At 47.3% G+C, this 59,132-nt stretch overlaps 1 protein-coding gene across 1 annotated transcript; it reads left to right on the forward strand.

Annotated features, from left to right (window-relative positions):
• The first annotated feature begins 331 nt into the window (after nt 1-331).
• LOC133227829 (solute carrier family 2, facilitated glucose transporter member 5) lies at nt 332-30,611 on the forward strand. The gene is made up of 13 exons (XM_061382832.1): nt 332-786; nt 2,234-2,324; nt 10,637-10,735; nt 11,374-11,534; nt 19,573-19,697; nt 24,121-24,273; nt 27,416-27,541; nt 27,654-27,841; nt 27,958-28,068; nt 28,698-28,799; nt 29,086-29,161; nt 29,627-29,754; nt 29,846-30,611. Exons 2-13 carry the CDS (start codon nt 2,292-2,294, stop codon nt 30,047-30,049), a joined length of 1,506 nt encoding a protein of 501 aa, XP_061238816.1. The 5' UTR covers nt 332-786; nt 2,234-2,291; the 3' UTR covers nt 30,050-30,611.
• The last annotated feature ends 28,521 nt before the right edge of the window (nt 30,612-59,132 follow it).

Below are 59,132 nucleotides of genomic sequence, written 5' to 3' on the forward strand. Positions count from 1 at the left end.
AAACCCCAAGACAAAATCGGATTTCAATCGGTAGTTTCCCTCCCTAGTTCAGAAGGAGAGGAGAGCAGGGCGGGAGAGCAAGGGCCAGAGATGTAAAGAAGACACTCCCCTCCTCCCAGCTCCCCGACACCCACACCCTCCCCCACCCCCCACCCTGCGCCTCCATCTCCTCCTCCCAATCCCCGTTTTCAGCTCTCAGAGGGTAATAAATAAACATGGAAAGTTCAGTAAACCACAGACACTTGTAGAGGGCCATCCCAGGCCACACAGCAGGGACAGTCCCCGCTTCGGACCAGGGGGCCAGTCCGCGTTCTGATTCCGCATTATCCGTGGACGCCCAAAGGCCCGCCCTCCTCCCACGGGCCTAAAGGGTCCTGAGGACCCCAGGCTGCTGGGCCCGGGGCGGGGGGTGGGAAGGACCTGACAGGGGACAGACACAGACGATCTGAGCGGGGACAAGTCTGTTCCAGGCCCTCCGGGGTCCTCAGGTGCCCTCGAGGGTCCTGGGCTGAAGAGGCTTCAGACGGGTGGGGGAATCCCTGGGCAAGGGTAAGGAGGCGTTCTGCGCGCAGCATACCCGCGGCCTCCCCTCGGCGGCCTCCCCTCGGCGGCCTCCCCTCGGCGGCCTCCCCTCGGCGGCCTCCCCTCGGCGGCCTCCCCTCGGCGGCCTCCCCTCGGCGGCCTCCCCTCGGCGGCCTCCCAGCGCGTTCTCCCGCTCGCGCTGCGCTCCCGCCGCTGAGGCGTTGGTGACGCCGCGGCGGTGCCTGCCTGAGGCCTACGGAGCAGGTACTACCGCACCCCCAACCCCACCCCATCCTGGGCCTGTACCGCCGTCTCCTCCCCCACCCCCACTCCAGGTGGGAGGTGAAGGCTGCAGGAAGAGGAGAGGTCTGTGTCCCCCTCTCTCAGTTGTCAGCTCCCCGCGGGCCCGCAGGGGGCCAAGTGGAAGCTTTGGGCCAAGAAGTGGTTCTCTTGATTTCCTCTGGGCCTGGCAATGACCCATGATGGCAAACTTCTGACACTGCTTTTGTTTTCCCCAACCTGTCCCCTTTCTTCACTCTCCCCCCCCCCCCCCCAACTAAAGTGCATTTTCTGTGGAGAATTTTTCAAAACTCTTTTGAAATAATTGGAAACCTCTGGTCTTGCCAAACCTTAGTTGGAAATCATTGTATTAGGGCTGTGACCCAGAAGGGAAAAAACAGTAAGTGAGGTTAGAGAGAGAAAATGGTCAATGCCCACCTCCCCACTGCCCCCCAGTACACCCCAGACACATGTTAATGGGGAAGCAGGGACCACACACACACACACACACACACACACACACGGTCACCTTCGTCTGCAGCCTCCTACACAGAGGCACCAATTCCCCAGCTTGCCACTGATGCCAAGAACGGTGCCTGACACACAGTGGGCCCCCAATTAACTGTTACTTGAAAGTAAACCAGGTCATGTGCCTATATTAACTGTGGGGTTTGTGCCACAGCAAATAAAACAGGGACTATGCCCTGTAAGGGTGAAAACCTTGTGAGGCTTTGCTCTGGATTTTGGCTGCTTGACCTGGTGTGCCCCCATGATGGCTGAACACGTGCTGAGCGCAGGGGCCAACAATGGCCTGGCCGTGAGTGAGGACCCAGACGAGCAGCTGTGACTCACTTTCCCTGCCCTGCAGATAAAGGGATTTGAAATATTTACTGCTTTTGCAATAGTGATGATTACACAGAAAATCGCATCCCTTGGCCACTCTGAGTTCCTTAAAAAGAAAAATAAGAAACTTTCCGAGAAAAGTGTTGCATGGTAATTTGGGCAAAAGCCGAGTCTCCTGCAGAGGGACTTGGCTGCAGGATTTCTGGCAGGGTTCTCTTCTGAGAAGCCACTAATGAGCCCGTCTCTTGCCCCTCTGTTACCTGGAGTATTGCAGGGTCAGTGGCACCTGTTGCTTTCCACGTTTTGTGACAGAAATAACCCTTCCAGTCACCCATCATGAGGCTGACTTTCGCAGTAAGAAAATACCGCAGACTGTCCCAATCAGGAAGGCACGGTGCCTACAGTCCCTGGGGGGTGCCCACTTGCTGAGCTAGACCCCAGACAGCTCCTTTCAAAAGAAGAAGTGAAAACAAGGCAAACGTCTGGGTTCCCGAAAGGGTTATTCTGCCTTAGACTGCCCATAAAAATGCTATTGGCTGTTACCTGGCTCGGCCAAAGTACATCCAGAATGTCTTCTCTCGCCATTCAGTGCATTTGGTATTTTGGCTGAAAGGAAACAAGCAGAACTCTGCACTTCCAGAGCAAAGATGGAGCCGCAGGATCCAGTCAAGAGGGAAGGGGTAAGTGTACTGTCAGGGAGGCAGTGAGGAGCAGCCCCGTCAGGACCTGTTCAGCATTGCTGGGGGATGCTCTTCAAAGTCGTGTGCACGGGGGGCCCCCCCCTCAGAGTTCACCCGCAGCTGGACTTTACAGGGACTAGAGAGAGGAGAGATTTAGAGACTTTTAGGTTTAAAGGTTCTTTGGGACGCATTCTTCTGGAACAGCTTTTCAAAGTAGTTAGAACAGAATTGATGGGACTCAAAGGGATTGATTTATCACAACTTCCTTAAGAACTTTAGATGAAGGGCTTCTGAAATCAGCAACAATATCCTTACCCATGGTCCCTGAGAGATTTTTTTGATTTTATTTGATTTTGGCTTCTGGACATTTTCATTAACCTTTTCAGCAGGTAAATCCAGCTAAGCCAGTATGCAAAGAAGATAGAAAGGATGTTGCAGGATTTGAATGTAACTCAGCTCGGTAGCAGAGATTTCCTACCTTTTAGATAATGAGACTCCTTTTTTTTTAGAGACAAAAGATTTTTCTGGACTTCTTTCGAAGTGTGCTGCTGTATAATTGCTGTTGTTATTTTTGATTGTCTCTTGCTGTACTTTTGATTATCTTTTGATTGAGGAAAATGCATAGGGACAGAAAGGTAACATAAAAGTACTGACACTTTTAAGAAGTTTGCATTTTATTCACTGCAACAGCATCTGCTTATATTGATGGGAGTAGATACATATCTGTGCAAATTACTATTTATTCATAGATATGAGACCCTTGCCATGGTCAAGTTGGACACATGTTCTGGAGTTAATAGATTAAAGTGGGTTTGGAAGGCAGAAATGCCTGGGATTCATTTCTGCTCCAGCCTATTCTAGCTGTGGGAACTTGGGCAAGTTATTTAACTACTCTGTGCCTCCGTTTTTTCATCTATAAAATGGGAATGATAGCCTTGCCATTCACAGAGGGCTGCTGTAACAACTAAATGAGATAATGCATGTAAATTACCTAGCACAGAGTAGATCCGCCATACATATTATTCTTTAAATTAATTTATTTTTGGCTGTACTGGGTCTTCGTTGCTGCACACAGACCCTCTCTAGTTGCAGTGAGCAGGGGCTACTCTTCGTTGAGGTGCACAGGCTTCTCCTTGAAGCGGCTTCTCTTGTGAAGCACGGGTTTTAGGCACACAGGCTTCAGGAACTGTGGTGCGTGGGCTTAGTAGTTGCATCACATAGGCTTAGCTGCTCCTCAGCATGGGGGATCTTCCCGGATCAGGGATCGAATCTGTGTCCTCTGCATTGACAGGCCGTTTCCCACCCACTGTCCCACCAGGGAGGTCCCCATATTATTATTTTTTGATCATCCTTTAGAGCAGGGCGCTACTGACATTCGGAGCTGTGGGGCCAGGGAGGGGGATGGTGGTGGCTGGCCTGGCTGTTGTAGGTTGTTTGGCATCATCTCTGGTGTCTGCTCACCAGATGCCAGTCTCACCCTCGCCCATGAGATTTCCTGCTTTGGAATCAGTGTGTCACGCCACAGGGCTTGTCTTGTGGACCTCATGGTAATAAGACCGTGCTAGGTCAAATGTTATCTCCTCTATTTTACAGAGAAGCGACTGTGAGATAACAAGAGCTTGGAGATTAGGGGATCAGGGGAAGCCCTGGTCCTTTCTGTGCCGCCTCTTCAGAGAGTAATGCGCCGCCCAACTGTGTCCCCAAGTGCGGCTGCAAAATAACAGAAATGCCCCACGTGGTGGTCCCTGAAAATGAACGATGCATTTTGAAAGGACGTGATTAAACGGTTACATACAAAACATAATCATAGTCACTTGCTTCTGCGATCCCCCCAGGAGGGAGGCCTCCTCCAGGGATCCATCCCAGGGAATGCATGCTGCCCCCCTTCCAGGCTCCTGAGGGCAGACCTAGTCCTTTGGTAAATACGTGCTGGGGGACATCAAAACAGAACTAAGCCAGTGGTGGCTGTGAAAAAGAACCTGCAAGTCACACAGCAAAGCTGAAGGGGGCATTTAGGAGCTGAGGAGAAGTGGGGACAGTGAGTGAGGCCATAGAGTCTGGGCGACCACCGGGGGTGGGGGTGGGGCCGCTGCTCAGGCTGGTGGGAAGGGCCCAGCTCTCTTTCCCTCTGGTGGCTGTGTGTGTGACCGCAACCTCACCGGCCTTTGGGTTCCTCATCTGTAAAGAGAAAAGACACAAATTTGGTGTGCCCGAAGACTTCCCACGGGGAAAAAAAGATTCTTGGGCTGAAAGACAAAATAAAATGGATTATAAAAAGAAAATGCCAGAATGCTTTGGAAGATGAAAGCAGAGGTTTTTTTGTGGCATGCCACCACCAACTAGTTGAGTGTCATTGAGCAAGTAACTTCCCTCTGATTTGCATCGTTAATAATTAATATTGATAACAAACCTCTGATGTAATGTGTAACGCTTGTAGTGTGTACCACAAGTCAGCTGTGGGTCTGAGCGTTTCACATGTATGAACTCATTTATTCCCCACATCCATCCTGTGAGGAAAGCAGTATCATCATCCCCATTTTACAGATGAAGGACAGAGAAGTTTAGGAGCTGGCCCAAGGCCACACAGCCAGCAGCAAGAAAGGCAGCTGCGGACTCCCACAGAGACAGGGCACTTCCAGTTTGTCTATCTTTCCTCTCCTCAGCACTCAGACCTCAAGGAACGTTTGTGAGACTTTGGATTCATTCCATAGTGTGATAAAGTGACTTACTGTGTTAATAATTCATAGGAACTCTTATTTTCCCAGGATATTTTTGTTCTGACTGGAGATGCATGACAGGCAAAAGTCTTAGGCTGAGAGTGTCTCTCTGACGGTAGAAAAGAAATTGGAGCCAAATTCCTGAGAGATGGTTTGGGTGGGGCCTTCTTCCCAGAGACCTGGAATCACACCCTGTCAGAAATGTTCTCACCGTCTTGAAAAACAGGAAGCCAGCTTACTGTGGGCACGAGGGAAGTGACCCCTAGCTTTTCTCCAAACCACAAATCACAGCTCTCCCTGGTCTAGGACAACAGCCCCGTCTCGCGTCTCGAGGCCGCGGAGCCACTTGTCATTTTTTTTTTGGCTGTGCTGGGTCTTCATGGCTGTGTGGAGCTTTTCTCTAGTTGCAGCGAGTGAGGCTGTTCTTTGCTGCAATGCACAGGCTTCTCTTTGTAGGGGCTTCTCGTTGCCGAGCACAGTCTCTAGGGCACACGGGCTTCAGTAGCAGCTCCCAGGCTCTAGAGCACAGGCTCAATAGTTGCGGTGCATGGGCGTAGTTGCTCCGTAGCACGTGGGATATTCCTGACCAAGGATCGAACCCGTGTCTCCTGTACTGGCAGGCAGATTCTTTACCTCTGAGCCACCAAGGAAGCCCCTCTTGTCATTTTTAACAAGCTTGTGGGAGACCTGCACATCCTGTCTGGCCCCTTCCTCTCTTTCTCATGCCCTAATCCAACCCTGTACCAAATTCTTCCTTTTGTCCTCCTCACAAGTATTAAAAAAAAGAAGAAGAGAAGAGAGACAAAAAGGAAAGCTTAAATCTGAATTTCTTTTACACCCCTCTTTTATATAGTGTAATAACTTTATTGGGAATATAACTCCCAGACCATTTCACCCCTTTAAACTTATACAATTCAATATACATTCACAGAATTGAATAACTATCACCATAATCAATTAAAACTTTTTTAAATATATTTTTTTTTAATTTATTTTTGGCTGCACTGGGTTTCTGTTGCTGTGCATAGGCTTTCTCTAGGTGTAGTGAGCCAGAACTGCTCTAGTTGCGAGACACAGGGCTTCTCACTGTGGTGGTTTTTCTTGTTACAGAGCATGAGCTCTAGGGCACGCAGGCTTCAGCAGCTGTGGCACATGGGTTCAGTTGCCCTGCAGCATGTGAAATCTTCCCGGACCAGGGATCGAACCTGTGTCCCCTGCATTGACAGGCAGACTCTTAACCACTGGACAACCAGGGAAGTCCACCACAATCAATTTTACAAGATTTTCATCACCTTTAAAAGAAACTCTGTACCTATGGACAGTCACTCTGCATTTCCCCCATCTCCTCCTCTTCTCCCCCAACCCTGGGCAGTCACTGATTGATCTCTGTCTCCATGGATCTGTCTATTCCGGACATTTCACACAGATGGAACCAGGTGATCTGTGACTGGCTTCTTTCACGTAGCCCGTTTTCAAGGTCTGTTCACTTTGTAGGCCGTAACAGGGCTCCATTCTTTTTCACGGCCATGTAATATTTCACTGAATGACTATTCCACGTTTTGCTTATCAGTTCATCAGTTCATGAACATTTGGGTTGTTTCCACTTTTGAGTATGGTAAAAATGCTGCTATGAACATTTGTGATCAAGTTTGTGTAAACTCAAGTTTATGTTTTCATTCTCTTGGGTATAAACCTAGGAGTGGATTTGCTGGGTCATATACTTACTCTACATTTAACTTTTTGAAGAACTGTTGGACTGTTTTCCAAAGTGGCTGCACCATTTTGCATTCCCCCAGCAATGTGAGAGGGTTCACAACGTCCTTATCAACACGTATTATGTTTTTTTGGCTTTAATCATCCTAATGAGTGAGCAGTAGCATCAAACTGTGGGTTTGATTTTCATTTTTCTGACAGAATACCAGTTCCTTTAATTTTGCTCCCTAAAATAATCCTCAAAGCTGGCACCTCTTGCCCCTGCCTTAGTCACTCCGCTACCCAAGCCCCCACCCTCTCTCAGTCACTTTCCTGACTTCCCTTTTTAACCACTTTTGTGGATTTTCTTCATAAAACTTGCTACAGTTCTAGTTTAATTATTAAGTACTTTAAAAAAAAGTCTTCCCCATTGGACCACAGTCTTCTTGGGGGCAGGCATTTTGTTCAACAGACTGTAGGGTGGTATCTGGCTCATAGGTGGCTGTCAGTAAATATTTGTTTAATGCATTGTCCATGAAAAATTAACCAACAGTCAATCTAAGAAAGACATGGAAATTTTTATTCATGCCAGCTTGAGGATTATAACCTGGGAAACAGCCTTTCAGAGAGCTCTGGGGACTCTTCTTCCTGTTAGAAGTCAAAGCACAGTTATGTAATTTCTGAGACAGAGGGTTATATACATCAAAGTAACGTATTGATGGTTTACGTAGTCTAGAAAAGCAAGTAAAGAGCTATTGTGACCTCTTATAGGACTGAAGAAGGAATGTTGTCTCCTAAGGTTTTATCTTGCTGGAGCCGGGAGGAAATTGCTTTTTTTTATTATTTATTTATCTATTTAGGAGTAGGCATTCCTGTGTTTTCTAAGGGGACCTAGTTAATGTGTAACACAGATGCACAATGCACCCTAAAGGGGAGGAGATAATGATCCAAGCAGCGAAGAAGATTTTACCTTAAATTTTTCTTTTCCTGCCTTAAGAATAATTCTGTTTCATCCAAAGGAAGGAGTTTGGACCAGCAAGGTTAGTGAAGACTTACCAAAATGTCCTTGCATTTTCCACAAAGGGTGAGCTCTGATTCCCAAGGGTCCCTAGAATGTGCCTGTGGCTTGAATTCAAGGAAGAAGCCAGGGACTAGAAGTTGAATCATGTGCTCTAGGCTTAAAGAATTGACAGCCTGAGATCCTTCTGATGAATTTTGCTAGGATCCTGTAAAAGCAGTCAAGGAGCTGTCTAGTCATGTGCCTGGCAAGATCCTCCCAGTTTAGGGTATGAGCTCAGGGCATCACTCAGCTCCCTGGCTGAGCTTTGCTAAGGACTTTAAATCCTAGGACTCATCAAAGCAGAATGCCGGAGTTGCCCCTGCAGAATGAATGAAACTGGGTGCATTTATAGTTTATCACTTACTGAGACTAGAATTGGAAGAGGAGACATTTTAATTAACATTTTTTCTTCCTTCATTTCTTCCTTCCTTCCTTCCTCCCTTCCATCAAATCAAGCAATAGGACAGCTATGAAGTGAAGTGAAATTCACTCAGTTGTGTCCAACTCTTTGTGACCCCATGGACTATACAGTCCGTGGAATTCTCCAGGCCAGAATACTGGAGTGGGTAGCCTTTCCCTTCTCCAGGGGATCTTCCCAACCCAGGGATCGAACCCAGGTCTCCCACATTGCAGGTGGATTCTTTACCAGCTGAGCCACCAGGGAAGCCCAAGAATACTGAAGTGGGTAGCCTATCCCTTCTCCAGCTACAGGGGAGGGATCTTTGCTTTGTTCTCTACTATCTCCCTATTACATAGGACCAGAATGCCTGACGCACAGTGGGTGCTCAATCTGTTGAATGAATGAATGAATGAATGAGTGAATGATTACCCGGAGCACTTCAGGAGATGAGCTCCCTATTACATAGGACCAGAATGCCTGACACACAGTGGGTGCTCAATCTGTTGAATGAATGAATGAGTGAATGATTACCCGGAGCACTTCAGGAGATGAGCTCAGTTGGCCCTATGCTACCTACTGGGTGGGGTTTTGGGGGTGGTGGTGGGTGTGCCTACCTGTGTACCCCCGTCTTTAGAAAACACCATGCAGCAACTGCCCTGGAACCCTTCTTCCCTCCTGGGCCCCATTGCCTGCTCCCCGACTTCCATCACCCACTGCCTCTACTGGCCCCAGGGAGTGGTGGGGCCTGAGCCTACTGCTCCTTTTTGGTGGCTCTTCTCATCCTCACCAGAAACTTCCTGTGAACAAAGTGTTTGTTAATTCATTTGGTGGAGGGAGGGTTCGGCTCTTAACCAGGGCCTTTGCGGGTCCTACACTTGCTCTGTGGGGTAGGGGAGGGGTGTCACTAGCTCGCACGTCCCCTTCCGGGCACAAGGCAAGGCCCGGGTGACCACTGTTTCTCAGCCTGTCCTATTCCTACTTGCCTCTCTCAAAAGGTCCTCCTTAGATCAGCAGGGATGTTGTTCAAGGAGATGTGAGGACCACAGCTCGGCACAGGAGGTACTGGGTCCCATGTGCCAGGGACCTCAGTAGGAACACAGGATGAAGTGCATCAACAGTGGGTTCTGAGAGCCATACCCAGACTCACCCCCAGTCAGTGGATTCACCTTCAGGACTAGACGCTTCCATAAAATTAATCCTCGCAATAACTCCAAGGGTTGTCATTATCCTAATGCTAAAGATGAGGAAATTGAAGATCAAAGAAATTAAGCCAGAAAGTGGCAATGAACAAATTCAAACTGAGATCCATAGGGTCTAACAGCAAAGCTCCTTCCACTTAATGAGTGTTCAAAGTTTCCCAAGGGTCAAAGGGGATATCACGGAATGTGTGTGTTTAAAGAGTCCCCCGAAATCTATATTTAAATTTTTTTCACTGTGCCTTCTGCTTCTTACAGCAAAGTCTAGAGGTTAAAGGAAATGAATCAGTGACCCTAAATAATTAAAAATTTTCACATTTCTTCTCTTTGATTTTTAAGGGAGTTTGTGTCGGAGGCAACCCTTTGGACTACAGCCCACCAGGCGCCTCTGTCCTTGGGATTTTTCAGACAAGAATACTGGAGTGGGTTGTCATTTCCTCCTCCAGGGGATCTTCCTGAGCCAAGGATCAAACCCACATCTCTTGCATCTCCTGCATTGCAGCGAATTCTGAACTTGCTGAGCCATCAGGGAAGCCCCGGTGGCATAGTGGTAAAGAAACCACCTGCCAATCCAGGAGACATAAGAGATGTGGGTTCAGTCCCGGAGTCAGGAAGATCTCCTAGAAGAGGAAATGGCAACCCCTTCCAGTATTTTTGCTTGGAGAATCTCATGGACAGAGGAGCCTGACAGGCTACAGTCCTTGGGATGGCAAAGAGTTGGACACAACTGAGCGACTAAACACACAAACACACGACTGAGCGACTAAACACACAAGTGCTGTTGGAGGCAGTGCTTGAGTGCATTTGCTGCAGTAGGCCAAGGCAGCTCCACAGCAGAAATGTCATAGAAGCACTCAGACATTGGATGGAGTGCTGGAACAGGTGACCCTTTAGTTCTGTTCTGACCCAGTGATTCTCAACCAGGGGCAAGTCCCCACCCACTCTGGGGACATCTAGCTATGTCTGGAGACATTTAGGTTGCCACACATGGCGGGAGGGCTGTCCCTACCGTGCACATAGGACAGCCCAGGACAACACAGGATTGTCCAAGCCTAAGCGCTACTGTTAAGGAAACCTGTGCCACACAGGTGAGTGGAGGGTAGGTTTCCAGACACGGAGTGGTTGAAAGACCGTGGGTCTTCAGGTCCCATTACATCCATCTTTCTACAAGACTCTGAGTAAATCCTGAGTTCCATGGAAGCCCGGGGATGCTTCCTGACCTGAAGCTGTGATCTCGTCTCCCGCAGAGGCTGACACCCGTGATTGTTCTGGCGACACTGATAGCTGCCTTTGGGTCGTCCTTCCAGTATGGGTACAATGTGGCTGCTATTAACTCCCCTTCAGAGGTAGGTCGCTGTGGTGGGCAAGGCACAGCCCCCCAGGGAACAGGGAGGTGGGTTTGGAGCAGCTGGTGTCTGGGTGGCTGCTAGGGTGGACCACATACGTGTTGGGGGCACACGGTGGGGCCTCTAGTGAAGGGAGGGGTCACACCCAGTAGACAACAGCACAGACTCAAGGAACCTGCAGGCACAGGGCCGTGGGGCTGCACCAGGTCCCCGGGCCTCAGATTCTTGTGGAGAGCCAGGCCTGGCTGGACACAAGGCGGGCTGGCCTCAGGGGTGGTCGCGGGGGAGGTTTGAGAGGGCTCTAATCTTCTACAGACAGGTAATCCATGGCAGGGTCTGGATGGGGAAGGGATCATCTGACATTGATTCTGTGATTGGAAGGGTGGAGTCATTCCTTTCTGGGGTTAGAAACATCCTGAGTGGTTTGCCTATCAGAGGCCTTGCAGCCCCCTACATCCTGCCCCCGGCCTGTGGGTGCCCCCTGCTAATTGCTTTTAATCCTCAGTCCCTCTCCTGCACTTCATCATGTTGATGTCCACATGCCCAGCTCATCCCATCGGGTGGCCCAACAGCTTCCATTCTTCTTTCTGCAAACCAGCTCGAATGACTCTGGTGTTCTGCTTTGCTCTGCTCTCCAGTTCATGAAAGACTTCTACAACTATACCTACTATGACAGAGTCGGTGAATACATGAACGAGTTCTACTTGACCTTGCTGTGGTCGGTTACCGTGTCCATGTTTCCCTTCGGAGGCTTCCTCGGCTCTCTCATGGTTGGCCCCTTGGTAAATAACTTAGGCAGGTAAGAGACAGTGAAACTCATAGACTCCATCAGAGTTTAAAATCCAGACCAAAAAAAAAAAAGTCTCACAGACAAATAAACTTATGGTTTCCAGTAGGGAAGGATCCGGGCAAGGGATAGTTAGGGAGTCTGGGATGGATATGTACACACTGCTGTATTTAAAAGGGACGCACGGTGTAGCACAGCAAGCTTTGCTCTGCCGCATAGCATGGCAGCCTGGATAGGTGGGGACTTTGGTAGAGAATGGATACATGGATATGTATGGCTCAGTCTCTTTGCTGTCCACCTGAAACTGTCATGACGTTGTTAATCGGCTATACTCCAATATAAAAGAAAAAGTTTCAGAAAAAGAAAAAAAAAATTTTAAAGCCAAGCTTAAAGCAGAAATCATTATTGTAAAACTAGGTAATGACCACTGTGATGATTTTTGTTTCTTAATGGAGTTAAGAAGAAGACCAGACCTTGACCAAGTGTCTGGGGACTTAGGCAATGAAGGTCTCAAGGGTGGAGGTGGGTGGGGGTGACGGTTCTCAGGCTCTGGGGTGGGCTTGGACAGAACACAGAGTGCTTCAGAGATCAGGATTCACTCCCACTCTTGCCCTCTCTTGTCTTAAAATCTTACCACAACTTCTTTCTGGCCTTTGGAAGAGTCAAGGGTAGGACAGCATGGCCAAGACATGGGGCACAGTGTAGACTGTAGCCTAATGCTCCTAAACTCTGCCTCCTAAGTGAAGGTAGGTATTCGAAGCGGGGACGGCGTCGGCGAGGATCAGGAAACAACTGCTTAATTAAACGTTAATTAAGGATATAAAGAGTAATAGAATGAGGATAGCTCAGTGAAGAAATTCAGTGGAGAAAAGAGGCTGAAATAAGGATAGCTCAGTGAGGAAATTCAGTGGAGAAAAGAGGCTGAATAATTCAGCCAGAAGGTAAGAGAAAGAACGACATGTTGAGACCAAGTTTCGGTGAACAAGGCCCGCACTTTATTTTCCAAAGTAGTTTTTATACCTTAAGTTATGCATAGAGGATAATGGGGGAAGGGGTAGAGTCAAGCAGCAAGCCAGGCTTTCTTCCTGCAAACTTATCATATGCAAAAGTTTAGGTGATTTGCATCATCTTCTGGCCCGGAGGCCTTTTCCTCTAAAGGTGATTATTCTAAAGTCAGGCGCCAGCCTCCAAAAAGCATTAGATAAAGTTGCATTCCTACAGAGCAAAGGTGTGGTGGGCTATAACAAGAAAAAGAATTAATTCAAGGGTCCCAGGTTACAAACATTAAAGCTACTATTTACACCAATTATATTAATCAATACACTGCCAGGGACACAGCAGGTAAGGGATATGGAGACTTAGCAGCAAACATTGGCCCAACAAGTGAGAATCCCTTCACCAATACAATTTCTAATCAATCTTTTAACTGCTCAAAGGAATCTGTATTTAGACAGTTTAGAACATCTCATGCCTCTCACAGTTTGGAGGCTCTGAGCAATCACATGTGGCCGGAAAAACCTATTCAGGCAGGCTAGAGGACTTCCAAGGGAGTTTGTAGGTTGAAACACTGTCACACCCAGGAATTATTAACTGGAGCTGTAAGCTAACTCTTTTTCAGAGAGGTAGTGGGGGACAGCCCCCCGTAAAGTCAGAGGTGTAGGTGAAAGCACAAAGCAGAAAGTAGGCAGACTCTGGTTTTGGGGGTAGATTGCTTGAGAATTTCCAGGGAGACTCCTGAGGCTTGATCCCGCCTTTGCGTATGCCAAGCCTCCTTCCTCATGACCTTTGCCATCCTTCCTCTGACCTTTGCCAGAGGCGGAGCTCGCTCCCCGCACTAACCTGCTCTGTTCTTTTATACTGGGGCCCAGTAATATGCAAAATGTAGCCCAAGTTAAATTCCTGCAAAACTCTGAAATGGCTAAGATCAGTGTCGAGCCCTTCCGGGTGAAACCATGATCCCAGGGCGACCTTCATTGTGAGGGTCATGAACGCCAAGAGCAGAGCTTAAATCTTGCCTCTAACTCTAGACACATGAGAGGTTCTGTATTTGATTCTCCCACTCCCCGGGTAAAAATCCACAGGCATGAGATAGCAGCCTTGTTATGAGCAACATTTAAGAGTTCCTCCCCTCCAACCTCCTCCCTCTGAGGATGGGCACACAGAGGCAGGTTGAGGTCAGGGCTCCGTTCTCAGCCACAGATCTAGTGAGCTCAAGACTCAAGGCCCGACTTTACAACTTGATTCCTTCCCCAGTCTTTTTCAAAAAGAATCTAAGGACTTCCCTGGTGGCTCAGAGGTAAAGACTCTGCCTGCCAACTCAGGAGACACAGGCTCAACCCCTGATCTGAGAAGATTCCATAGGCTGAGGAACAACTAAGCCCATGTGACACAGCTATTGAGCCTGTGCTCCCCAACAAAAGAAGCCTCTGCAATGAGAAGCCACAAGCGGGGAGTAGTCCCCTCGCTGCAACTAGAGAAAAAGGCTCGCAGCAATGAAGACTCAGCACAGCCAAAAATAAACAAATAAGTCAAATTATTTATATATATATATATAAAACACACACACACAAAAATAGAATCTGAGAATAGACACATACAAGCTGTGAATCGGAATCTAAGATCCTGAAGTCTTTCGGACAGTCTGGTGTTGGATGCACAGTTCTCCTTGTGGACCACCAGGGGGCAGGACATCAATCAGGTCACAGGTCTGCAGGGTGCTTCTCGAGTGAAGGCCTAGCCGTCTGGTCTGCAGATGGAGCTGACAGTTACAAGTCCAACTGAAGAAGTGATAAATACTGTTCAGTTGTTTGTGGTTTTCTTAAAGATTTGTCAGCATTCCTTAAATGTCAGTAGCAAGCTAACAATTTATTGATTTGTTTGTCTGTGCCAGGCTCTATCCCAAGTGCTTTTAGGGGATATTCAGTTCACTTCAGTTCAGTCGCTCAGTCGTATCCGACTCTGCAATCCCATGGGCTGCTGCATGCCAGGCTTCCCTGTCCATAACCAACCCCAAGACTTTACTCAAACTCATGTCCATAGAGTCGGTGATGCCGTCCAATCATCTCATCTTCTGTCTTCCCCTTCTCCTGCCTTCCCAGCAACAAGGTCTTTTCCAGTGAGTCAGTTCTTCACATCAGTTGGTCAAAGTATTGGAGCTTCAGCTTCAGCATCAGTCCTTCCAATAAATATTCAGGACTGATTTCCTTTAGGATTGACTGGTTTGATCTCCTTGCAGTCCAAGGGACTCTCAAAGAGTCTTCTCCAAACACCACAGTTCAAGACTATCAGTTCTTTGGCTTAGGGGATATTAATTCCACCAATTCTTACAAAAGCCCCTTCCTCTTTTCACACTTGGGAAAAACAGGCAAAGAGGGGTGCTGTAACTTAGCCAGAATTACACAGCTGGGAGGAAATTGCATCTCTAAGCATGTGCAAGTAATGTCCACACTGGACTCTGTTATTTCAGCCACAGATATCTTCTCAATCTGTTGCTTTATTTTTAATTGTACATATAGTATGTTTAAAGCTTACTTTTGTCATGTGTTTAATGAATTAATTTATTCATTTGCCTGTTCTGGGTCTTAGTTGCAGCTTGGGGGATCTTCAGACTCCGTTGTGGCATGCAGGATCTTTTTTTTTTTTAATTTTTTTATTTTTAAACTTTACAATATTGTATCGGTTCCGCCATAATGCAGGATCTTTAGTTGCAGCATATGGGATCTAGTTCCCTGACTAGGGATCGAACCTGGGCCCCTAAATTGGGAGCTTGGAGCCTTAGCCACTGGACCACCAGGGAAGTCCCCATATAGAAAAAATTCAAAATCTTTAAATGTTCAAGTGGTCGCATTTAACTAATTCATGATTTTTGCTTTTTGTGTCTTAAATAGTCTTTCTTACCAGAGGTCTAGGAGGGCATGGCAACTCCCATGGACAGAGGAGCCTGGTGGGCTACCGTCCATCGGGTTGGAAAGGGTTGGACACACTGAAGCAACTTAGCATGCATGCATGCACCAGATGTCATTCGGATGGTCTTCTATAATTTAAAAAATAATTTTACAACTTTGTCTTCCCCATAGAGATCTGGAATTTTGATTTGTATTTGATGGGTGAGTGGTGAGGGAAAGCCAGTTTTATTTTTTTCATGTAAAAAAATAAATTGAAATCCCTGAAAAAGGATTCTACTTGGAATTACTTTGGATTTATTTAATTGGAGGAAAACTGACATCCTTACACTACTGAATCTTCTCTTTCACAAGCAGTCTATGGCTCATTTATTTACCCCAGAAGTTACTCCAGTTGCTTGTCTGAGGTTTCATGTCTTCTGTTCTGGAAAGTTTTCAGCCATCATTTCTGTGAATATTTTTTCTCCTCCATTTTCTATGTTCTTTCTTCGGGAAACTCCTCAGTGTCTTTGTTGTTGTTGTTGCCTTTTTGACTTCTTTAAAAAATTATTTTAAAAAAGTTATGGTGGGAATTCTCGGTGGTTCAGTGGTTAGGACTGGGTGTTTTCACTGCTGGGGTCGGGGTTTGATCCTTGGTCAGGAAACTAAGATCTTGCAGGAAAAAAAAAAAGTGGTAAAATGTATATATAACATTTTAATCAAATTTTAATTGTGTAGGTATCAGCATTAAGTGCATTCACATTGTTATGTAACCATGACCACCGTCCATCGCCATAACTTCTCATCTTGCAAAAATGGACACTATGTACCCATTAAACAATAACTCCTCTTCCCCTGAGTCACCAATGGACTTTGTATCTCTATGCATTTGACTATTCTAGGGACCTCATATGAATGGAATCATGTAAGATTTGTCTTTGTGTGACTGGGTCATCTCACTTTAGCCTAATGCCCTCAAAGTACAATATTATTGTAGCACATGTTGGGATTTCTTTCATTTTAAGGCTGAATAATACTCTGATGTATGAACATACCACATTCAGTTTATTCTTTCATTCATTGATGGATGTCTGGGTTGCTTCCACTCTCTGGCTGCTGTGACTAATGATATTATGAAAGCAAAAGTGTTAGTCGCTCAGTCATGTCCAACCCTTTGTGACCCCATGGACTGTAGCCTGCCAGACTCCTCTGTCTGTGGAATTCTCCAGACAAGAATACTGGAGTGGATAGCCATTCCCTTTCGCAGGGTATCTTCCCAACCCATGGATCGAAGCTAGGTCTCCTGCATTGCAGGTGAATTCTTTACTGTTTGAGCCACCAGGGAAGCCCAATGATATTATAATCCTCCCTACCTTAATCTGTCGTACTTCCCTCCTCTTCCTCCTGCTTCTTCTTCTTTCTCTCTTTCTTGCTTTCTATGTAACTTCCCCAGATTTGCCTTTCTATTCATTAATTCTCTCCTCTGCTGAAGTTATCTTCTGCGTTTTTGTTTCAATGACTATATTTTTCATTTCTATAATTTTTATTCATTTGTTTTTAAAATCTATCTCTTTTTTGCTATTATTTTGGGTAGTTTTGTTTTAAATACTTTCTTGTTCTTTGTATACTATGCTTTGACTCCTTATTTTTTTTAATTAATTTATGTTTAATGGAAGGATAATTGCTTTACAGAATCTTGTTTTCTGTCAAACCTCAGCATGAATCAGCCATAGGTGTACATGTATGCCCAATGACACAACTCATTTAATACATATTTTGTAACTTCTATCTAATCCTGTTGTCTGAAGCTGTACTGTCTGTGTGTGATGTGGTGGATCGTTTTGTGTATCCGGTAACTGTACTGCTCCTTCCTGGGGGGTAATAGGAGTGGTGGCTAGGGGAGTCCCGGGAGCCTGATGCAAGGGGACACCCAAGACAAGCTTTCACTTTGCCGTTGGCTCTCCAGGGCCCAAGTCCATGTCCAGTCTTGACTTAAATGGGAATGCTGTGTAAGTTTCACTAAGTTAGGTTTGTTTTTTTCTTATAGGTTTTTAAGGGATGGGCTTCCCTCATAGCTCATTTGATAAAGAATCAGCCTGCAATGCAGGAGACCCCAGTTCGATTCGGGGTTGGGAAGATCCGCTGGAGAAGGGATAGGCTACCCACTCCAAAATTCTGGCCTGGAGATTCCATGGACTGTAAAGTCCATGGGGCCAAAAAGAGTCAGACACAAGAGAGCAACTTTCACTCACTCACTCACTCTTTTAAGGGATACCCTTTATTAGCGCACATAAGTTCCTTCATTTTTATGTAGGTGAAAGTGTTAATCACTCAGTTGTGTCCAACTCTTTAAGATCCCATGGACTGTAGCCTACCAGGCTTTTCTGTCCCTGGAATTCTCCAGGCAAGAATACTGGAGTGGGGTGCCATTGCCTTCCCCCGCCAGGGATCGAATCCAGGTCTCCTGCATTACAGGCAGATTCTTTACCGTCTGAACCATCAGGGAACCCCAGCCCTTATTTTTATGCAAGGCTTTTAAAAAAATCATAATGGGTATCAAATTTTGTTGACTTCTTTTACTACTTCACTTGATAATCCTATATTTTCCCTAGTATACTGTTTAATATGGTGTTTTTAACCTTGAAAAGGGAAAATGAAAGTCGCTCTGTCGTGTCTGACTCTTTGCGACCCCATGGACTATACAGTCCATGGAATTCTCCAGGCCAGAATACTGGAGTGGGTAGCCATTCCCTTCTCCAGGGGATCTTCCCAACCCAGGGATCGAACCCAGGCCTCCTGCATTGCAGGCAGATTCTTTACCAGCTGAGCCACAAGGGAAAATACTCCTTTTATTTACTTATTTTTGGTCACACTGGGTCTTTGTTGGTTTTGCCTAGGCTTTCTCTAGTTGCAGTGAGCAGGCACTGTTCTTCATTGTGGTGCGAGGGTTTCTCATTGCGGTGGTTTCTCTGTTGCAGAGCATGGGCTCTGGGCACTTGGGCTTCGGTAGCTGCAGCATGCAGGCTCAGCAGTTGTGGCACATCGGCTTAGTTGCGCCTTAGCATTGGAGTGTGTCTGGACCAAGGATCAAGTCCCCTGCACTGGCAGGCAGGCTCTTATCCATTGCGCCAAGGAAGTCCTGAAAGATTCTTAACTGTACTGTTGAATTCGATCAGCTAATAATTCACTTAGGATTTTCACATCTATGTTGATAAGTGAGGTTGGCCTAAACTTTTCCTCTAAGGTCCTTATCCGGTTTGGATTTCAAGATTACACTAAAAGCACAGTAGTTTATGGTTTCAAAACCCTTTGTTGTTGTTCAGTCACCCAGTCGTGTCCGACTCTTTGTGACCCCATGGACTGCAGCACACCAGGCCTCCCTGTCCCTTACTATCTCCCAGAGTTTGCCCAAGTTCATGTTCATTGCGTCAGTGATGCTGTCCAACCATCTCATCCTCTGAGGCCCTCTTTTCCTTCTGCCCTCAATCTTTAGCAGCATCAGCGACTTTTCCAATGAGTCAGCTATTTGCATCAGATGACAAAGATACTGGACCTTCAGCATCAGTCCTTCCAACAAGTATTTGGGGTTGATTTCTCTTAAGATTGACTGGTTTGCTCTCCTTGCTGTCCAAGGGGCTTTCAGGAATCTTCTCCAGCACAACAGTTTGAAGGCATCAATTCTTTGGTGTTCTGCCTTCTTTATGGTCCAGCTCTCACAACCAAACATGACTGCTGAGAACACCATAGCCTTGATTATATGGACCTTTGTCAGCAGAGTAACGTCTGTTTTTCAACACACTGTCTGGGTTTGTCATAGCTTTCCTGCCGAGAAGCAATCGTCTTCTGACTTCATGGCTGCAGTCACCATCTGCAGTGATTTTAGAGCCCAGGAAGAGGAAACTTGTCAGTACTTCCACCTTTTCCCCTTTACTGTATTGTAATATTCAAGTCTTTGCCTGTGTGCCCCACTGATGTCCTCCCCCTGGGAGTCATTTACATTTCCTCCCACTAAGAATCAGGCCATCCACTTGACCTGCATCTGTCTTAGGTCAACAACAAAGCGTGTAACACAACAGCAACTGCTGTAATGGAGTAGAGGCCCAGCAAACACTTGTCAAAGGAGTGAGCGAAAACTTAAACCAAACTAACTGGTATTTTGTCCTCTGCAGAAAAGGAACCTTGCTGTTCAACAACATCTTCTCCATCGTGCCTGCACTCTTAATGGGATTCAGTGAGCTCGCCAAGTCATTTGAGATGATAATTGTGGCCAGGGTTTTGGTGGGAATATGTGCAGGTAAACCTTTCTGTGACTTGGGATAGTCAAGGGGAGGGAGAACAGATCTCTGGGACCTGAACCTATCTGGGGTCTCCAAAGCATGTAGGTTCAAGCTATTGCTACACCTCTGCTGTGGCTAGACACATAAGCCCCTGTGTTATTGGGATGTGTGTTACACGCAGGAAAGGTAAGGACTGTCTTTTGAAACTTTGTTTCAATTCTTTACATATATGTGAGAACCAAGTTGGACGTAACATGTATTTCTATATTGTGCACTATGGGTTATGGTCAAAAAACTTGAGAAACAATCTAATGTAGAATCCCTCTATCAGAAAAGAGTTGATGACTGTAAATGCTTCAAAGTCATTCTGCCTAGGCCAGGCTGCCCTGGTTATAGGAAAGTCCCTCATCCATGATGCCTCAGACTGAAGACACATGGTGTTGGCTGTGCCATGGCCTCCCTTCACATTGGCATCTTCTGTAGGCAGAAGGGGCAGGGTCATCAAAGAGAGAGAGGTGCCCACTCTCAGAGCCATACATTGCAGAGTGGGAACCCAAGGGTGGTGGTTGTTGTTCAGTCGCTAAGTCATGTCCAACTCTTTGTGACCCCATGGACTGCAGCACTCCAGGCTTCCCTGTCCATCACCAACTCTGGGAGCTTGCTCAAACTCATGTCCATTGAGTCAGTGATACCATCCAATCATCTCATCCTGTATCCCCCACCTTCTCCTGCCCTCAGTCTTTCCCAGCATCATGGTCTTTTCCAGTGAGTTGGCTCTTCACATCAGGTGGCCCAAGTATTGGAGCTTCAGTTTCAGTCCTTCCAATGAATATTCAGGGTTGATTTCCTTTTCTCATCTCCTTGCTGTCCAAAGGACTCTCAACAGGTGGGCACCCCTGGAAATGCTGCACTCTGGGCACTCACCGCTGCCCTCTCCCCACAACCCCAGGTTCTGGCATCATCAAGTGACTCATTCTCCTTCCAAACACGGGGATTGGGATGAAGGGATAAATTGCCCGGACATTAGCAAACCCCTTCCCTGGAGTTTACTGACAGTAGAGGAGATGAGGAGGAGCCTAGTATTGAAGAAAGTGGCAAGGGATTGCAGACCTGGGAGAATAAAGAGGAAAACAAGGTTCCCAAAAAGAGAACAAGTCACTTCAAAGAGGGGATAATGGGTCCCCTGGCAAACTGCCCTCATTCTGGCTATGCCTGAGAGTGCCTGGACATTTATCTGCCATCTGGGCAGGAGCAGCAAGACACCCAGCCCCGCTTCTGTGGGTTTTTCCTGCAGCCGGGCTCAGCTTTATGAAACACAGACGATTCCTAGAAGTCGTTGGCAGTGGGTAGGTGCTGTTAACATTACTATTGACAGCCAACAATTCAGAGTTGATTAAAAAAAAAAAAATTAGGCTCTACAAATCACAGTTTGATATTTCAACCTTTGCTTTTATTTTTGGCTGCCACTGCATGACATATGAGAGCTAGTTTCCCAAACCAGCGATTGAACCCTGGCCCTTGGTGGTGAAAGCCCAGAGTCCTAGCCACTGGACCTCCAGGGAATTCCCAACCAACCTTTGCTTTTAAATGAGTATGACTTCAAGTTGGCAGTTCTGAAACTTTTTGGCCTCAGCATCTCTCTACACTCATAAAATTATTGAGGGTTCTAAGGAGTTTTTTCTCACATGTGTTATTTTGATCAATATTTACCACATTAGAAATTGCAACTAAGAATTTAAATTAATTCATTTTAAAATAGCAATAATTAAGGCCATTACATGTCTTTATGAAAATAATTCTATTTTCTAAGGCCAAAAAAATTTAGTGGTATTGCTTTACATTTTTACAAATCTCTTCAATGTCTGGCTAAATAGAAGATAGCCAGTCTCTCAGACCTACTTCTGTGTCCTCTTGGTGTGATGTCAGCAGGTGTGTGATTGCTGAAAAACTTATCAGAGAAGGAGAGTGAAAAGGACATATAATATCTTAGGATGGTTCTGAAGATAGTTTTGATCTCACAGAACCCCAGGTGTCAGGAACTCCCTGTGTCCTTAGGTCATACTTGGAGAACTCTAGTGGAAGCCTAATCCATTTGCCATTCATTTCTTCACGTTTTTCCTGAAAAGTCCAGAAAGGGTGTCATCAAACTCTGTGGTACTTTGACACCCCTAAAAATGAAGTAAGTGGCCACTCTGACCAAGGGGTACAGGGTTAGTGCAGCTCAGAATCCCAGATGCTCAGTTAGCTGGTTTGCTGTTAGTCAAGGTCTTTGGTAAAAACACTGCAGACTTTCACTAGTGGAATTTAAACTTTAAAAGTCACTTCTCTATCAACATTCGGGGAACCCGATCTCTTCACAGCCTCCAGTGTTTGTCTCTCGTGTTGCTCTTAATTAAGTTCCAAAGCACTTGGCCTTGAGATGCAGTCACTAGGGCCTGAATGATGAGTGGGCATTTCCAGGGCCTCACTTCCTCCACAGCCCTTTGGGCACTGGGCCTGCAGAGTCCCTCCCCACCCACCCACAAGACATCTAAGAGCTGCTCTAAAGACTGTCCCTCTTTGCTCTGAAAATCAGAAAGAATTGGTATTAATTAATGAAAGATGATGTCCTTTTAAAATACTGAGCAGAGATATCCTTGGGCAGAATGCAAAGCTTGAAAACTTGGCCATCAGTGTCCTATCTCAGGGCTATCAGACACCCTCTTGTCACCAGCAGCTCCAGCCTCCCCTTGCCCCACATGGTTTCCCTTGGTCTCCCTGTGGTCAGAGCCTCCCTCCCAGACCCCAGGTCTTGCTGAGCATCAGCTTGCCTCTGGCTCTGTGTGCGGTACTTGGAACAGTGACAACCCATCAAGGAGATCAAACCAGTCAATCCTAAAGGAAATCAACCTTGAATTATCATTGGAAGGACTGATGCTCAAGCTGAAGCTCCAATACTTTGGCCACCTGATGTGAAGAGCTGACTCTTTGGAAAAGACCCAGGTGCTGGGAAAGATTGAGGGCAGGAGGAGAAGAGGGCAACAGAGGATGAGATGGTTGGATGGCATCACCAACTCAATGGACATGAGCTTGAGTAGACTCTGGGAGATAGTGAAGGACCAGGAAGCCTGGAGTGCTGCAGGAGTCAGACATGAATTAGTGATTGAACAACAACAACCCATCTGATCTTCCCAGATCCTCAACCTCTCACTGGGCTTCTCTGAGAATTAAATGAGATAATACATGTGAAAATACTCTGGAGTCTATAGAATTAAATTCCACCTATTCATAAGGGGATCAGACTGTAGTAAGACAGGAAAACTGGCAAGTTCAAATACTGAGGGTTCAAAAACAGTTCAGACCTTACACAAATCCCAGAATACAGTTGGTATTGGGTATTAGTCACTCTCGGGTCCAACTCTTTGCAACCTCATGGACTGTGTAGCCCACCAGGCTCCTCCGTCCATGGGATTTTCCCGGCAAGAATACTGGAGTGAGTTGCCATTGCCTTCTCCAGGGGATCTTCCCCACCCAGGGATCAAACTCGGGTCTCCTGCATTGCAGGCAGATTCTTTACGTTGAACCACCAAGAAAGCCACAATAAATACTGGTCCACAATAAATATTGAAGTTTTTTTTTTTTTAATGCTTGATGGAGTATTATGCTCAAGTCATGTCTGACTCTTTGCAACCCCATGGAGTGGTTTGCTATTCCCTTCTCCAGGGGATCTTCCCAACCCAGGGATCAAACCTAGGTCTCCTGCATTGACAGGAAGATTCTTTACCACCATCACCTCTTATTGAAAAATAAAGCTTGTGCTTCAGTGTCTATGCATCAGCTTATTGTATAAATAAGAAAGCAAAGCTGGCGGGCAGGCCTTTTATTAACAGGCTTTCCCCAGCAAGGAGCAAGAGAGGAGAGAGTGTCCAGAACACACGTGGGCTTTTCCTCTCTGAAACCACACCAGTAGGGAGGGAATTCCTGAGGTCCTGCTGGCCTGTATCCCCAGGTGACACCAGTCTGGAAGCAACAACACTGAACTTTTTCTATCAGGCCATTTTTTCTTAATGTCTAAAGGACTAAGAATTGCAAAAGGTGATGTTTGCTTACTTTTGTAGTTTTGAGAAAGTTTCAGCCCAGCTAGTATGATTGCTAAGGGCTTCCCAGTGGCACAGTGGTAGAGAATCCACCTGCAATGTAGGAGGCATGGGTTTGATCCCTGGGTGGGGAAGGTCCCCTGGAGGAGGAAATGGCAACCCACTCCAGTATTGTTGAAAATCCCATGGACAGAGATGCTTGGCCGGCTACAGTCCATGGGGTTGCAAAGAGTCGGACGTGACTTAGCGACTGAGCACAACAACGATGTGATTGCTAAGGAAAATAAATGTATTTGAAGACACAGCTTGTCCCTGCCAGACTACTGTTTCCAGATTGTGTCTTTACTTCCACCCCGTCTCCCAGGTCTGTCTTCCAATGTCGTCCCCATGTACTTAGGGGAGCTGGCCCCTAAGAACTGGAGGGGGGCCCTGGGGGTGGTGCCCCAGCTCTTCATCACCATCGGAATCCTTGTGGCCCAGATCTTTGGTCTTCGGAGTCTCCTGGCAAACGAAGAAGGTGAGTTCGGGATGCCTCCAGACCATTAGCCCGCTCCTATGAGCTGGTCTTTTCTGCAGAGCCCTGACCCCACAGTGTGGAGGTGGTGGTTGTGCTGAGCAGGCCTGAACAAGTTGGTGGGGACACATAGACCGGTGTTCTCTGGTCCCTCTTTGGACACGTAGGAGGGGGCTTTGAGGGAGCAGGATAAACTGCTGTCTGAGTGGCTGCTAGACCCGGGGCTAGGTAATGAAGGCAGCCAGGGGGCCAGACTTTATGTTTAAGGCTTCCAGCACCCCTGCACTGGGGCCTCCCAGCAGCTCAGCTGCCCAGGGACTTGTGGTCATCCCACTGCAGACCAGGAAAGAGGGTCACAAGACCCAGCCCCCGTGGAGGTGGTGGTGAGTCTCAGGGCCAGCATCCACCCCAGACCTGGACTCCAGAGCCACACTCCCTGCCCCACGAGCCTGGCGCCTGGCACGTAGTAGGTGCACAGTAGCTCATGACTGTCACTGTGTTTGCATGGCTTCCCCTTTCTTTGTCTTAGGTCTCAAAACTCTGAAGGGAAATCACCACTAATAAAGCACCAGTCAAAACATATAAAGTCTCGTCATGGGCCAGACACAAAGCCTTTTATATTAATTCATTTAATCTTCCAAACAACCTATGAGCATGTACTGTTACTGTACCCATTTTACAGCTGTAGACCCTGAGGCCGGGAGAGGTTGTATTACATGTCCAAGGTGTCGTTAGGACACAAATGCAGGCAGTGCAGGCCTGGGCCGGAGTTTTAAGTACCCTCTCTCCCACCTTACAATCACCCTTGTAAGGATCTGGGACCAGGAGTGAAGCAGCTAGGTTCCTGTCTCCCGGTGATGGCACATAACCAGCCAGCAGGACCCAGAAAACCCCTGGCACCTTTCAAGTACTCTGTGGTATGTGGGTAAAGAGCCGTAGGTCCACCCAGGGAGAGGGGCTCAGAGAGGGCCTGGGCTGGGAGAAGCAGGACCAGCATTCCAGTGTGAGCAGAGAGGCCAGGAGTGTGAAGCTCTTTGTGCGAACAGGGAGCTGCAGACATCCTGCTGACCTCGCACTTTGTCCCTCCATCCTTCACGGTGACTGTTCAGCCACTGGCACCTCCCCTAGGCAGAGGTGGAGGGCAGAGCCTGGCCTGACTCATCTTAGAATCTCCAGCACAATTCATGGCACATAATAGGTGCTCAGTGAAGAAGGAAGGAAGGAGGGAAGGCCAGAAGAGAAGAGTGTCAGAGTTTATGGAAGCGAGGGGCATAGGAGGTGAGCAGCCATAGCACAAAGGCTGCAAAGAAGTCCGGGGCAGGTCAAGAACCAGGTGTCTGGATGTGGCAGGGACACTGAGACCTTGTGAGAAGACTTTCACATAGTGGGTGGGAGGGGGGCCAGAGGGCAGACAGCAGCAGCCTGAATGGCAGGCACTTCCACACTTGCTGTAGTCTATGCAAGGGTGATGGAAGCGGAACTCAGATCAGCTAGGCCCCGGATTCGGAGCCAAGAGGTGGGAGGAGCTTGGGAGGATGGTGATTCAGGTTTCAACGTGCCTGGGTTCCTATCTCAGCTTTTCTCCCAAGTAACTGACCTCGGAGTGAGGGAGCTGCACCCTCCATGCCTCAGTGTCAGCAGGTGTAAAATGGGGTTGACTCTGGTACCTGCCTCCTGACGTCACTGTGACAGGGAGTGGGCTACAGGTGAAAAGCCATCAGAATAGTGCCTGGCACACAGATGTCCAAGGTTACACCTTCTGCAAATCCTAGGAGAAGAGGGAGTGAGTCAGGCATTCACAGCTCCTAGAAGGAGCCTGAACCACTCATTCACTTTAAATAGTTTTATTTATATATTTATTTTTAGCTGTGCTGGGTCTTCATTGCAGCCCGGGCTTTTCTCTAGTTGCAGTGAGCAGAGACTCTCTTGTTGCGATGTGCTGGCTTCTCATTGTGGTGGCTTCTCTTGTTGCGGAGCACGGGCTATAGGGTGCATGGGCTTCGGTAGTTGCAGCTCCTGGGCTCTAGAGCACAGGCTCAGCAGTTGTGACCCACGGGCTTAGCTGCTGCACAGCATGTGGAATCCTCCCACCCAGGGAGGAAACCCGTGTCTTCTGCATTGTCAGGCAGACTCTCCACCACTAAGCCACCAGGGAAGCCCTGAAAGTGAAGTTGCTCAGTCATGTCTGACTCTTTGCGACCCCATGGACTGTAGCCCACCAGGCTCCTCAGTCCATGGAATTTTCCAGGCAAGAATACTGGAGTGGGTTGCCGTTTCCTTCTCCAGAGGATCTTCCCGACCCAGGGATCGAACCCGTGTCTCCCGCGTTGCAGGCAGACGCTTTACCATCTTGAGCCACCAGGGATGCCCTATTTAACCATTTTTATTGTGAGATATGATAACATATACGTGGATCCAGAACTACAGTGGAACCACATGGTGTGGAACCACGCTGCACCAAACACCATGTTGGTGTGACAGGCTCCTGTCCTGACCTGCTTCATTTTCAGCACCGTATAAAATTCCACCTGATGAGTGAACCACCATTTATGGATGACAGTTTGCCTTGTTTCTGGGTTTCCCTTCTATAATCAGTGCTGCTTGGCCCATTCTCCTTCCACCCCAGGCACACTCCTGAGCACGACTGCTGGGTTAGAGCCTGTGTGGTGTCCAGCATCACTAGCTCCTTTTAGACCATCTCCTAAAGATGCCACATGTCCACACAGCATGTGGAGACTTCCCATCTGCCCACATTCTCACCAGCACTTGGTATCATCTGAATTTTTCACTTTGTTCAGCTGGTAGGTGTGCTCTGTGCTCATTTGCTCAGGTCGTGTCTGACTCTTTGCAGCCCCAGGGTAGGTGGGCAGTAGTTATTCATCATTATCCATTCTCTAAGTGTTTAGAGTGCCCACTCGTCATTAGGTACCAAGGGTTGGCAGACACAGGGATGAAAAAGACAAAGATCTTGTCCCCATCCCCACCCCCACTGCCCCCTGTGTTCCAGACCCAAAGATAACCAATCAGGATAAAAGGCCAGAGCGGCCAATAGGGCTCCACCTGGCTGGAGGCAGAGGCAAGCTGGAGCCAAGGCTGAGTCTGGGGCACTGGGATCAGCTTTCTGGTCACACTGGTTTCCTTGCAGGCTGGCCCATCCTCCTCGGATTGACTGGGATCCCCGCTGTGCTGCAGCTCCTCTTCCTGCCCTTCTTCCCTGAGAGTCCCAGGTACCTGCTGATTCAGAAGAAAGATGAAGCAGCTGCCAAAAGCGGTGAGGCTTTCCCTTGAGATGAGGAGAAGGGACTGAGATTCTGGCATCTTTTCAGGAGTGGGGGGGTGCACCGTGGTGCAGCCCACAACTCGCCCTCTGCTCGCTCCCCCAGCTCTGAGGAGGCTGCGTGGCTGGCATGACGTGGATGCGGAGATAGAGGAGATCCTGGAGGAGGACAGGGCTGAGAAGGCTGTGGGCTTCATCTCCGTGCTGAAGCTGTTCAAGATGAGGTCCCTGCGGTGGCAGGTCATCTCCATCATCGTCCTCATGGCGGGCCAGCAGCTCTCCGGAGTGAATGCGGTAGGGAGCAGGTGTTGGGGGTGGGCGTGGAGCTCGGCCTGGACAACGGCGGATGCAGGGACACCCCGAGAGGTCCAGGTGGTGGCCTGGCAGGCCTCACCTTGGTTTCCTTCTAGATCTACTACTACGCAGACCAGATTTACCTGAGCGCTGGAGTGAATGAGGACGATGTCCAATATGTGACGGCGGGCACAGGTGCTGTCAACGTGCTGATAACTGTCTGCGCCGTGAGTATCCCGGGAGCCAAGTCCCCATCTGACACCAGGGATGGAGGGCACCTTGGAGGGGCAGGTGGTCTCAGCCCAGGAAGGAGCCGAGATCTAGGTGGCAATGTGCCTCTTGGTCCCTTCATCTCTAACTTCTGGGCTATCCTCAGATGACAGCCTGTCTCTCCTCATGGGCAGCCTATGACTCCCAAAGATGGAGACCCCACCCACTACTCTGGAAGCTACCACCATGAGAGATGGCTCTTCTCCAATCTTATACATTGGGAGTCACTACCTGTGCCAGGGCCGCTGTGTGATAAACAGGGTCCCTGGACTGGCCATTCAAGGACACACACACACACATACATACACGAGAAGGTGGGTGCACAACCCACCCAGCTCTCATTATGCTGTGCTCACTCACTCAGCCATGTCTGGCTTTTCGTGACCCCATGGACTGTAGCCCACCAGGCTCTTCTGTCCATGGGATTCTCCAGGCAAGAATACTGGAGTGTGGCTGCCCCTTTAGAAAGGTGTTGTGTGGAACATGGAAGTGGGGCTGCCCAGGAAGGCGGGTCCGGGCAGGGATGTGGCGGGGGGTGGGGCACGGCCTGCTGAGCCTCTCACTTTTCCTCGCCCTTTCCCTCCAGATTTTCGTGGTGGAACTAATGGGGAGGAGATTCCTGCTCCTCCTGGGCTTCTCTGTCTGTTTCACCGCCTGCTGCGTGCTGACAGGTGCCTTGGCTCTGCAGGTGAGGAAGGCGGAGCCTGGGGTGCAGCCATCCACCTGGGCCCTCCTGTGCATGCTTATCATCATGATGAGTCAGCTGCTTGGGTCAGCCCTCCACCTGCCCCAGCAACCCACTGTTCATTTACAGTGGATATTCCAGGGGTATGCAGGTGGTGCTGCCTGTTGAAAAAGGCCCTCCTTCCCAACTCAGGCAGAGCAGCTAGCCCTCTGGGAGACAAGAGTCCTGATGGTCCCAACCCAGATTGTCTCTGCTTTGGGTGTGATTCAACTCTGTTTCCTTTCCACAGGACGTGATATCCTGGATGCCCTACGTCAGCATCGCCTGTGTCATCTCCTACGTCATAGGGCATGCCCTTGGGCCCAGTATGTACCCCAGAGCTGATTCAATGGTTTCACTGCCCCTCTTCTGTACCACCAGCCTAGAAACTTCTGGTCTGAGCTTCTTAGAGAGGCTCCAGGGAGGGCTAGATTTGGCCCTGAATGGCTTCTGTGCTACGCTCTTGTGGCTGAGGTGTTTGGGCAGAGCATGACAAGAAGGAGGACGGTAAAGCAGCCTGTGTAGGCTGGACACAGTGCCCATGTGGTGGGCAGAGATCTTTATAGATGGTCATGGACCCCTTTTGGGGACATCACAGGATGTCACCTGTTGTGCCTGACTTTTGGTAGATGCCTTCTCACGCTGCTTCTCCACACAATCAGGAGGTCCTGGAGACATACTTGCTCCGCCTTGAGCCCGCTGCCTCTGGAACCTTACATGGGCAGGGCTCCAGGACCTGTGGTGGGCTTGCTTGGCCAACAGAGAAGTCAGCTATCCCTGTTCCTCCCCAGGTCCCATCCCCGCACTGCTCGTCACCGAGATCTTCCTGCAGTCCTCCCGGCCAGCTGCCTACATGGTGGCGGGTACTGTTCACTGGCTCTCCAACTTCACTGTGGGCTTGGTCTTCCCATTCATCCAAGTAAGTGTGACCCAGGGCCCCAGAGGCACAAGATACTCAAGCAGTAAATTGAGAACCTTTTCAAAAATGTGGACCCTCTCCCCTCCCACAGGTGGGCCTCGGAGCTTACAGCTTCGTCATTTTTGCGGTGATATGTCTTCTCACCACCGTCTACATCTTCCTGATCATCCCTGAAACCAAGTCCAAGACCTTCATAGAAATCAATCGGATCTTCATCAAGATGAACAAAGTGCCAGGGGTGCACCCAGAAAAGGAGGAGCTAAAGGAGTTTCCACCGTCGACTGCAAGGCAGTAACTTGAGAGAAGGAGCCCATCAATAGGATCTGTGTAGAACTTCTTTCCTACGCTATGAATCCAGAATAAGGACAAGTTCGGTGTGGAATGCAGGCACTGCTGGGACTGTCCAAAGGGCTTCTGTGCAGTTCTTAAAGCCAGGCTGTCTCTTCCCGGATTGACCTACCACCAACCCTGAAGCATGGTGGGCAGCTGTCCCTCAACCGTGCTGGTTCAGCCATTGTGTGGCTCCTGGTAAGACCAGCGCCTATCACAAAAATCATTACCATGATGTCAAGACAGAAGGAATCAAATGTGGCCAAAGAAGCTATCTCTCCTCCAATCCCATTGTCTTCTGGTAGCCACAGGCATGTGTTCAGAGTGGAATCCCTCCTCTCGTCAGATCCATCTCCAGAAACACTACTCTTGGAAAGTGTGATGTCATAAATAATGTCTAGGAATCTGGGAAGCAGGTCCCCATGGAGACTTTAACCAAGTCAGAGATTACTGATCCCAAATTATATTATTACAGGACCATGGCATTGCTTCTGTATACTCAATAAAACAAATATAATCACTTTTCACCAAGATGTTCTGTGTTTCTGTGAGCAGGTAGAAGGTGGGGGCATTCCATGCTCCTTCATGTAGCTTGGTTGCACTGGAATGTCAGCCCCTTGAGGGCAGGGGTTTGACCAGTTTTGTTTATCCTGGAATCCCCACTGTCTTGAAGAGCCTGGCATGGAAAAGGCCCTCGAACAATACTTGCTGAAAGAAGGGGAGAAGTGAGAGATGAGGTGGTTACAAAGTTGTGATTTTTAAAATTTAAGATTGAGGAAACCTCTGCATGTCTTCAGGTGCATAGCGAGCACTGAGGGGTCCTGAAGATGAGATGAGAAGAGTGAAGGGAGAAGGAGGGAGTGCCCCCAAACACACAGCAGAGCTGAAGGCTTTTCTTACAGGTGTGCATGTGTGAAGAGGGTGTATACAAAAATGTGGATAAATCCAAGGCATGGGAAAGGAAAGTGGAGGGACCACCTACTGAAAGGCCTCTGTCAGGATGTGAAATCTCCCGGGAGTTGGGAGGTAGAGACCAGGGGCAGGGTGGGACAGAGGTGGAGTTGGGAGCACCTTTCTTGGGGGGTGAAATGGGGATTCCCCAGGTGGTGCAGTCTATGACTTACAAAAGTAGTGAGGACCCAAATGAATTAAAAAGCACAATGCTGTGATTGAACCATCCTTCCCTTCTGCTGCAGGGACCTACAGTGTGAGGGGGGACAGAAAACAATGGCAGATAGCGGCTATCAACACTGAGGAGCAGTAAGGCTGGAATGTCAGAAGCTAAGGAGCTATGATATCATTAACTCAGCTCATGCTACCTGGAGGACCCCTAACGCAGGAGAGGCTCTGGAGTTCATGATTCTGTGGATCTATTCTCTGGAGTCAACCTTCAGTTCAGTCGCTCAGTAGTGTCCAACTCTTTACGACCCCATGAATCACAGCACGCCAGGTCTCCCTGTCCATCACCAACTCCCGGAGTTCACCCAGACTCACGTCCATCGAGTCAGTGATGCCATTCAGCCATCTCATCCTCTGTCGTCCCCTTCTCCTTCTGCCCTCAATCCCTCCCAGCATCAGAGTCTTTTCCAATGAGTCAACTCTTCACATGAGGTGGCCAAAGTACTGGAGTTTCAGCTTTAGCATCATTCCTTCCAAAGAAATCCCAGGGCTCATCTCCTTCAGAATGGACTGGTTGGATCTCCTTGCAGTCCAAGGGACTCTCAAGAGTCTTCTCCAACACCACAGCTCAAAGGCATCAATTCTTCAGCACTCAGCCTTCTTCACAGTTCAACTCTCACATCCATACATGACCACAGGAAAAACCATAGCCTTGACTAGACGGACCTTTGTTGGCAAAGTAATGTCTCTGCTTTTGAATATGCTATCTAGGTTGGTCATAACTTTCTGTCCAAGTAGTAAGGGTCTTTTAATTTCATGGCTTCAGTCACCATCTGCAATGATTTTGGAGCCCCAAAAAATAAAGTCTGACACTGTTTCCACTGTTTCCCCATCTATTTCCCATGAAGTGATGGGACCAGATGCCATGATCTTCGTTCCCTGAATGTTGAGCTTTAAGCCAACTTTTTCACTCTCCACTTTCACTTTCATCAAGAGGCTTTTTAGTTCCTCTTCACTTTCTGCCATAAGGGTGGTATCATCTGCATATCTGAGGTTATTGATATTTCTCCCGGCAATCTTGATTCCAGCTTGTGTTTCTTCCAGTCCAGCGTTTCTCATGATGTACTCTGCATATAAGTTAAATAAACAGGGTGACAATATACAGCCTTGACGAACTCCTTTTCCTATTTGGAACCAGTCTGTTGTTCCATGTTCAGTTCTAACTGTTGCTTCCTGACCTGCATACAAATTTCTCAAGAGGCAGATCAGGTGATCTGGTATTCCCATCTCTTTCAGAATTTTCCACAGTTTATTGTGATCCACACAGGCAAAGGCTTTGGCATAGTCAATAAAGCAGAAATAGATGTTTTTCTGGAACTCTTTTGCTTTTTCCATGATCCAGCGGATGTTGGCAATTTGATCTCTGGTTCCTCTGCCTTTTCTAAAACCAGCTTGAACATCAGGAAGTTCACGGTTCACATATTGCTGAAGCCTGGCTTGGAGAATTTTGAGCATTACTTTACTAGCGTGTGAGATGAGTGCAATTGTGTGGTAGTTTGAGCATTCTTTGGCATTGCCTTTCTTTGGGATTGGAATGAAAACTGACCTTTTCCAGTCCTGTGGCCACTGCTGAGTTTTCCAAATTTGCTGGCATATTGAGTGCAGCACTTTCACAGCATCATCTTTCAGGAGTTGAAATAGCTCAACTGGAATTCCATCACCTCCACTAGCTTTTTTCATAGCGATGCTTCCTAAGGCCCACTTGACTTCATGCTCCAGGATGTCTGGCTCTAAGTTAGTGATCACACCATCGTGATTATCTGGGTCATGAAGATCTTTTTTGTACAGTTCTTCTGTGTATTCTTGCCATCTCTTCTTAATATCTTCTGCTTCTGTTAGGTCCATACCATTTCTGTCCTTTATTGTGCCCATCTTTGCATGAAATGTTCCCTTGGTATCTCTAATTTTCTTGAAGAGATCTCTAGTCTTTCCCATTCTGTTGTTTTCCTCTATTTCTTTGCATTTATCACTGAAGAAGGCTTTCTTATCTCTTCTTGCTATTCTTTGGAACTCTGCATTCAGATGCTTATATCTTTCCTTTTCTCCTTTGCTTTTCGCTTCTCTTCTTTTCACAGCTATTTATAAGCCCTCCCTAGAGAGCCATTTTGCTTTTTTGCATTTCTGTTCCATGGGGATGGTCTTGATCCCTGTCTCCTATACAGTGTCACGAACATCATTCCATAGTTCATCAGGCACTCTATCTGTCAGATCTAGGCCCTTAAATCTATTTCTCACTTCCACTGTATAATCATAAGGGATTTGATTTAGGTCATACCTGTATGGTCTAGTGGTTTTCCCTACTTTCTTCAATTTAAGTCTGAATTTGGCAATAAGGAGTTCATGATCTGAGCCACAGTCAGCTCCTAGTCTTGTTTTTGCTGACTGTATAGAGCTTCTCCATCTTTGGCTGCAAAGAATATAATCAATCTGATTTCGGTGTTGACCATCTGGTGATGTCCATGTGTGGAGTCTTCTCTTGTGTTGTTGGAAGAGGGTGTTTGTTATGATCAAACTTTGGTTCTGCCATCTAGTAATCGTGCACCTTGGGTGACCACCTTGGATTTTCTGTACCTCGATTTTCTCTTCTCTTGCATGCTAAGTCACTTCAGTCATGTCCAACACCCGGTGACCCTATGGACTGTAGCCTGCCAGTCTCCTCTGTCCATGAGATGCTCTAGGCAAGAATACTGGAGTGGGTTGCCATTTCCTTCTCCAGGGAGCTTCCCAACCCAGGGATTGAACCGGAGTCTCTTGTGTTTCCTGCACTGGCAGGTGGGTTCATTACCAATAGTGCCAACCTGGGAAATCCTGGTGGCTCAGACGGTAAGGAATATGTCTAACGCAGGAGACCTGGGTTTCATCTCTGGGTCTGGAAGATCCACTGGAGAAGGAAATGGTTACCTATTCCAGTATTCTTTCTGGAGAATCCCATGGACAGAGGAGCCTGGTGAGCTACAATCCATGGGGTCTCAAAGAGTGAGACACGACTGAGCAACTAACACTTTCTTCTGTTGAGCTAATCATAAATGTCTCATATGGTTGGTTGTGAGAAGTAAATAATATGCTTGTAGTGTTTAAATCAGTTGTAGTTTAGTCACTAAATCATGTCCAACTCTTTTGCAACCTCCTGGATCATAGCCCACCAGGTTCCTCTTCCATGGGATTTTCCAGACAAGAGTACTGGAGTGTGTTGCCCTTTCCTTTTCCAGGGGATCTTCCCAACTCAGGGATTGAATACATGTCTCCTACCTTGCAGACATATTCTTTACTGCTGAGCCACTAGGGAAGCCAGTGCCTGACTTGTGCTAAGCATTTAGTTATTTTTCAGTGCTTGGGAATAAGCATTGATCCAGAAGACAAATAAATCCATAGACAAAATACAGTGAGAGATCACTATACACGTAAATGGATTTAACAAGTAAGTGGATGGCAGGTGCTGGGAACTATCTCACTGTTGCAGTGGGAAATGACAGATAAGCCAAGAGAGAGGGTTTAGGATGATCCACATGGTAATAGACTAGAGTTGGAGATGTGGTTTAGCTGAATATAGACACAGATGGCTATACACAGGAATATTTAGAGATCCCTGGATTTCTATGGGTTAGTAAAATACAACAGAAGAAAGGTATGGGCCTGATGCTGTGGCTGCACAGAAGGAAGATGGGGACCTAAGAAAGACAAAAAGGATTTCTCCAGGTGGAGAAGATGCCATAGGAGAGAGGACGGTTGTGCCAGGTGAGGAAAGGCACAAAGAGATGCGGAGGGGTTGAGGGGAAGGCTGGATCACTTAGTGTGAAGGTGAAGGTAGAGAGCCTGAACGAGATTCTGTGGGTCCCTGTGAGCCACACTGAGTCTGAACCTTGTCCTCAAGATAAATCTGGCTTTAGATGACCGCTGAGTTTCAGGGAGGTCCACGGCAGTAACAAGACTGGGTGGGACTTGGGGAGGGAGGCTTACTGGAGAAAAATAATGAGGGCTTTGCAAAGCCAGCAGAGCAGGGGGGTGGCGGTGGGGCAGATGTGAGTAAGAACTCAGCGGACTTGGTGGGATTTGCCACCATAGGTCTGATGTCCTTGCCAGGTTTCTAACTGGGAACGATAGGGAGTGGCTTGGGGAAGTGAGTGGCAGCCTTGGGGAGAAGACAGTTAACATTCTTGGACCTGTTGAGATGGGGAGCTCATCTCACACGAAAGATGCCTAGAAGGAAGACCTCCCTTCTCCTGATATTTTCAATGTAATGACTCTTTAAATTGCAAATTAGTCCTGGACAGTCTGACTCAAGTCAGCCAATGACTTCCAATTAGGTTCAGAATAAAATCCCCAGTCCTCTCAGCCTGCTCAGTATCTATGTGCCTGCTACCTCCTTCCTCTCCCTTTCTGCTCCAACTCCACCAACCTCTCGTCACTCCCCAAACCATGGCCAGCCCTCTCTCACTTTAGGATGTTTGCATCAGGCTGGTGCTTGTGCAGGCTCTCTCATAGCTGACCACCTCCATCAATCAAGGAGGCCTTCTACCTCCCCAGATGTGCACACACATCCCCACCCAAGGTGTGAGGTGTACAGTCATTCCTCAGCCAAGATGTATCTTAAACTGAAGGCTTCTGGGAGGAGCAAGACTCATCATGGCCTGGCATTATCAGCTGACTTTTTGACCCCTTAGGAGCCTTTCTGCATATGTGTAGTGTCCCCAGAAAGTAGGGGGTGGGGAAGTGGGAGCGAGGGAGTGAAGATCACTTAATCCTTTACCCAAACAGGAATTTTCCCCTCTTTGTTCCTGCCATGGCTGTTATCTTAAGGTGTTTACAAGAGATAAAGCCTGGCTGCTTACCATGTTTCTGTCTATTTAAGAAGGCAAACAGGAGGCTGATTGTAAATGCCTTACCTGGAGCCCACCCATCTCCTGTCTCAGGTAATGCAAACAGGAGACTAACTGTTAAGTAACCACCCTGAAGCCCACTTCTTCCTACACCATGAAATGCAACAGGAGGCCAGTTGTGAATGCCTAATCTGGAACCCATCTATCTCCTGCCTTAAGCTGAGCCTCCAAGAATGGGTGAGATTTTTCCTAGATTCCACATGTATGTGTTAATATAAAATATATATATTTTTTCTCTTTCTGACTTCTTTTTCTCTGTATAACAGGTTCTGGTTTCACTCACCTCAGTTCAACCTGACTCGAATTCATTCCTTTTTATTGCCGAGTAATACTGCATTGTATAAATGTACCATGGGGGGAGAAAGGGTGGGGCAAATTGAGAGAGCAGCATTGACTTATATACACTACCATGTGTGAAATAGATAGCTAGTGGGAAGCTGCTGCATAACACGGGGAGCTCAGCCTGGTTCTCTGTGATGATCAGGAGGGGTGGAATGGGGGGTGGGGGTGGGAGGGAGGCTCAGAGGGAAGGGATATACATATAGTTATGGCTGATTCACATTGCTGTATGGCAGAAACCAGCACAAAGCTATAAAGCAACTATCCTCCAATTGGAAATAATAAAAAAAATGCTTGATTGATACAGCTGTTATTGAGAATGGTATGGAGATTCCTTTAAAAACTAGGAATAAAGCTACCATATGACCCAACAATCCCACTACTGGGTATATACCCTGAAGAAACCAAAATGGAAAAAGACACATGTACCCCGATGTTCATCACAGCACTATTTACAATAGCTAGGACATGGAGGCAACCTAGATGTCCATCAACGGATGAATGGAGAAAGAAGTTGTAGTACATATACACATTGGAATATTACTCAGCTATAAAAAGGAGCACATTTGACTCAGTTCTAATGAGGTGGATAAATCTAGAGTCTATTAGACAGAGTGAAGTAAGTCAGAAAGAGAAAGACAAATATCGTATACTAACACACGTATATGGAATCTAGAGGGCTGCCAGGTGGTGCTAGTAGTAAAGAACATGCCTGCCAATGCAGGAGATGTAAGAGATGCAGACCCAGTCCCCAAGTTGGGAAGATCCCCTGGAGGAGGGCATGGCAACCCACTCCAGTATTCTTGCCTGGAGAATCCCATGGACAAAAGAGCCTGGCGGGCTACACACAGTATATGGGATCACACAAAGTCAGATATGACTGAAGCAACTTAGCACACACGCATGGACTCTGGAAAGATGGTACTAGGCTTGTCCCAAGAGTTAACACTCTGCTAGGGAGGCCTGAGAACGGATGAAGGGCACAGCAGACAAACATTTAAATTTAATAGCACTTGGGAGAATACCTAAACTGTCATGAGGAGACATTTAAGAGAAATAAGGACCCCACATTCCCCTCTCCTATGGCCATCACGCTACTGTCCATGTGCCAACATGTTTTCACCCAGGCATACGGGTGTATTTTGCTTTAGTCACCTAACATGACTTTCATAACATGTCTCCATGTCCCTACGTAATTTTCAAATTATCCCTTGAAACGGCAGCCTGGCATTCCAATCAGCCTATTTGTCATAAGTTATTCAGTTATTCCCTAATTATTTTGCTAATAGAGATATTTCTGAATTGAGCAACTTTGTTCAATATTTTAGTGACTTATTTAGTACTAATAAGTATGCATGCTAAGTCGCTTTTGTCCTGTCCAGCTCTTTGCAACCGTAGGGACTATAGTCCTCCAGGCTCTTCTGTCCATGGGATTCTCCAGGCAAGAATACTAGAGTGGGTTGCCATGCCCTCCTCCAGGGGATCTTCCTGACCCAGGGATTGAACTTGAGTCTCTTACATCTCCTGCATTGGTAGGCAGGTTCTTTACCACTGGTGCCACCTGGGAAGCCCCATCTGGGAAGCCCTAATAAGTTTAAGTAGAAATAATTAAATTGTATCTCTTTAAAAATATTTAGCGTCCTCCTTCCCCAAAATGAACAATTGTCCAAATTCCTAAGAGAAAGCACATATGGAGAGATAACGCAAGAGACCATAAAAGATCCAGACAATCAGGCCTGACTTGGTTTCCAAGATGCCTCGTCTCGTTTCAAGGGACCCAGGGCAGGTGGTGTTTTTCTTCTTGGTGCAAGGGAGAGTTTCTACTTTGAGGCTTGGTGGAGGCAAAGACAAAATTCACACTGTGACCCTTTATCTTATCAACAAGTCCAAGGAAAATGTTCTCCTGGGGAAAGTCAGCAGAGTTCAGAGACCAAAGGAGTAATAAAACCCCACAGGCCCCAGGCGGTCAGCACAGAGCAGGACCTGGGTGTCACTAAGGAGGCGGAGTGCACCTGTTTTTCTGCTGAACAAGCATGGAGAAAAAAAGAGGCAGGGACTCCTCTGCCCACCCCACCCAGGGAAGGGGTTAGTGCCAAGTCTAGGAAACCATCACTCACTGTCCCTTTGCCACCAGGTGAGGGGACTGTGGAGGGAAGATGAGGACAGCACTGGCCGTGTCTTTCCTGGGGAGCCATCAGCCCTGGGGGAGCAGTGGGGAGATGCAGCTTCCTGACTCAGAAACAAGATGACATGGGGTGGAGGGTGAGTCCAGCTGTTGGGAAGTGTGTCCTGATCCTGTCCCCCCAGCTTCTGAAGTTGCCCGAATTCTGTTTGTGGGCTGCCAGGGTTGAGGACTGTCGCAGTCAGGCAGCTGATGGTGGGGGTCGGGGGTCAGAGGCAGCAGGCAAGCAGCGGCATGGGGAGATGGTCTGGGGATGCTTCTCGGAGTGCTGGGCGGTGCGGATTCAGGCAGCCACAGACCCTGCCCCCGTCTCTGCCACCTGCTGGAACTTTGGCCCTGGGACCAGGTCCCGGGAGCTGCCCTGGGTGTTGGGGAAGCCATGGAAATGTGACTGCCTTGGCTTTCCCGACAAGCCGTGTACCTCCTTCAGGGGCTCTGTTTGCTGAATACCCTTTCCCCAGATGCTCACAGGCCCGTATCATTCATTCAGATCTCAGTTCAATGGCACCTCCTCAGAGAGCTGTCTCTCTCCCCTCAGCCCTGTCCCCTGTTTTATTGTCTTCACAGCATTATGGTTATTTGGAAGTCTCCTATTTGTTTGTGGTTTGAGGGCCGGGGGGAGGGGGGTTGGGGTGAAGGTTAGTCTTTTGTGTTTTTCTTGCCCCCCCTACCCGGGCCCCCTTCTAGAATGTAAGCTCCACACGGGCAGAGCAGGGTGGACCTTTTTCCTGAAGCTTCTGCCTCTCCACTTCCAGAAGTTCCCAGGACTAACCCCAGAGTCCCCGACCATAAACCTCCTCTCTGGCAGCGCTGCAACCCATGCTGGTGCTGGACACACTGGAAGCAGGCTTTGGTTCCGCCTTGCAGTACAGCTACAACATTAAGTGGTCAACAGGCCACACAAGGTGGGCAGGAGAAAGCGGCCATCTTGCTCTGTGGAAGCTGCCATCTTCCTTCCAGAAGTCACCCTCTTCTTTCCAGAAGCTGCTGTCTCCCTCTGATACTCCCTGGAGGCTGGCCTCTGAAGACCAGGGGATGACTAGAGTTGTCCCCCTCAACCCACCTCCACTTTTCCCTCCGACCCCCCATCACAGGAATGTCATCCTTTACAGACACATTAGGAAGGGGGTGGAATGGGATGGGCATGGATTCCCCGCCCAGTCGTTTTGGACTTTAGTCCCCCTGCTCTTCCTCCTGGGAAGGCCACTTGCAGATGACAAAGAGAATGGAGTAAAAGACTAAACCCTTAGGGGTTGGGGTTGTGGTGAGAAGAAGCAGAGAAAAGTGTCTCCAAGGCCTGGTAAAGCATGTGAGTCAGGAGAGAGGGAGAGGGCCTGAAGAGGAGTCAAGATAAGCACCAAAAGTTGACCACTAGCTTTGACCTCATGGAGGGCATGGCTGACTTTGACAAGAGCAGCTAAGGGGAGACCTGGAGACAAAAGCTTGACTGGAGTGGATTCAGGAAGAATGAGCAGGGTGAAGGATACACAGCCTTTTGAAAGTGTTTTGCTGTACAAGGGAGCAAAAAATGAAGCTTAGTAAAGAGACGAGTGGGTTATGTTGGCTTTTTATAGGGCAAGAGTCATGTATGTATTGTGGTGTGTGTGTGTGTGCTTGCACGCTCAGTTGCTAAGTCATGGCCAACTCTTTGGACTGTAGACCACCAGGCTCCTCTGTCCTTGGAATTTTCCAGGCCAGAATCCTGGATTGGGTTGCCATTTCCTCCTCCAGGGGAGCTTCCCAATCCAGGGATCAAATCCACATTTCCTGAGTGTCTTGCGTTGGCAGGCAGATTCTTTACCACTGAGCCACCTGGGACGCCCTCATTGTGATGAGGAGGATGCAGTAAAGACGGACCAGTGATGCAGGACAGATAGGGAACATGTCCCTGAAAGGGCAAGAACAGGAACCAGCGTCTGTTCCCATTCATTTGGGTATATGAGTCCTGAAAGAAAGTGAAGTCGCTCAGTTGTGTCTGATTCTTTGCGACCCCATGGACTGTAGCCCACCAGGCTCCTCCCTCCATGGGATTCTCCAGGCAAGAGTACTGGAGTGGGTTGCCATTTCCTTCTCCAGGGGATCTTCCTGACCCAGGGATCGAACCCAGGTCTCCCGCATTCCAGGCAGACGCTTTAACCTCTGAGCCACCAGGGAAGCTTTAAACATCACTGTCATTACAGGAATTCCTTGGTGGTCCAGTGGTTAGGACCCTATCCTTCCACTGCAGGGGGCATGAGTTCTATCCCTTGTTGAGGAACTAGGATCTCATAAGCCACTCATATGGCAAAAAAAAAAAAAAAATTACTGTTATTCATTTTTAGCTACACTTTATTCTGCTTTATAGGAGCTACTGCAATAGTTGGTCATGGATTATATATTTTATATTAATATAATTATTACCATTGAAGGAACACTTTTTCTCAGTCAAGCAACGTACCATCACTATATATATCACAGTGATTGCTCACAAATTCTCTATTAAATACATATTATTTCTATAATTGATGAGGAAACTAAGGCTTATAAAGACAGAGCTCACACAGTCATATTATTAGTAACAATACTTCATATGTTGCCCCTTGTACAGTAAGGCTCTATGAAGTGAAGTTTAACAGTAAATTTGTTTTTAAAAAAAACTCTACACCAAGACATATCATTGTATTTTATTTTTATTTTTTTGACAATACTGTACAGCTTGCAGGATCTTAGTTCCCCAAGCAGGGATTGAATCCAGGTCCCCTGCGGTGGAAGAGTGGAGTCCTAACCACTGGACCACCAGGGAAGTTGCAATAGTGACTCTTTAACTGCATTTTGTGCAGTCTGGTTCCTCGTCTCACCCCATTGTACAGTAGGGTTTTTTAATCTCCAGCAAACAACAGAGAATCAACTGTGTCCTAAAAGCACTGGCAGAAACATTCTTTAGTACAATGACTGGAGGCAATTAAGAATATTACCTCTTGGTCTCTCATGAGTTGCCCAGTATTCTTGGCTGTGGATGGGGCCATGTCTTCCAGGTCCTCAAGTCCTTTTATAATGAAACCTGGTTCAAGCAACATGGACCCTCCATGGACAGGAAAGTCATGCCACCGGAGGGGTTCTGCACCATGTCTGTTTCCTCTGGGAGGCTTGGTGGGGTCAGCACTAGTTTTTGGCCTGCTGGTTGACAAATGTGGTAGGTTGAGGGGGGGGGCTGCTCTCACTCAAAATTCACATCTGTAAACCATGATGTTCTGGTGATCGCACATGTGGTGGGGAGCTGTGTGACCTTAAAAATCAGGAGGCCTGAAGTGCACCCCCAACTTTGCCATAGATACCATAACCTTAAAGGAAGTCCTTGAATTTCTTGGGATTTCTCCCCCTTGTCAGCTGCACAGGAACAGCAGCCCCTCTGTCATCCACCTCGTGGAGGTGGTTCAGCCTTTGAGAGCAAAGTCTGGATGGTACTCAGCAGAGGGGCCTCATCAGCGCTTCTAGCGGGTGTTCAATAAATGCTTGTTGATTGGGTTTAATTCGAGGTCAGCTGACCCATGGCTCCAAGTTGTAATAGCTGCAGCTCTCCCTGTGCAGCCTCAATCATGTTGTTCTCTGAGGTGTGGGATTCAGATTAGGTCACTCTGCATACCCCTGACTCATGTCTTGTTTGAGGATGAAGCCTAGTTCTTATACTTGGCTTGGTTTACAGGGACTCACAGATCTAAGCCTAAGCCCAGTTGCTGCAAAGATGTGACTCTGTAGATAAGTTTCCCTTATCTGGGTCAAGGTTCCCAGGAAGGAAGTGAGCCAAGGTTTCAGGGTTAGGTCTCATGGAATTCCATTTGACCAGGTCTCACTCTTTGGAATTCACAGTTACACTTGGAGTTGACATGTTGGCATTTTGAAGGGAAGGGTGGGAAGTCCTCTGAAGAAAACTAGATTTTAAAGAACCATACCAATTCAGTTTTCATGCATGAAAGAAAATATTGGGCAATTCCCTCGCAGTCCAGTGGTTAGGACTCCTTCCTCTCACTGCTGGGTGACCAGGGTTCAATCCCTGGTTGGGGAACTAAGACCCCACAAGCGACAAGGCATGGCAAAAAAAAAAAAAAGATAAATTACTAGCAATTGAAAGTCATTTATTGAAACAGGACTCATATCACCTCTTCTTATAGTTACTTGATTAACAATTAATTTTCGGGACTTCCCTAATGGTCCAGTGGTTAAGACTCCTCACATCCATTGCAGGGGGCATGGGTTCAATCCCTGGAAGGGGAATGAAGATCCCACATGCCACGTGATACAGCCAAAACAACAAACAAAACGGCAAAAAACCAAAACAAAACCTGACCAATTTGCCATTTGTTGTATACTTGAATGCAGGAAACATTCACTATATTGCAATTATACCATAATCCAGACTTTTTGGAATTCAGAATGTGCTGTTCTCAGCTATACCAGGAGTGACTGGATTGTTCTAGAAGCTTGGCCCCCTCCTCCTTGTCTGAACCCAGTGTCACAGAACTTGGGACTTCAGAGATGGCTTTATCATTGCCCTCGTTTTGCAAATGACAACCCTGAGACCAGCTGGTGTGATGGAGCTGGCCTTGTCCTAGCAGGGTGTGGACAAGCCCCGAGCTAAGCTAAGCCTTCCTGTCATCAGGAAGGGGCTCAAGTGGGCTCTTTTTTTCTCTCTGGGCCTCAGGTCTCTGGGCCAGCTGATCCTCTGCCTTGAATTAGAGCTCTAGTGGCAGCTGTCTCAGGGGTACAGCCACCCCAAGATGAGAAAAGTGGCCTGAGAAAACCAGTCTGTGTATCTGATGAGTCATCAGTGTTGCCTGGTGGGGGACTTTGGTAGAACTCTTAGGACTAACCCCACCACCACCCCAGAAGGGGTGTCTGGGGCTCTGTTTAGAGATGTCTGCTCCCCTACCTGGCATCAGAGCCCCACCCCCCTGGGTGATGCACCTGTGTCAGTCAGGGTCCTGACTCTAGAGCTTGGGAGCCACAGCTATTGAGCCCACGTGCCACAACCACTGAAGCCCACACCCTAGAGCCCATGCTCCAAAACAAGAGAAACCATCACAAGAAACCCACCCACAGCAAATAGAGAGTAGCCCCTGCTCACCACTAGAGAAAAGCCCAAGCAAAGCAATGAAGACCCAGCACTGCCAAAAATAAAAAAAATAAAAAATAAATAAATAAAAACTTAAAAACCTTCTTAAAAAATGTGCACAGATGGAGTGAGTTTGTTTTTTGTTTTTTAAAACTATATATAGTAACTCCTTGACTTACATTAGGGTTCCATCCCTATAAACCCATCATTTGTTGTTGTCCAGTTGCTAAGTTGGGATCCCATGGACTGCAGCGCACCAGGCTCCCCTGTCCTTCACTATCTCCTAGAGTCTGCTCAAATTCATGTCCACTGAGTCGGTGATGCCATCCAACCATCTCATCCTCTGTCGCCCCCTTCTCCTGCCCTCAATCTTTCCCAGCATCAGGGTCTTTTCTAATGAGCTGGCTCTTCACATCAGGTGGCCAAAGTATTGGAGAAACCCATCATAAGTTGATAATACTGTAAGTCAAAAGTACATTTAACACCCTGACCTACTAAACATCATTGCTTAGTCCAACCTACTTTTAATGTGGTCAGAAAACACATTCATCTACAGTTGGGCAAAATCACTTAACATAAAGCCTATTTTATACTGAAGTGTTGACTGTCCCATGTAAGGTGTTGCATATTGTCTGTCAAGTGAAAAATAGAGTGACCCTGGTGAGCACGTGGCTGCCAGGAGCTGCCTAGTATCACAAGAGAGGATCGTACTGCTAGTCGATAGACCAGGGAAAAGATCAAGATTCAAAGTAGTTTCTAGTGAATGTGTATCATTTCACACCATTGTAAAGTTGAAAAATTGTAAGTCGAACCTGCTCAAGTCAGGGGACTGTATTTGAAAACACAATCATATTGAGAGAGTCAATTCTTAGGTAGGTTGATAAGTCTGGGGTCCCCCAGGAGGAGAAAGGGGTATGGGGCTCTTCAGGAGGAGAAAAGGACAAACTTTTTTTCTACATTCCTTCATTTTAGTCACATAAAATGTTTTTTTCTTTAAGCCCTGAGCTAAACAAGTCATCTTGCTCAAGGATATGTTTTTCCTAAAGCTCTGTATCAATGACCATATAACAACAACATATCCTGCCTGAGGACATGTTTCTCCTTAAGAATCTTCTGACTAATCTGGTCATCTTAAAGTGTATGTTGTGGGAGTGGGTCTGGTAAGACTTTTACAACCTTGAGACATTCTTTTGATTTACTGTAATAGTCAATTACCTTGCTAAGACTAGTGAGTGGGAGCATTCTCTGTCCCCCTTCTGATGTCTGTGTCAGAAGCTTTCTCTGTCCCTTTTTATACTTTATTTTTTTTGCCTTTCCACCATATTTTATTCTTTTTTTTTTAAATTTTAATTGGAGGCTAATTACTTTACAATATTGTAGTGGTTTTTGCCATACATTGACATGAATCAGCCCATGAATCATGGGTGTACATGTGTTCCCCATCCTGAACCCCTCTCCCCTCTCCCTCCCTATCCCATCCCTCAGGGTCATCCCAGTGCACCAGCCCTGAGCACCCTGTCTCATGCATCAAACCTGGACTGGTGATCTGTTTCACATATAATAATATACATGTTTCAATGCTATTCTCTAAAATCATCCCACCCTCTCCCTCTCCCACAGAGTCCAAAAGTCTGTTCTATACATCTGTGTCTCTTTTGCTGTCTCGTGTATAGGGTCATCATTACCATCTTTCTAAATTCCATATATATGCATTAATATACTACATTGGTGTTTTTCTTTCTGACTTACTTCACTCTGTAAAATAGGCTCCAGTTTCATACACCTCATTAGAACTGATTCAAATGCATTCTTTTTAATACCTCAGTAATATTCCATTGTGTATATGTACCACAGCTTTCTTATCCATTCATCTGTTGATGGACATCTATGTTGCTTCCATGTCCTGGCTATTATAAACAGTGCTGAGATGAACACTGGGGTACACGTGTCTCTTTCAGTTCTGGTTTCCTCAGTGTGTATGCCCAGCAGTGGGATTGCTGGGTCATATGGCAGTTCTATTTCCAGTTTTTTAAGGAATCTCCACACTGTTCTCCATAGCAGCTGTACTAGTGACCACATGTGTCAGATCCTTTTTATACTTTAATAAAACTCTGCTAGGCAAAAGCTCTTGAGTGATCAAGCCTGGTCTCTGGTCCCGAAGCTAAATCTTTCTCTTCAGCGATCATGAATCTGACACCATTCACCATAAACTATCAACGTGTGAGGATGAGAATGTGTCAAGAGATTATTCTTGTATTTCAGAGACAATGTCTTCACGTTTTGCCTTTTTTGCCAAGCCATCCTTCCATCATGATTTCCTCCTTGATTCCTGGGTGCGTGCAAAGACCTTCAGGTGGACGAAGCCTGGTTGTGTTCACCAAACAGCAGGGCCTATGGAGGAACAGATGAAGTGGAAGGTGATGATGAAGCTGGCAAAGAAAATGCCAGTTACAGTCCTGTTTCGGTTTAATCAATGTTTCCCTCTTGTGGGGGGTGGAGACATCATGCGGCATGTGGGACATTCCCCCCCCAGGGACCGAACCTGTGACCCCTGCACTGGAAGTTAGGAGTCCTCACCACTGGACCAGTAGGGAAGTCCCAAAGCATCCTTTTTAAAGACTTTATTTTCTCATTTTAAAGCCAATCTAAGTTCCTAGTAAAACATTAAGGGACTTTAGACAAGGGAAAAGAAGTAAATAAAACGGGACATTATCTACAGAGATAACTGCCAGCTGCTTTTGGAACCCTCGGTGGCGTCCCCTGAGTCTTCTTTTCTCTCACTCTGTCCAACTCATCGTCCAGTCCTGTTGGCTCTGCCTGAAAACATATCCAGCAGCTGCCCAGATGGCACCAGACCCAGGATGGTCCCTCCAGTCTCAGCCAACTCCTCTTTTGCTTCAAGTCTTGAAATGGACCGCATTCTGCCCGCCTGCTTTCTCCCTCTTCCGCCCAAGAGTTGTGTCTGTTGAATCAGAGCCTCTGCTCAGCAGCCCTGCTGGCTCTTCATCCCCAGGTCATCCATTCCAGGAGGCTGCCCCTCCCTCAGCTCATCCCCCACCTTGCAGCTCAAAGACAGCTTCATGGAAGGAGCTGTTCCCAGGCCACCTCCACTGCCAGCTCTGTGCCAACCCCACCCTTGCAGTCTTTTTCATAATTGTAGTGAAAGAGTTACCTACTTGGTTAGGTGGGTTGCAGTCTATTCACCCTGAGTTAGGGCCATCTGTTGCCCTAGTAGTGGGGAGCTGGAAGAGATGGGGGTCTCTCTCCTGGTCCAATGGCTTCTAGAAGGATCCTGTCAGATAGGGCCAAGTCCCGGTCCCAGCTCCATGCCTGCTGATCGTCTGACTTGAGCCATTGCTTGACCCCCTGTGGGACCCAGTGCCCTCTTGGTCTGTGTTTGGGCTCTCTGTGCTCTGATTCTACGACTGCAGAATTGAAACAATAATACCCTCACTCAGAGGGGGTCGAGAATATGTTGATGTTTGTGTGCTTAGTCACACAGTCATGTCTGATTCTTTGTGACCGTGTAAGGAGGTAGGCCTGGACGGTAGCCCCTCAGGTCTTCTGTCCATGGGATTCCCCAGGCAAGAATACTGGAGCAGGTGCTACTTCCTGCTCCAGGGGATCTTCCCCACCCAGGGATCGAACCCACGTCTCTTGCATCTCCTTCATTTGCAGGCAGATTCTTTACTACGAGTGCCACCTAGGCAGCGCTGATGTTTGTGAAGGGCAGAGAATAGATAAGTGGTTGGCATTCCTCCTGTTCTCTCAAACAGATATGGCTCATGGAGGTCCCTGTTGACTAGAATGCTAGGTATCACTCACACTGTTGCCTTCAGAGTCCTGGAGGCCCACGCAGGTGCTCAGAAATCCAGGTGTGGCTCCTTCCTGAAGCAGGAAGGTGGGGCCCGCAAGTGGGCTCTTCTGAACATAGGGCTCTTAGCCTCAAGCTCTCAGAGGTCCCAGGCCTGTGCCTCTCAGGCACAGACAGCCCTTCCTCTCCCCACAGGGCTGTCTTATCTCGGTGTCAGCTGCATCTTCGCCTGCACCTGGGCATTGCATCGGGCATTGGGTCCAGTGAGGACCTGCTGCCCCGCAGCCCTCCAGGGCCCCACACAGAAGAGGTGTCTGGTATTTGCTGAGTGAAAGAATGCTCATGACTGGCGATACTGTCATATCCTCTCCACCTTCACCCCTGTTCCTATACGAGCCCCACCCTCACAGGAATTCTCAGTTCCATTTACCTTTTTCTTGAAAGGACATTCCAGCTCACATTCACTCATTCAACAAACATTTCCTAAGTGTCAGCCAGTACCATGACCAGGCTGGGGCTGCCCCATCTCCTGTGACTCCCAGAGGTGCCCAGCTTCAAGTCCGGTGCCCAAAAAGGAGATGAACCTCTGCAAAGAGGGAGCTTGTGCCAGCCAGATGCCACTTGGGGACCCTCGGTTCACATCCAAACACTCTACACGTTCATATTAGCCTCTGCCCACACAAGGCTCAGTTGTCTTTGGCCCCCTGGCCTCCAGTTACAGTTCCTCGTGATTCAGCCCTGGGTCCATATGCTGGCAGCCTTGGGCCTTCACCTCCACCTACCTTGTGGGCAGACTCTAGAACCCTGCTCCTCTCTGTGTGTCCTGCTGAGAATCAGATACAGTTCTCGCTGCCTGGGGAAAGACCCCTCTGATTCCTAAGACTAAAATATTCCCTGCAGAATCTTGGTTTCGAAAGAGCTGTCCATAAACCAAAATCAAGGTACTGATCCACAGAACGCTCAGATGGAACACCTGCTTAGTCTGCACTGCGCCAGGCAGCTGTGACCCAGACTGACAGAGTCGAGTTCAAGGATATTTAAGTGGAATTCTGAGTTTTCCTAGTGGCTCAGAAGGTAAAGAATCTGCCTGCGATACAGGAGATCTGGGTTCAATCACTGGGTTGGGAAGGTCCCCCGGAGAAGGGAATGGCAACTCACTACAGTGTTCTGGCCTGGAGAATTTCATGGACTGTATAAGTCCATGGGGCTGCAGAGTCGGACACGACTGTGAGACTTTGACTTTCACATTCCTGCTTCCATGTTGGCGAATTTCAAAATGATTCCAACATGGGAGAGAATAGCATTGGTGTGACCTTGATGCCCTCAGAGGCTCAGTTTGGAGCTCAGTGGTGAGTGTACTCAGAAGCTGGGGGCAGTGGGGCGGGGAGGGGAGAGTGAATAGAAGCAGGGGGCTGAGAGACAGGAACTCCCTCCCTTGGCCATCCAGAACATTGTGCACCCCTCGAGGGCCCTCCGCACCCCTCTGCTCCACTGGTCCAGCTCTCTGCCCTGAGGTCCTGCCCTCTCTGAGCTCTTCCTGTAGCCCTTGCCAGCCACCTACCTTCATGGTGGGCAGGGGTTGCACGGGCTCAGCACCTTTGTGTTCCAGTCCATCCAGGTAAGTGGAGGCATCCTGCGGGGAGCACAGGGGTGGGGGGCACGGCCCCTTGCCCTGACTTCCTGCTCCACCTGGCCCCCGCCTCTAGGCAGATGGGACTCCAGGAAATAGGCAGGGGTCCCCCTTCTACTAAGAACATCTGTTAATTTGACAAGAGAGGGGGTGGCTTTCCAAGGTCCATAAAACAAAGGTGGTGCCATCTTAGTCTAAACCTACTCCAGTTTCCCACCTACTGAAGGGAGCTCGGGCACTCAGACCGTGAAGGGTTAAATATGCAGGGGCTCTGGTCTGCCAAGTTCAAGCAAGCTAGAACCAGGGGAGATCCCCCACCTCCCCACCCCCACCCCCGATTCTGAGGGTGTGCGGTCAGATCTAGAGGTCATACTGTTCATACTGTCCCCGTTGTCACAAGGCTGAGTCCCTTCTGACATGAGGCAGGATCTAATTTTCTAGCTATTTCACTCCTGGGGAGTAAAGTTAAACCGGCCACCGAGAGACTCCTGTGTGACTCACATAGGCCTCACCTGGCGCTGGCCCTGGAATGTCTTCCTCCAGCCCCTCCTGTTTTCTTGTCTCTTGGCCCGGGAAGTCACTGGTGCCTACAGTCTCATTATCTCTGCCGAAATCTGCCTCCTCACTGCTGTTTACATCTACGTGGTCATTCCTGAGACCAAGGGCCGAACATTTGTGGAGATAAACAGAATTTTTGCCAAGAGAAACAGAGCGGAGGTTCCAGAGGAGAAAGAAGAAATCGCAGATGCTGAGCCTCATGTACTATCCCTGTCGGCCACAGAGACTTCCTTTTGTGGCTGTGCACATCCCCAGGTGCTAAGTTCAAGACTTCCTTCTTTGAGGAAGGGACTCCCTGCCCCAGGCCTCGAGGGAGGGGAACCACTGAGGAATTTCTGAGCCCCTAGTGGTGGCTAGAAGATTTTGGAAAATTTGGTCCCTGATTTAGTTGAGAAGCACTTAGCTTCCAATGCTCACCTGGGGAGGAATGACCTGGAAGGACAGGCAGGTATGTGAATATTAATTAGCAAGAACAGACTCAAGGATTCTACATCAGCATCAAAACTCAAATGATGGAGGCCTGGGTTCAAACCCTGAACAGGGAACTAGATCCCACATACCACAGCTAAGAGTTCGCATGCCTCACCTAAAGATCCCGAATGTTGAAACTAAGATCCAGTGCAGCCAAATAAATAAATATTAACAAAGAAATTAAAAAAAAAACAAGTGATAGATGGATGAATTTTTTTTTTTTTCTTTTTGGCTGCCCTGGGTCTTTATCACTTTGTGCAGTTTTTTTTTTGTGGTGATGGTGGTGGTGGTGGTGGTGGGTGGGGGCTACTCTTCGTTACTGTGAGTGGGCTTCTCGTTGTGGTGGCTTCTCTTGTTTCAGAGCACAGGCTCTAGAGCTCAGGCTCCGTAATTGTGGTGCATGGTTTTAGTCATTCCTGCAACATGTGGAATCCTGCTGGACCAGGGATTGAACTCCTGTCCTCACTGGCAGGCAGATTCCCATCCACTGAGCCAAGAAGGGAAGTTCTGGATGCACCTTTTGAAAGTATAACTTTTCAAGTTCAGTGTTTGATATGGAGGCCTAAATCCTGATCAAAGTCTTAAAAATTTTGAGAATTTAGAGAATTCAGTCAGAATTTAGGGAATTCCTCCGAATTCAGTCAGTTAGAGAATCGAGGAACCAGATGCAAGGCCCTGGATTCCATTGCCTTTCTTGGGTGTATTCCTCTCTCTGGGTGGCTGTGGGTCATGCAGCTAACCCGGGTCAGCATTACATGCTGCGGGATTCGTTCACTTGCATTCCTGATGGTTGATGCTGGCTGAAACTGATGCATGATCTTGGGTTCCTCATATTTGGTAACTGGATTCCTGTGGGTGGGAGAAGGGGAGAAACAAAATTGCAGGCACACTCACACCCTTGGGTTCCGATGTAGATAGCATCAGTTCTGCCACATTCTGTTCTTTAGAAACTCATCACTAATTCAGCCCACCTGAGGGTGGGTGGACTCAGACTGCAACTTTTGAACAGAGGCGTGCCAAAAAATGTGCTGAAATCATTTAAAATCACCTTAGGACCTTTTAGCGGGGGGGCCAACATTTTTACCTATTCTGGTCCTTAATCAGGTACATTAATCTTGTTTGGCTTCAGTCTGTGCATCTCTGATCATTCTTGCCTCATATAAAGCAGGTGGAAATGATAGGTAAGTTAAGAAGCATTTTCCCAATGTCAGGGGCTATTTTTTTTTAAAGCATAAGTAATTTTTAAAACTTTTATTTATTTATTTATTGGCTGTGCTGGGTCTTCGTGGCTGCTCAAGGGCTTTCTCTAGTTGCTAAGAGCAGGGGCTACTCTCCAGTTGAGGTGTGCAGGCTTCTCACTGCGGTGGCTTCTCTTGTTGCAGAGCACCGGCTCTGGGTGAGCAAGCTCAGCAGCCATGGCGCATGTGCCTAGGTGCTCTGAGGCATGTGGGATCTTCCCGGACCAGGGATCAAACCAGTGTGCCCTGAAATGGAAGGCAGACTCTCAACCACTGGACCACCAGGGAAGCCCAGAGGTTATATTTATGGTTACTATTATAGCCTATCTGCTAGCTGAGTCCCCCAGCATGATCATCATAGAACACCTCCCCCTCTACCTCCCCAGGCCTCATTCTCTTTACAAGGATGTGTTCAATGCCCTGTGGCAGTGATGGAATGTTCAGGATGTTCAAAATGTGGCCCCAGCTGGTGCTATGTCTCGTCCAGCCCAAGTACTCCATGCAAGAATTCCAGGAGCTCACCAGGACTCCTCCACACCCCAAATGATGATCCCTCCCTCCTAGATCACATACCCACATCTAGAGGTCTTCTCCACCAGCCTTTCCCACAACCCACAGATAAGCCCGTCCTGAAAGGGAAGCCCAGGTTTTATGGTGTTGGGCCCAGTTAGTGGTGCAAGAACAAAACCATAAAAGAGACACCTATCACAATGTTGGTGAACGATCCCAGGGTTGTCCAACACTGTAGCTGCCTCTGGAGTAAAACGGAAGACAGTCTGATACAGTCGTCATTGGAGTGCGAATATAGTCTGAGCCTGAACAAAGCTGACTCACTGCTAGCCAATAGAATACAGCAAGGAGACAGGATAAGAAGGGAATATTATGAACAGTTCTGTGGTAGTAATTTGGTAACTGAGAAGAACTGTGATGTTGGAGAAGACTCTTGAGAGTCCTTTGGACTGCAAGGAGATAAAACTAGTCAATCCTAAAGGAAATCAGTCTTGAATATTCATTGGAAGGACTAATGCTGAAGCTGAAACTCCAATACTTTGGCCACTTGATGCGAGGAACTGACTCATTGGAAAAGACCCTGATGCTGGGAAAAATTGAAGGCAGGAGAAGGGGACAACAGAGGATGAGATGGTTGGATGGCATCACTGACTCGATGGACAAGACTTTAAGCAAGCTCTGGGAGTTGGTGATGGAGAGGGAGGCCTGATGTGTTGCAGTCCATGGGTTCGCAAAGAGTCAGACACAACTGAGTGACTGAATTGAACTGAACTAGATGAAATAGGCACCTTAAAAGATACTAAGTACTAAAGGTTTCTCAATCTGAAATAGATTATCTGTATCTCCATCAACTAAAGAAATTGAACTTGTAGTTAAAATCCTTCCCTCAGGACATTTCTGGTGGTGTAGTGGATAAGAATCCACTTGCCAATGCATGTAGATTCTATCCCTGTTCCAGGGACATGGGTTCGATTCTTGGTCCCCGAAGATTCAACATGCTATGGACAACTAAATCTCTGCACCACAACTGCTGAGCCCTCACTCTAGAGCCTGTGAGCCACAGTTACTGAGCCTGTGTGTTGCAACTACTGATGCCTGAGCATCCTAGAGCCTGTGCTCCACAACAAGAGAAGCCATCGCAATGTGAAGCCCAAGCTTCACAATGGAGAGTAGCTCCCGCTTGCTGCAACTAGAGAATAGCCCGCACGAAGTAGTGAAGACCCAGCACAGCAAAAAATAAATAAATAAAATTAAAAACAAAAAAACACCTTCTCACAAAGGAAACTCAAGGTCCAAATGGACTTACTGGTGAATTCTACTAAATATTTTAGGAAGAAATAATACCAATTTGACATGAATTTTTCCAGAAAATTAAGAGAAAGGAATACCTTACTCATTTTAGAAACCATCATTTCTCTGATACCAAAACCAAACTAGAGACAGAAAACTACAGACTGATACCCTCATAAACAGATACAAAAATCATTTTTAAATTTTCACAAATAGAATACAATAATGTGTTATAATAATAATAATACATCCTGATATATACGGCTCAGATGGTAAACAATCATTCTGCAATGCAGGAGACCTGGGTTCAGTCCCTGGGTTGGGAAGATCCCCTGGAGAAGGGAATGGCAAACCACTCCAGTATTCTGGCCTGGAGAATTCCATGCACAGAGGAGCCTGGCAGGCTACAGTCCATGGGGTCACAAGGAGTTGGACATGACTGAGCAAATAACACTTCCAATTATTTTATAGGTGGTTTAATTCAAGGTCAGGTGACCCATGGCTCCAAGTTATAACAGCTGCAGCCTCTCCCTTTGCAGCCTCAATCATGTTGCTCTGAGGAGTGGGGCTCACACTAGGTAACTCTTCATGCCCTTGACTCATGTCTTATTTGAGAATTAAGCATAATACTTGTACTTTGCTTAGTTTACAGGGACTCACTGATCTTTACTCCTAAGCCCAGTTGCTGCAAAGACGTGACTCTGCAGATAAGGAGGGATGCCTAGGTCAAGGTCCCAGGAAGGGAGTGAGCCAAGGTCTTGGTGAGGCCCCGAGGAATTCCATTTGGCTGGGTCTCTCCTTGGAATTCACATTTACACTCGGACTTGATGTGCCATGGTTGTCAGTTTTTAGGGAAGAATGGAAAGTCCTCTAAAGAAAACTAGCTCTTAAAGAACCATTGTTGTTTAGTTGTTTACTCATGTCCAACTGTTTGTGACCCCATGGACTGCAGCATGCCAGGCTTCCCTGTCCTCCACCTTCTCCTTGAGTTTGCTCAAACTCATGTCCGTTGAGTTGGTGATGCCATCCAACCATCACATCCTCTGGCCCCTTCTCCTCCTGCCTTCAATCTTTTCCAGCATCAGGGTCTTTTCCAGTGAGTTGGCTCACTGAGTATTCAGTGCTGATTTCCTTTAGGACTGACTGGTTTGATTTCCTTGCTGTCCCAGGGACTCTCGAGAATCTGCCTTCTCTAGCACCACAGTTCGAAAGCATCAGTTATTCGGAGCTCAGCCTTCTTTATGGTCCAACTCTCACACCCGTGCATGACTACTGGAAAACCATAGATTTGACTTTATGGACCTTTGTCAGCAAAGTGACATCTCTGCTTTTTATACACTGTCTAGTTTTGTCGCAACTTTCCTCCCAGGGAGCAAGTGTCTTTTAATTTCATGGCTATAGTCACCATCCATAGTGATTCTGGAGCCCAGGAAAACACAATCTGCCACTGCTTCCACTTTAAAGAGCCATTCTAGTTCAGTTTTCATGCATAAAAGAAAACACATTGGTAATTGAAAACTCTTTATTAAAGCAGGACTCATAGGACTGTCTTTTGTTGTTGCAGCGTGCAGCATGCAGGATCTTAGTTCGCCAACCAAGGGTCTAACCTGCACCCCCAACGTGGTGGAAGTCACTGGACCACCAGCGAATTCCCAGAACCTCTTCTTGTACATGCGTGATTAACAGCTAATTCGCCATTTGCCGTATGCCTGAATGAAGGAAACATTCACCATATTGCAGTTGTGCCATTGTTGTTGTTCCATCACCCAGTTGTGTCTGACTCTGTGACCCCATGGCCTGCAGCATGCCAAGCTTCCCTGTCCTTCACTATTTCCTGGAGTTTGCCCAAACTCGTGTCCATTGAGTTGGTGGTGCCATAATACAATTATGCGATTATGCCATAATCCAGGGTTTTTTTCTTTTTGTAATTCAGACTATGCCGTTCTCAACTAAACCAGGATTGACTGAACTGTTTTGGAAGCTTGCCCTTCTCTTCCTTGTCTGAACCCAGAGTCATAGATCTTTGTCAGTGGAGGAAACAGATTGATCCCATCTCCTCCATCATTTTCAGGTGAGAATCCCAAGCCCAGAAGGAACAGGATGGAGTGAACCTCATTCCAGTGGGATCAGAGCTTACCCGGGGCAAACACGGCTCCTGGTCATCAGAAACTGCTGGCAGATTGCACGGCTAGCAAGGTTTGAGCTCTGCTGAAACCCAGGGAGAGAAACTCAGTGGCCAGGTGGCCACTGGAAAACCCACTTACTTGGGCCACATGATGCAAAGAGCTGATACACTGGAAAAGACTCTGATGCTGGGAAAGATTGAGGGTAGGAGGAGAAGGGGGCAACAAAGGATGAGATGGTTTGATGGTCACTAACTCAATGGACATGAACTTGGGCAAACTCCGGCAGGGTCAGGGAGGCCTGGCATGCTGAAGTCCATGGGGTCACAAAGAGTCAGACATGACTTAGTGATTGAACAACAACAAAGAGAGCCCCAGGCTTTAGTCTTTATTCCCCTCAAAGCCTGTTACAGTCCCTACACCTCATTCTTAGGTCCTGAAAGTCTCCAGTCTCCTCAAACTCTAAGACACATTCCAGTAATGATATTTTTAAAATAACTTGCCATATTTCCTCTCCTCCATTTTCTTTGTGGAAATATTTTAAATTACAGACATCATGCCATTTCATCCCTAAATATTTTTAAGGCTTTTTAGAAAAGCTATATTTTTATTAAATACTTTCTTATCTTTTTTTCATCTCTGACCATGCCTCATAAAATGTGGGATCTTAGTTCCCCAACCAGGGATTGAACCTGCATCCTCTGCATTGGAAGAGCAGGGTCGTAATCACTGGGCTGCTAGGGAGTCCCTTTATTAAATTCTTCTATTTTAAATACAAAAATTTTAAATAATTCCTTCATATCATCTAATATTTTTGCCATTTTCAAACATCTGCAGTGGCCCCCAAAATACTTCTGGGTTTGCTCCCATCAGGCAGCAGGAGTCATCATTGAGTTTTTAGTTTCTTTTTTGGTTTAGCTGTGGGTTTTTTTCCCTATTGTCTTCGTTTATGTCTCCTTTTAACATATAGATAATGTGAATATGAACACTAAAGTCAGGGAAGGGCCAGCTGGTGCTTATGAATATTTGCTCAAGGCCCACCTTCTCACCCTCCACCTCTATCTGAGACCTGGACACCATTTCCCTTTATTGGGTGGACTTCATCCCTCTCTCCCTTTTGCTGAAGGTATTTTCCCCAGGGTCCCACTGTAGATACGGGGTCCCCATTCCAGTTCTCTGCCTTGGTTGCTAAGCCCAGAGGACCAAATCCTGGAGCTTCTGCAACCCACCATGAGGGACCACTTTGGCTGTGAGATCAAGGCCAAAGGGAGGATGAACTCAGTTCTGATGATACCATGTGAGCTGGGATCCCACTAAGCCTGAATTTCTTTTGTGCTTCACCTGAATGTCTTTTTTTGTGCTTCACCTGAATTTTTCAGTTCAGTGAGCCAATGGATTTCCTTTGTTGCTGAAACCTGCTTGATTTGGGTTTTCTGCCTCTGAAAACAAGTCTTGAGTGAAATAGGTTCTTTTGTTCTTAAGGAACAAAGCAAGTCAGAGAAACTCTTCACAGTTGGCTGGAGGTTTAGACCCACACCCCAGTGCAGACTTCTGGTAAACTACGTAAGCAATGCCAGCGATTCTCGACTGCAGTGTTCGTCAGCATGACCGGGGAGCTTGTTGGAAATACAGATTCTATCCCCTTTACTCCCAGATTGGCTGAATCAGAAACTCTGGAGCAGAGCCCAGGAATCTGTGTTTCAACAAGGCTAACCTAACCCCAGGACTTCACTCAAATCTCACCCTAGGACTCAGTCAGAGTTCCATCTTAGAAAGGTTGTTCTGCAGCTGGATTGGAATCAAGCTATCAAGTGTGGAAGTAAGGAGACTAAAGAGGAGGCTAGGGAAGAGACTGGAAAAGGGAATGGTAACCCACTCCAGACCTCTTGCCTGGAAAATCCCATGGACAGAGGAGCCTGGTGGGCTGCAGTCCATGGGGTCGCAAAGAGTCGGACATGACTGAAGTGACTTAGCAGCAGCAGCAGGAAAGAGACCATGGACTTGAGAGGTAATCAGAGAGAGTTAAGAGATATTTAGGAGATAAGATCAAAGGGATGGTGGGCAAAGAAAATGGAGACATTAAAATGTTTACTGTTTCTTTTTTTTACATCCTTCATTGGATGGCTGGTGGTACCATTTAGAGTTTGGGGTCACAAAAAGAATACTGGGTTTTATGGAGGAAAATCATGAATTTAGTTTTGTCTGTGTTGGGCTTGAGTTCCCCCAGATTCTGGGATTGGCTCTGAATGGGCTACTTGGAAGCAATTCTTATGGCCAGAAGGATGGATGGAGCATGCTGACTGACCACCCCATGGACTGAGCATTGGGGAGGAAGAATAGAGTTAACTGCTCTATTCTCACAAGACCTCTAAGGAAAGGGTGTCTGGCTCAGGATTCCTGGTGCCCTCAGCCAGTGCTATTGAAGTACCAACTTGATCACACCTCAGCATCTCAAATATATATACAGCTACTGTTTCAACTTATTAATAGATTTAATACTTTTAGTCTTAAATTCTACATGAATATTGATATTGCCATCAAAACTTGCTTTTTTTTTTTTTTTGTATTTGCTTAGTATGTATCTGCTGCTGCTACTGCTAAGTCGCTTCAGTCCTGTCTGACTCTGTGCAACCCCATAGACGGCAGCGCACCAGGCTCCCCCATCCCTGGGATTCTCCAGGCAAGAACACTGGAGTGGGTTGCCATTTCCTTCTCCAATGCATGAAAGTGAAAAGTGAAAGTGAAGTCAAAAGCTCACTTGTGTCCGACTCCTAGCGACTCCATGGACTGCAGCCCACCAGGCCCCTCCGTCCATGGGATTTTCCAGGCAAGAGTACTGCAGTGGGGTGCCATTGCCTTCTCCAGTATGTATCTACTCACCCCTATATTTTTAACCTCTCTGTGTCTTATGTTTTAGACATGCTCAGGATTTTTTTTTCCTTTGATCTAATCTGAGAGTCAGCCCTCAAATATCAGAGGTTAATCCATTTATACTTGTTGCAATCTTTGGCATCTTATTTTATGGTTTGCTTCTTATATGTTCTTGCTATTTTTTTTTCGGTTTCCAATCTCTCCCTATGCTGATTAACTTTGCTTAATTTCTTAATTCCTTTTTCTTTTTTCTTTTACTATTTTATTTCTTATTAGAATATAATTGCTTTACAATGTTGTGTTAGTTTCTACTGTACAAAAAGTTGAATCAGCTATATGAGTCCCTTGGACAGCAAGGAGATCAAACCAGTCACTCCTAAAGGAAATCAACCCTGAATATTCATTGGAAGGACTGATATGCACTTGAAGCTCCAATACTTTGGCCACCTGATGCAAAGAGCTGACTCATTGGAAAAGACCCTGATGCTGGGAAAGATTGAAGGCAGGAGAAGAAGATGACAGAGGATGAAATGGTTGGATGGCATCACTGACCCAATAGACATGAATGATCAAACTCTGAGAGACAGTGAAGGACCGGAAAGCCTGGCACGCTACAGTCCATGGGATCACAGAGTCGGACGTGACTGAGCGTCTGAACGACAATATGTATACAAATATCTCCTCCTCCTTTTTTTTGGCCACACCACAGGGCATTCGGGATCTTAGTTCCCTGACCAAGGATGGAAACTTCACACCTCTCAATGGAAGCTCGGAGTCATAACCACTAGACCGCCAAGGAAGTCCCTACTGTGCTTCATTTTTACATCCACAATTTGAAGCCTTACATCCTATTTTTATTTTACTAACAGTGCCCACA

Source organism: Bos javanicus, chromosome 16, assembly GCF_032452875.1.
Source record: "Bos javanicus breed banteng chromosome 16, ARS-OSU_banteng_1.0, whole genome shotgun sequence".
NCBI classification, from domain to species: domain Eukaryota; kingdom Metazoa; phylum Chordata; class Mammalia; order Artiodactyla; family Bovidae; genus Bos; species Bos javanicus.

What these genes read in the sequence shown, in the direction of transcription:
- LOC133227829 (XM_061382832.1), top strand. Translation starts at nt 2,292, where the DNA reads ATGGAGCCGCAGGATCCAGTCAAGAGGGAAGGG. An exon ending in TGCTGATAACTGTCTGCGCC is followed by an intron (nt 28,069 to 28,697) that starts GTGAGTATCCCG and finishes CTTTCCCTCCAG; the next exon opens with ATTTTCGTGGTGGAACTAAT. An exon ending in CAGGTGCCTTGGCTCTGCAG is followed by an intron (nt 28,800 to 29,085) that starts GTGAGGAAGGCG and finishes TCCTTTCCACAG; the next exon opens with GACGTGATATCCTGGATGCC.